This window comes from Nicotiana tomentosiformis, chromosome 8, assembly GCF_000390325.3.
Source record: "Nicotiana tomentosiformis chromosome 8, ASM39032v3, whole genome shotgun sequence".
Taxonomy (NCBI): domain Eukaryota; kingdom Viridiplantae; phylum Streptophyta; class Magnoliopsida; order Solanales; family Solanaceae; genus Nicotiana; species Nicotiana tomentosiformis.
The window spans coordinates 96,215,575-96,287,663 of NC_090819.1; the positions used below are offsets into that span (position 1 = coordinate 96,215,575).

At 38.5% G+C, this 72,089-nt stretch overlaps 1 protein-coding gene and 1 long non-coding RNA gene across 7 annotated transcripts; one reads left to right on the forward strand and one right to left on the reverse strand.

Moving 5' to 3' along the window:
• Positions 1 to 14,772: 14,772 nt before the first annotated feature.
• LOC104101340 (uncharacterized) lies at positions 14,773 to 37,971 on the forward strand. 6 transcript variants are annotated; one of them, XR_687448.4, is made up of 6 exons: positions 14,773 to 15,019; positions 15,389 to 15,482; positions 17,435 to 17,527; positions 17,627 to 17,745; positions 17,847 to 18,264; positions 37,705 to 37,971. It is a non-coding gene; the product is annotated as an uncharacterized lncRNA (long non-coding RNA). The 6 variants fall into 6 exon arrangements; XR_687445.4 differs by lacking the exon at positions 37,705 to 37,971 and adding an exon at positions 19,574 to 19,859; XR_687447.4 differs by lacking the exon at positions 37,705 to 37,971 and adding an exon at positions 19,581 to 19,859 and having other exon boundaries at positions 14,774 to 15,019.
• Positions 37,972 to 57,151: 19,180 nt separating this feature from the next.
• On the reverse strand, positions 57,152 to 59,092 carry LOC104101342 (LOB domain-containing protein 7-like). Its single transcript, XM_070181921.1, has 2 exons — positions 58,202 to 59,092; positions 57,152 to 57,353 (listed from the first exon to the last, which is right to left on the reverse strand). Exons 1-2 carry the CDS (start codon positions 59,005 to 59,007, stop codon positions 57,317 to 57,319), a joined length of 843 nt encoding a protein of 280 aa, XP_070038022.1. The 5' UTR covers positions 59,008 to 59,092; the 3' UTR covers positions 57,152 to 57,316.
• Positions 59,093 to 72,089: the final 12,997 nt, after the last annotated feature.

Genomic DNA, 72,089 nt, shown 5'->3' on the forward strand with positions numbered 1-72,089 from the left:
AGGGATAGCTCAAACACATATGTTACTGTTTACCCTTAAAATTGGATAACAATTAAATTTATAATGGGGTTTTAAAAACACGTGATTTCACTTAATACCAATTGATAAATATGAAGATTAATAACAGAAATGAACTATAAAGTAAAGCAAACCAGTGTTAGAATGGAACTCAGCCCTCGAGTTTGGATACCTTCGAACTGGTTGATGCAAGAACAATACAACAAGCTGATGAACAATAGTATAAACGCAAAAGAGAATTATATTGCTTTTATATCTTTGAACAATCTGTCCCTACAAATGGTTAATACTCCCCTTTATATAGTAGAGGAATTCTACTTATGGTATAACTCTAATTACAGAAGGAAATCCCATGATTAGCTAATTAATAATTCCTAATTTGATCAGTTACGAGATTTCCGCCATAATTTTCGACCAGTCACGGATATTTCGCCTTTCCGTTATTATGTTATCTTCGATCTTGCTCGATGCATGTCTTATTCGGTCTCGATCGTTGCTGGCCTCGATCTCGACAGGTACCTCGAATCCCGAACTTGGTACTTTATCCTTGTACCTTAGTCTAATCCACTACGGGGCCGACCTTCGATGCAGCTCCCTGGTCCCGGTCAGATAGAAAAATTGGGTGGGCTTAGTTTTAACCGTATACAGATAGTCCCCTCATTTTTTGGAGTGTAATGACAAGAAACGAATTGAGCCTTCGATTTTTACCTCGACCTGCCATGACGTCACCGTCGTGACATAAGCGACAGAAGTGACCAAAAACGTCCTGTCGGTACAGTTCCCCCAAGTCATTAATGAGTGTCAGTTGGTGGTCGGCCACTAGTGCCTTTGAACCGTCGCCGTGAATCCAATAAATAGACCCCTTCCTCATTGATTCAAACTTTACTTTCACTTCCTTCTAATCTCTAAAGCTTTTACATCTCTTAAGTTCTTCCCTTTTACAAATCTTCAGGTTTTGCTGTTAATCCTTTCTCAAATGCCAAGTCCTATTATCTTCCTCTCCTTTAAACTTACACAAAAATGGCAAAAACATCGAAAACGATACCACAAAAAGAAGCTGCTTCATCTTCTCAACCGGCCGGCGGAAAAACGCCGGTGGAACCCGTCTTAAGGAATGCATTCCTGGGGGGTGCACGCTAAACTCCGATTTCAAGATCGATAAAGCCTCATTGATTCCTGGTCGATGCGAGCCAGTGTCGAGGTATATATGCTCGATAACTGAGGGATACCTTAAGCAGGTAAAGAAAGATTGCAATTGGGAGGGCAGAGATGTGGTGATCCCGACCCCCGAAGAAGACATCACCACCCATGTGGAAGGGTTTCTAAGTGTGTACACTTACCCTTTCATACTGGGCCCCCTTGACCCCGTCATCATTGATTTTTGCCGTCAATATCGAATAACCCTAGGCCAAATCCATCCTTCCTTTTGGCGAATTGTTATTCGGCTTTGATTCTTCGTGAGCAAATTCGAGGGGCTCCTTTTCACCCTCGATCACCTTATCAGATTGTATAGCGCCTGCCTCTATCGAGGCGAGTTAATAATACTCCACGTCGGGCTACCAAAGTGCTGTTCTCGAGCATATACGAGGACAAGGATAAAGGCTGGATGGGCCAGTTCGTTCAAGTGAGGACTTCCGACCTAATTCTAGCCGAGGAGATGCCATTTTCTGAGAAATGAAACATGAATCATAAGTACCGTCTCACTGTTAGCTTCCACGTATTATTTGTTCCTTTGTCTTTTCTCATCGATGTCTTTTTCCATGATGTAGCGGTCGCTTGGATGCCCCATGCGATTCCCGACCTCGAGAGTTGGGTTCGGAACTTGGCCTCGACCTCTACATACGCCGAGCGCTCATGGCACGATTTATCAAAGGGCCGATGGGAGGCCAAGACTCATGGTAAGCCCACTTTTTGTGTATTTGATGATTCGATTAAGATGCCTTTCTTCTACTTATTCAATTTTTCTCGTGTACAGGCCTGAGCAAGGATGAGGTCATGAGGCCCCTATCTGGTGAGGAGGAGACTTCGATCCCTGACACCAAAACCGGCGAAGGACAAAAAAAGGAAAAAGACCTCAACCTCCGAGGATCCAAAACCTTAGAAGAAGGCGGCTCGTAAGCCGAATAAGAACATCATCCTTCTGACTGAAGACTCTGTTCGACGTCTAAGGGAGGAAGACGAAGAAGAGGAAGACGACGACTCCGGACTGGTGGCCCGAGTGGGAATGAGCACCGAGGCCCCAAAGGCCACTGAATCGGTGAAGGCTGCAGAGACTCCATCTCGAGATGAGGGGGTCTCAGAAAGAGACTTTGGCGAAGTCCTTGAGTCATCGAGGATTGAAGATGCCTCCCACCATAATGAGCCAACGATGGGTACGGCTGTAGGGTCTAGTCTCAAGGCCCCTCGATATGGAGATAACATTGGAGGCTCCCGGCTACTCCTCTCATTTTCTGAGGAGATGATGCAAGAGGCTCGAGCCTTGAAGACCCCCTCCATCGAAGGAGCCCACGGAAGGGAGGACCCGTTCCGTGATTACTTTACTGGGGTCGAAGATGCTACCGGCCTGAGCGACTTGGAGGTCTCGAGGAAGGACTCGGGCGAGGCATCGAGCCTTTTCAACGAAGCGCACCAAGCTCTGAATCGGGTAAGCCTTAACTCCCTTTGTTGGTATTACCCTCATGTTCATTTTTCTCTTCCTGTCTAGCTTTTTTCTTCTTTCTGCGTAAGCCTCAGCGCTTCATCGGGAAGCATTTTCTCGGTCTCGAGTTGAGATGAGTCGGTACGAGGCCGACATTCAAAGGCTTACCGATGAGAGAAATGCCCTCAACCTTCTCGGTGGGCAAAAAGAAGAAAAGATCAAGGACCTCCGAGCCGAGTTGGCCACGGCTCACAAAGATTAGACCGACCTGCTTAAGCAAGTAATGAAAATCTTAAAAGCTCATGGGCTCGATTCGGGAACGGTGGCTAATATTTCAATCTCACAGCTCCAACAGAAGGTCGAGAGGATCGAGCAATTCCACGAGGAGGTCGACATAATGAAGGAGGAAACCTTGGGGTGGAAAGAAAGTATGAACCGCTTTGCTGCTGAAAAAGAGGCTGCTCAAGCCCAATTGTCATCGGTCGAAAGTCATCTTCGAGGCAAGTAGGAGAAGAGCTCAGCTTAGGCAAATAAAATAGAGGATCTCGAGGCTCGGTTGGCTTCCGAACTTGCAAAGGCCAAATCTGATGCCAAAAAGGCAAAGGCCTAGGCAGAGGCGATCATGGCCGTCTACCGGGCTGATGCTGAAGCCGCTCAAGTCCAAGCGAGAGAGACAGCCGAGACTGCTCAAGCTCGAGCACATTGGATTGCTGAACTCGCCAAATGCCAATCTCGGAGGAAAACCCTCTAGGAGATCCACGCTCGAGGTTTCGATCTTACCGACAAGATAATAAAGGCTAGAAAGCATGAAGCCGATGCTGGAGTGCTGGCCTTTTCCAATGATGATGATGATGATGATGATGGCAGCAAGAGTGGGTCCGAGAATGGGGAGGACCTCGATGGAGAAGAAGCTACCCTGATTGGTCCTTGTAAATATCTTCGTATATATATAAAAGATCTTTTTTCTTTTTGACTTGTCTTTATTCTATTTCCTGTCTCGTGAAAATTCTATTTCATTCATGTCTTATGGAGATTTGGCTCATACGTTTGGGACTTTAGGAAACTAGACCGAAGTCGGACTAGTGTAGTCTTAATCGAGTGAGTACTTGCTTGAACTCGGAGTAGGGTGACCCTTAGGTTTTAATTGAGTGAGGATTATTTCTCGAACTCAGAAATAAAATGGCCCTTTAGGCTCTTGAATTAGGCCGATACGGCCATAGTAAAAAGAATAGCTTTCTCCCCCTTTTCGGCTTGAAAAGTTTATTGTTTAATCATATAAAATCTGTTGTACCTTAGCATGAAATAAGGGATTTGCTCGAGAGTTCGAACGATTCCGTACCCATTTAGGATTTTCAAGGGTCGATATTATCGAGACCCTTTATTTCGTAATGCCTTTAGCATAAAATAAAGAATTTGTTTGAGAGTTCGAACGACTTTGTACCCATTAGGATTTTTGAGGGTCGATATTATCGAGACCCTTTATTTCGTAATGCCTTAGCATAAAATAAAGAATTTGTTCGAGAGTTAGAATGACTTTGTACCCATTAGGGTTTTCGAGGGTCGATATTATCGAGACCCTTTGTTTCGTAATGCCTACGTATAAAATAAAGAATTTGTTTGAGAGTTCGAACGACTTTGTACCCATTAGAGTTTTCGAGCGTCGATATTATTGAGACCCTTAGTAATTCAGCCGAGGGTACCCTTTTTAACCGGTTTATGAAAATATTTGAAGGCCTGTTTTATAACGAAAATCGGACGTCTCCGAACCGTGTTAATTTAGCCATAGCCTTTAGCTTGGGATACGCCTTTTGGGCTTGTTCCACTATTATACTTCAAACTTGTTCGAAGTATCAGTCCCCGAGTGGGGTGGCCGTGGCCTATAAAATCGAGGGTTGCCTTTTTAAGGTCTTACGATCTCGAGGTTTTAGTAATTCGATCATGTCGATTTTTCGGATGGCAGTCCCCGAGTGCGGGATCAATTGTTTGAACTTTAGTTGTGACCGACCCTTAAGCAAGTTTCCACAATAGATCACAAGCACGACATTGTAAAGTAAAAATTTCTCTAAGGCATGAAATATCTGGCAAGGAAAAATACTTTTTTTAATAGATTAACATGCGTACATGTTTGCCATTAGGGCTCGAGTAATCTACATGGGCATGGTTTGTTCTACCGTTTGACCCTTACAAAATTTACCTATCGAGACCCTGTCGGCACGAAGTAGTTTCCTTGTAACTATCCGAGGGTGATGCCCCCCAGTATTTGAGGTTTGATTGTAAAGGAATCTCGGATACTATTGAATTGGTCTAAGTTTAGCACGAATAATGGTTACCTCGTTAAAAACCTCACCGGAAAAATCTATTTGGGACAAAAACTGGTCTAAGGGAAAAAGAGTACAACGCGTGCTTTCAGACCTAAGGACTTTGTATTTGAAGAATCCTTTGATGTATTCGATTAAACACATGCAAATAGTTAGTATAAAATATAAACAAAAGTGGAGAAGGTCGTACCTTAGCAGTAATATCATTTGAGGAGTGATATGTTCCAATTGTTTGGCAATTGTTCACCGTTCATCGTACCAAGTTTATAGGATCCCTTTCCGATGATATCGAGGACCTTATACGGTCCCTCCCAGTTCGGGCCAAGTTTTCCTTCATTTGGGTCTCGAGTATTGAGGATGACCTTCCTCATAACCAAGTCCCCGATTTTAAAGTGTCGAAGATTGGTTCTTCAATTGTAGTACCTTTCGATCCGCTATTTATGTGCGGCCATTCGAACTAGGGAGGCTTCCCGTTTTTCATCTAGCAATTCGAGGCTTGTATTCATAGCCTCGTGATTTGACTCTTCCATTGCATATTAAAACCTGACGCTAGGTTCCCCGACTTCAACCGGGATCAGAGCTTCGTCGCCATATACTAAAGAGAACGATGTTGCCCCCGTACGACCGTACTGGATTTTGGTGTTGTTCGATACGCCCAAAGGACTTCGGGCAATATTTCTCTCCATTTTCCCTTAGCGTCGTTCAATCTTTTTTTTTAGATTTTGAATGATAGTCTTGTTTGTCGATTCGGCCTGTCCGTTCCCACTATGATGATAAACATTGACAGGATCCTTTTTATTTTGTGATATTCGAAAAACTTGGTCACTTTGCTACCGACGAATTGCTTTCCATTGTCGCATACAATCTCGACAGGCATCCCGAATCGGCATATAATGTGGTCCTAGATAAAGTCTACGACTTCTTTCTCTCTAATTTTCTTGAAATCCTGTGCTTCAACCCACTTAGAGAAATAGTCAGTCCTAAACAAAATAAATTTAGCTTTACCTGGGGCCGATGGTAGAGGGTCGACGATATCCATTCCTCATTTCATGAATGGCCATGAGGATAAGACTGAGTGGAGTTGCTCTTCGGGTTGGTGAATCATCGGCGCATAACTTTAACATTTGTCGCACTTTCGAACAAACTCTTTTGTATCCTTTTCCATATCGGCCCAATAGTATCCTACTCTGATGACTTTGTGAACCAATGATTCGGCACCGGAATGATTTCCGCAGGTGCCCTCGTAGATTTCTCGTAGGACGTAGTCGGTATCTCCTGGTCCCAAACATATTGCCAATCATCCATCGAACATCCTTCTATATAGTATTCCATCTTCACCCAATGTGAATCATGCGGCCTTCGTACGTAGAGTCCTCGATTCCTTAGGATCCGATGGAAGCTTCGCATTCTTTAGGTACTCGATATATTTGTTCCTCCAATCCCAGGTCAGACTTGTGGAGTTGATTTCCGTGTGGCCTTCTTTGATTATTGACCTTGAAAGTTGTACAACAGTCCCCGAGATAATGTAGTCGTCTTCGACTGATGACCCCAAATTTGTAAGGGCATCGACCTAGCTGTTTTGTTCTCGAGGCACATGCTGTAGGATCCATTCTTTAAACCGATGTAGAGTCACCTGTAATTTGTCCAAGTACCTCTGCATTCGATCTTCTCGAACCTCGAAGGTTCTATTGACTTGGTTTACCACAAGCAGGGAGTCACATTTGGCCTCGATGACTCTGCTCCCAAACCTTTATCTATATCGAGACCCTGCAATCATGGCCTCATAGTCGGCCTCATTGTTAGTTAACTTGGAAGTTTTGATAGCTTGTCTAATTGTATTACCCGTGGGCGACTTCAAAACGATGCCTAGCCCGGACCCCTTCATGTTTGATGCGCCGTCTGTGAAGAGGGTCCACACCCCCGATGATGTACCCTACTTTAATAATAGTTCCTTTTCGACCTCGAGTACGAGGGACGGCATAAAGTCGGCCACGAAGTCCGCTAAGATTTGAGACTTGATGGCCGTTCGGGGTCTATACTCGATATCGTACCCACTAATCTCGATGGCCTATTTGGCCAACCGGCCCGAAAGTTCGGGCTTATGCAAAATATTGCGAACGGGATAAGTAGTCACCACACAGATCGGGTGTCACTGAAAATATGGTTTTAATTTCCTAGAGGCGCTTATTAGGGCAAGCACTAATTTTTCTAAGTGTGGGTACCGGGTCTCGATGTCACCTAAAGTTCGACTAACATAGTAAACAGGAAATTACGTACCTTGATCTTCTCGAACTAGGACCCTACTTACAGCGATTTCCGAGACTGCTAAGTACAAGTAGAGTTGCTCGTCCGTTTTTGGAGTATGAAGAAGTGGCGGTCTCGAGAGGCACCGCTTTAATTCTTCCAATGCTTGTTGGCATTTCGGGGTCCATGCAAAATTGTTCTTCTTTTTGAGTAGTGAGAAGAACCTGTGACTTATATCTGAAGACCTCGAGATGAAATGACCTAGGGCGGCTATGCGCCCTGTTAATCTTTGTACGACCTTAACATTGTCCACGACTGTGATGTCTTCGATTGCCTTGATCTTATCGGGGTTGATTTTGATCCCCCGATTTGATACCATAAAGCCGAGGAACTTGCCCGAGCCGACCCCGAATGCACATTTCTCCGGATTGAGTTTCATGCAGTGTTTCCTTAGTATATCGAAGGTCTCCTGCAAATGTGTCAAATGGTCCCCTGCTCGCAGGGACTTAACTAGCATATCATCAATATAAACCTCCATTGATTTACTTATTTGTTCTTCGAACATTCGATTTACTAAGCCTTGATAAGTGGAACAAGCATTATTTTAGTCCAAACAACATTACATTATAATAATAGGTGGCGTACTTAGTGATGAACGAAGTCTTTTCCTGATCCTCCGATATCATTTATATTTGATTGTACCCGGAGTAGGCATCGAGAAAACTAAGGATCTCGTGGCTGGCCGTGGCATCGATCATACGATCGATATTCGGCAGAGGAAAAGAGTCTTTAGGACATGCTTTGTTTAAATCTTTATAGTCTGCGCACATTCTAAGTTTGTTTCCTTTTTTAGGGGCTACGACTATGTTTGCTAACCATTTGGGATATTTTACTTCCCGAATGGATCCTATTTTGAGAAGTTTGGCTACCTCGTCCTTGATGAATGCATGTTTTACTTCGGACTGGGGCCTTCTCTTTTGTTTTACCGGGCAGAACTTCGGGTCCAAGCTTAGTCGATGTGTAGTGATCTCTGGCGGGATCCCTGTCATATCTAGGTGGGACCAAGCAAAACAATCCATATTATTGATAAGAAATTTAATGAGTTTTTCCTTGACCTCGAGGGTTAACCCCGTACCCAAGTATACCTTTCGATCGGGTAGATGCTCGATCAGTATGACTTACTCCAGCTCTTCGATTGTCGATTTGGTGGCGTCGGAATCCTCGGGGATTATGAAGGATCAAGGGATCTAGTAGTCATTGTCGTCGTCCATTCCCTGCTTCTCCGACGTTGAGGCTGGTGGCTGTGGTTGCTATTTAGCTTTTTGTTTTCCTTTGGACTCCGATCCCTTTATTGATGTAAGCGATGATACCGGCATTACTTTGTCGACCGCGAACATCTCTTTGGCAGCATGCTGTTCCCCATACACCGTTTGTACTCCATCCGGTGTTGGGCACTTTAGTATTTGGTGAAAGGTTGAGGGGGCCGCCCTCATGTTGTGAATCCAGGGTCTTCCAGCAGTGCGTTGTATCTCATATCGCCCTCGATCACATGGAACTTTGTTTCTTGAATAGTTCCGGCTATATTTACTGGTAGGATGATTACGCCTTTAGTTATTTCACTCGCCATGTTGAAGCCATTGAGAATCTGAGCTGCGGGTACGATCTGATCTTGTAGGCCGAGCTGCTCCAGGACCCTCGATCGAATAATATTGGCCGAGCTTCCTGGATCAATTAAAACACGTTTAACCTGAATTTTATTCATAAGGATAAATATTACCAAAGCATCATTGTGGGGTTGTGAGATCCCTTCTGCTTCATCATCATTGAATGATAAAGTGCCTTCTGGCACATAGTCTCGAGTTCATTTTTCCCTGGTGATTGATACTTTAGTGCATTTGAACACGGGCCCTTGTGGAATATCGACCCCACCAACGATCATGTGAATCACATGATGTGGTTCTTCCTGCTCGTTTTTCCTGTTCGCATCCCTATCTTTGAAATGGTTCTTAGCTCGGTCGCTAAAGAATTCTCAAAGGTGACCCTCGTTGAATAGACGGGCCACATTCTCCCGTAGTTATCTATAGTCTTCGGTTCTATGACCATGTGTACCATGGTATTTTCATATTTGATTGGGGTTTCTTTGGGATGGATCGGTTTGTAGGGGTCTGGGCCATCTAGTATCTTTGATTTTCCCAATGGCTGACACAATACCTGATGCATCGATGCTGAAGTTGTATTCTGATAACCGTGGTGCTTCTGTGGGATCAACATGTTTATCGAAGCCACTTTTGCTCATGAGCCCTCGAGAGCTCTATCCTCAATCATTACTTTGATCATTTCGGATGGGATTGCATCCTGGGCCGCTGTTTCTACTATCTGCGTTGGATGGTTGATACCGATCTCTGTTCGACCGGGGTTCTCTGTCGATATCCCTTTGAGTTCTGCCGACGGGCCTGTTTGGATAAACGGAACCGGAAGGGGTCCCCAATTGATCATCCTCCACCCTGATCTTTGACTGGTACCAATTATGTACATCGGCCCAGGTTACCACTGGATATTCAATTAAATTTTGTTTTATCTGTAGTGATGCCACCGAACTTCATTCGTTCAAACCCTGAGTAAAGGCTTAAACACCAATCGTCTGTGACCGATGGTAGTTCCATGCGTTCCATCTGGAACCGAGATATGAATTCCATCAATATTTCGTTGTCTTTATGTTTCACCTTGAAGAGATCCGACTTCCTAGTTGCAACCTTTATTGCTCCGGTATGTGCCTTTACAAAGGAGTCTGCAAGCATGGCGAAGGAATCGATAGAATTAGGTGGCAAATTGTGGTACAATATCATTGTTCCTTTTGACAAGATTTCTCCAAATTTCTTCAGTAAAACAGATTCAATCTCATCGTCTTCCAAGTCATTCCTTTTTATTGCGCATGTATAAGAAGTGACATGCTCATTAGGGTCGGTGGTCCCATTATACTTAGGAATTTCTGGCATTCGGAATTTTGTCGGAATGGGTTTCGGAGCCGCACTTGGAGGGAAAGGCTTCTGTACAAATTTCTTTGAATCCATACCCTTTAGAATTGGTGGTGCCCCCGATAATTGGTCAACCCGAGAGTTTTATGTCTCTACTTTCTTGTCATTTGCCTCGATTTTCTTTTCTCCCGATTCAATCCGTTTAGTGAGCTCTTCGAGCATTTTTATAATGGCGGGGTCAGTCCCTGATTCTTTGGCGTTTGACCTTTCCGGCACAGGCTCGGTCCTGTAGATGACTTCTGGTTCGATCCTACTCGGTGTTCGGTGCTTATTTTGTAGTTGTGCTATAGCGGCTTGTTGAGCCTGTAATATTTCGAATATCAATTGGAGGCTAAGTCCACCATCTTCTCCGCCCTGCGTACCTCGACCACCTGATCGAACTTCCCTGCGTATGCTACCTTCGGGATCAACGCCCAAATTTACATTTAGGGCGACATGTGAACTGACATCGACGGGATTTGCAATTGGTGCTCCTCCCTCGAGGTCATCCTGAGGCGCCTCGATCCCTGGGGCGGCTATATTATCATTTTCCCCGTGAAATCCGAGGTCGTTGTCACCGTGTGTAGGCGCTGCTTGTGAGTTTGACATGTTTATCCTGAAAACAAAGATTCTTACGAGAACAAGTGTAAAGCAGTGTGTGTTATCAGAATCAGTATTAAGCAATTACTATTATCCTTATCCCCTCGGTGGGCGCCAAACTGTTTACCCTTAAAATTGGATAACAATTAAACTTATAATAAGATTCTAAGGCTACGTGATTTCACTTAATACCAATTGATAAATATGAAGATCAATAACAGAAATGAACTATAAAGTAAAGCAAACCAGTGTTGAATGGAACTCAGCCCTCGAGTTTGGATACCTTCGAACTGGTTGATGCAAGAACAATATAACAAGCTGATGAACAATAGTATAAACGAGAAAGAGAATTATATTGCTTTTATATCTGTGAACAATCTGTCCCTACAAATGGTTAATACTCCCCTTTATATAATAGAAGAATTCTACTTATGGTATAACTCTAATTACAAAAGAAAATCCCATGATTAGCTAATTAACCGTTCCTAATTTGATCCGTTCCGAGATTTTCGCCATGATCTTCGATCAGTCATGGATATTTTGCCTTTCCGTTATTATGTTATCTTTGATCTTGCTCGATGCATGTCTTATTCGGTCTCGATTGCTGCTGGCCTCGATCTCGACAGGTATCTTAAATCCCGAACTTGGTACTTTTTTCTCGTACCTTGGTCTGATCCACTATGGGGCCGACCTTCTATGCAACTCCCTGGTCCCGGTCAGATAAAAAAATTGGGTGGGCTCGGTTTTAACCGTATATAGTGACCTAAAGCCAAAGTTTAATGTGAGACCTAAATTCTTAAAAGAAAGTTATGATATATATTTTTATTTGAAGTCTATTTTTCTATTTTTCTTCGAGATGCAAAGTTGTTAATAATTTTTTTTATAATCGATTTCCTCTAATAATTCATTTTCAATTGATAATATAGACAATCCATTTAATTTATTTTGAGACATTGTTAATCTGAGGCAACTGTTATAGAAATTTTTTTTTTATGAAAGATACTAAATATTATTTTTTAAATACCTTATAAACTTATTATTTTTTAAAAATGGGTTCCCAAAATTTGGGGGCCTAAGGCAAGAGCCTTACTTGGAATAAAATTAAAGCTGGCCCTGGTCATATGTTACATTGTGCGTATATATATATGATAAAAGAAATAAACAGGTCAAGTGAACAAATCAAGATACTAGATGAAAATAGATGAGTCAATGAACCAATCATGACGATCTGACTTGTCAAGGTCAAAATGAGTTGGGCCAAGATGTATTATAATAATATGTGAGATTTATATGTAATAGAATATGTTTGACCCCTACTTTGATGTGTTTTTATGTATTTTGAAGGTTTAAAGATGACCAATTGAGCTTAATTATTGAAGTTTGTTAGTATATAGGAAGCATATAGTGAAGATTAAAGGTGATTTGAGCATTAATGAAGCTAAAAGGCAATTTCTAAGGAAAGGAAAATCGGATTCAGGCAGTGAAGTAACTTCGAAAGTACAGGAAAGGCACAGAAAAATCTAAAAAACTCAACGAAACCCTATGTGAAGCACAGCTATAGCACAAGTGCAAATTTGCCTGCGTTTTATCTTGAGGGGCAACTTAGTCATTTGACTTAGGGACGTGATATAAAAGCTTCTAACCCTTATTTCAGCCGCATTCTTAGCATGAGAAGGCAATGAACACCATTGTTGAAGTAAAATTGAGTCCGGAAGATCCTCAAGTCCATTCCACAAGACGAATCGAAGAGTTTTTCTCTACTTTTCTAACTTTATTTCTATGGATTTTGGTCTGACAATGGTTTATGTGTTTTTGAGTAATAGTATGAGTAGCTAAACCTTTCTTCTAGCGTTTTGATTGAATTAATTATTGGGTGAATTATTGACCATGTTATTTATAATTAGCCATTTTTATAATCTATTTGTTCAACTATGTTTCTCTTGTTGTTAATTGAATGGCCATCGATTAACTGTGGCTATTTATCATGTGTTGCTTGAAAAAGAATACTTGATTAGGTTGTTGTTGATCAATGTCACTTCTGAGTAAGTTAAGAGATTAATTAGTTGGATTTAAAAGTGGGATTAGAGATAATGAAGCTTTGGCATGATCTTTGTGAGTCGCTTGAATTGCTAGCTAGGGTTAGTTCGAGAGAGTAATTCTAGAAAATTACTGCTTTTGATAGAAAGATAATTGTGGTAATAGGAGAACTTACGATCAATTGAGAATAATCGACGTGATTATATTGAACACGTTAAGCATTCATCCTGATAATTGAGGAAATCATAATCCTAGGCTTTTTTCCCCTTCAATTCACATATTTCTCTTTAGTTAATAATCTTATTACTTTAGTATTTTTTTAGTCAAGTAATTTAAAACAAAAATCTTAATCTTTATCATTCGAAAATATTTTGAACTTGTTTTCTTAGGGATATTAAATAGCTATAACTAAGCCTTAGTTCTCTGTGTGATTCGACCCTGGACTCGTAAGCTAGGTTATATTTCCATCGACCGCTTATCATTTTTAGGACAAGAGTTGGGGTGTGATTATATTACATATATGATTTTTTTAGCCTGACTGTTTTATTAAAAGTAACTTTTTATTTGTATTTTATTTTGCCTTAATTGTAAGAAGAATCATCAATGAGATCATTAAGGGCAGTATAAGTACTATTATCTTATGTGAATCTTGTTGTTGGATGTGTCTTCGTGTAGTAATAAGATGTGTATGTGGGGTGGAGTTACATCTAGTTATTGGAGAAATTCCGTTTAAATTTTATGTATTTTGTTTATACGTTAAGTGTGTCAAGTCATTTGACATTTAGTATAATTTGTTATACTTTCTTGGCCTTCTAACTTTTACTTAATCTATTTTTGGCCGAAAATTACTGGCGGAATTTGTAGTAGCTGAGTTAGTATAGCATTCATGCTGATTAGATGTGCGCTAGACTTTGACCGAGAAAACCCAGGAAGATGATAATCGTCGGATTGTTAATGTAAACTACTAATTGATGTAAATTAAATATTAATATGAGAAGTATATTCAATAATTTAGTTGATGTTTAATGCGTTATTTTAGTGTTGTTTGAAGTCAATTTGACTACATATTTTTGTGAATATGTACTAAAAAGTGTACATGTTCCTTGTCAATATAGGAATGTACTGTCCTGGTTAGTTGTTATAAATGCCTCGAATTGTTTTTTTTTAAGCCTTACAAATTCGTGCCCTAGAAGCCGCCTTACATCCTCATCTTCCACCCACTTCTGCTATGGCAAACTGGGCAGAATTGCCGCTGAACAAATCACTATGATTGCAAAGCGTGTTAAAGTGATGGAAGATTTCATGGCGAACTGCTGCACCCAAGGATAAAGGTGATGATTATTGTTACGACACATTTTACATATAGGTCATGATTACGCCAAACACTATAGCTAGACAATCCAACTAGTAATTTAAATCCATATTCAATTCTTTTTAAAATTAACCGAGTAATTAAACTCTTCTTACTTGCAGGAATTTAGTAAATTAAAATAACCAAGACCAAAATTTAAATCTAAATATTCTACTAGTGTGTGCCAAGACCTGATGTCACAAGTGTATGAGTATCTAGTAAACACTACAAGAATTTAGATTTTTAGTGGCAACATATAGCGACGACCCTATAAGTTGCTACAATATTTATAGCATTAGCAGCGACATTAAAGGTCGCTACATAAGATAAATATTTAGCAGCGACTTTTTTGAGAGGTTGCCTTTGATGCCTTTGATGTCGTTGAAATTTTCGATCCCGCTAAAAAAATATTTGGCTCCATATTATTTGTGGTGACTTTTAACTTGTGGCCGCTAAAGATAATTTGGAGCAACTGAGTCGCTACTATACCCTAGAAATTTTAATTTAAAATAAAAAACAAAATTAAAAAATCCTCACATATACTAATTAATTAAAAGAACCGAAATCAGAAGACAACCAAACCCTCCTCTCTCTAGAAATCCCTCCCCCTCTCTCTAAAATCACTCTCTGCTAAAATTTCCCCAAAATGTGAATCTCAATCGGTTTCTATTTCTTGCCCAATAACGATTTCGCTGCTTAATGGAGGAGATAACAAGCTTCATCCATCCTAACCATTCATAGAATTACTTAACCATTCATATAACAGATCGACGCTTGACAGGTTTTTTCCCCCTCCTCTGTAAGTGTTCAAATCCCTAATATTTCCCTTTTTCTTTTAGGAACAAAAATATCATAAAGTTGTTGTTCAAATCTATATCGATTTTGGGTTTTTGGCCGCGGGAAATTGAACATGAACTTCTCGGTATGCCTCCACTGCTTCGCAAAAGGAAAAAAACAGTTTTCGAGTAAAATATTGCAACGATTTGGGAACTAAATTTTCGACTTAGGTCACTACTTGTATTGGGGGGGGGGGGGGGGGAGCATAAAAAAAGAAAGAATATGGCAAAATTTTCAACATGCAGTTAGGGATTATTGTTATTTCAGTGATTTTACATTTTCATTCTTAGATTTCATCTCGAATTTCTCTGAACCATTTGATAATCTACAGGAATACAAAAAACACCTGCACAGAAAGACTCATTTGAGGCCTATTTGGTGTTGTTGATTTTCAGTCTTGACAGAACTCGACTATCTTAGTTTGGGTAAGTTAAAAGCTTCTTGTTCAGAGACCTATTGCATGTTGGTATTTCATTCTAATTTTTTTTTCCTTTTATGGCTATATGCCTAAATCAGTAGATAGATACTTTTAAATTTTATAAGGCATATATATGTTACTGTAAGGTTATAAGAAAATATATATATTTTTTCTTGTATGGCTATATGCCTAAATCAGTAGATAGAAGAGCTCATTGTTTCATCCTCTGCAGTTTAAGCCTTTTGATACTATATATGGAACTAATTCGTAACTATAAATAGGGTGAAGATGAAGCTCTATATCTTCAAGTGCTGATATATTTAATTTGATGCTTTACTTCTCTTATTAGACGCATGTTTATTTTTCCAGAACTAAGATCTTTGCTTTCAAGACAAGTTCTGCTTGTCTAGCACCAATCTTCTCTTGTATTGTAAATAAAGAATCCAGAATTTTAATGGATCGACTTGATTGTTGATATTTATCTTATCTAAACTATTATAAAACATGAAACTTATATATATATATATATATACACGCGCGCGCGCGATTTTAGCAAACCCTATTAAATATCATTTCCAACCAATCCCATAAACACCTACTTCCTAATTTGTTTACCTGGATCCTTCACAACTAAGTAATTCTTTAATAAATTCTGTAGAATTATCCTTCAGATGCTGTGATGCCACTGCTATATCTTTGCTTCTACATTAAACAATGCTTTTTGCTCTTCTGTGTACCTGTTTCTTCCTAAATGAAATGCCAGTTTATGTGCTAAACTTGGAAAATCATTCTTAAACATTAGTCATATGTTATGTTATTTTTCCGAAGCACATACAACGGTGAAGAAGCAAACTTGATTGTGGTGACATTTTTAGTATCAATATGAAGCTTTAAGAGAATTACAACTTCTAATTAGGAGTGTCTATAATAAGTGTATCCTAAGCCAACCTCCTTATTGATAGTTTCAAATTAGGAACTGATTGTAATAAGATCATGCACCGGAAGTAGCTGATTACTTATTCTTGATCATATGTTTGGAATTGATTACTGCCTTTACCAATCTTCCTATTTATCAATAAGGTATTTATAGATGTGGCACTGTACATTTTTTTTATGAAACTGATTTATTTCCTTGTAACCAAAAGATGTGTAAGAGTAGAAACTTGCTGCAATATTTTTCATTTTATTTAGAGGTGATTTGATTTGTTCATTTCTCTTGTATGTTAGTTATTATATATGTTTTGATTATTATCACCGCTGCACTTTTATTTAATTAACTTTTTAAAAAAAATAGAAAGGATGGATAAAAGTTGGTTGAATTTTAGGAATAGAGTCGACCGAAGGTATAGAGATGGAGTAGACAACTTTCTTAATTGGGCATTCAGTCAACCAACGGTGAGCACTATGATTCGGTGCCCTTGTAAAGGGTGTATGAATACCGAGTTCAAGCTACGGTTTGGTGTAAGAGGAGACTTATTGAAGAAGGGTTTTTGGGATTCTTATAAAGTGTGGGACTTGCATGGAGAAGTGTCAGATAGAGTTGAAACTTCTAGTGTTGTAGTTAGTGATGATACATGAATGTTGAAGATGATACTTGATCTGTTCTTCAAAGTTCTAAGAATAAATACTCTTTTATCTTGTGTGTAATATAGGATTTAATGCTTCGGCATATTATATTATTGAAAAATCTGGTTTTGATTCTTGTGAGAGTTGTCCCGTTTCTTCCTCTCCATTTTAAAATTGGTTTCCCTCTTTTACCAGCTTTTAATTGCCCGCTAAAGGCAGGCTAAAGATCTCAGTTCTTATCTAGATGCTACAACATATTCCAAATTACTAAAGGCAATGGATAATCAATCTGGTGGCAGATGGAGTAAACATATCCTCTTGCCAACCAAAGGGAACCATTCACATCTTTGAAAGGTTACTTATTAATCTGTTTACTAATCTATTTACTTACAGGTTGTAAGTGAGAGGAACAAACGAAACAGAGAAAAGCAAATAACTAAGCATACTTGTGGTACAAGGTCTTTTGTAGAAGTAGAGGAATCTACGGTAAAAATATATTTAGTCCCCTACTATCACATATGCTTCTTTGTTATTTACATATTTATATATTTTCATATATATTTTTTCTCTGAAATTATATTGCAGATAAATCCCCTATTACTGGAGAAATAGACACACCAAATAAAGTTTGGGAGATCCAACATACACGCAAGGATGATAGAGGAGAACTGGTGTGGGTGGATTCACAATCCCAACAAATTCATGTAATTATCTAAAATCATAGACTTATTATCTTTCTGTTTCTGTAAGTTACATTCAGTGTGTTTTATTATGTTTTGATGTAAATGATTATGCATAAATGCAGGGTCAACTCCAAGAAGTTGTCGCTCAACAACAATCTGAAGAGATCGAGCATCCAATGACTAGAGATGAGATTTTATCCACCGTTCTTGGTGAGAGAACATGCTATGTTCGCGGAAAAGGATACAGAAAGAAGCCTCCTAAAAAGAGTAACATGCAGCAGGCAAATATAGAGTCCAGCGTGTCTTCCGCTATGGAAATTATGCGTCAGGAGATGCAAGCCGAGATGGATAGGAAGTTACAAAGATGAACGTGAACAAATGGCTGCTCAGTTGCAAAGAAATATGGAACTTGAGTTGCAAAGGAAGTTGGAAGAGGAGCGTGAACACGCAAAAACATAAGTAGACAAGAGGATCCATCTAGAAGTGGACAAGAGGATGCATGAACAATTTGCTAGTTTGATGACCAGAATGCTACAACAGGTACTTGCTCCGCTGCTTCTTAACACTTCTTCTTCCTTCTCAGCATTTCTTCTTCCTTCTTTCTGGACAATTCTTTTGTTTCTTCTTTCCTTCTCCGCTGCTTCTTGACACTTCATGCTACAACTAGAATTTTTTTACTGTTGCTGCTGCTGTGTGGAATCTGAATTTTTGCAATATAAAATCTGAACTAGTTGTGTGGTAACAGACTGCTGCTGTTGTTTTTTGCTGCTGCTGCTGTGTGGAATCTGAATTTTTGCAATATGAAATCTGAACTAGTTGTGTGGTAATAGACTGTTGCTGCTGTTTTTTGCTGCGGCTGCTGCTACTGCTGTGTGGAATCTGAATTTTTGCAATATGAAATCTGAACTAGTTGTGTGGTAATCTTACTAGGACAATATTTTTGTAATATGAAATCTGATAATAGTTGGACTTAATAAAAACAGTATTACCGAACTTTCTTTTGAAGTCATTATATGAAATTTGATAATAGTTGGACTTAATGAAAGCAATATAGTTGACTGGAGACAAGTATCGTGGTAAGGTGGAATAGTTGTGGGTTCTGTGCTTTGCTTGCTGCTGAAGTTTGCTTTTTTGAGCCAAATTCTTGTATGTAGCAATCTGCATGTTCAGATTTGGTTCTTAGAGATTTGATGTAATCTTGCACTAACTGTGGGATCCTAATTGGGCTCATTTATGCTTAACTTGCTTCAATGGCCAATTTGGTTCATTTATTCAATTCTCTTTGTTCTTTAATGTTTTGACCTGTTCTTCTAGTGATATACTTGAATTTATTTGATTTTATAGGTTTGTTTCAGTAGTCCATTAATATAAAATAAAGAGTCTATTCCAGTGTTTCAATAATGCAAAAGTTGTTTATTCTAACTTCTTCTTTGTATTTGATATGTTTGGTTGAAAGTTTGAGTAGTCTGTTTATATAAAAGGAAGATTTGATTTTATTCTAGTGCTTCAATAATGCAAAAGTTAGTTGTTCATTCTACCTCATTATTATTTATTATGGGCATGCAGCGTGTAAGAATTTCAACACTCATTTATTTAAAATAATGTCCGTTTTGTTTTATTTATCCTTTTAACATCTTAAAACCAAATTGGCAAGTTCTAGTTAAATATCAGCTTCCATATGTTCTTTGGGCATGTTTTTTGATATAAACCCACATCATTTTTAGTAGACCCCATTTTGTTATCCTTGAAGTTTTTCTATGCATATTTTTTGATATAAAAATATATATATATATATATATATATATATATATATATATATATATATATATATATATATATATATATATAGTTTTTAGTAGGGACAAGGCACTTAAACAATGGTATCGTTCAAGGATGATGTCTACCAAAGAGCAATTACAAGGCACTTAATATTTTGTCTTTTTTGGGATATGTATATGCGTACGATTACAATGCACAATGATTGCAACGACTTTAGTCGCTACAAAAAGTTATTGTGTCTTTCATGGTTTATTATATTGTAGCGACTAAGAGTCATTTATAGTGGCCACCTTTTAGTTTTGCTTGTAGCAACACAAACGTCACCACTTATAACATATAACAGCGACTTTAAGATATTTTGTAGCGACCTTGGTCACCGCAATAAGGTTGTTTTCTTGTAGTGAGATTATACAAAACTTCAAATACTGTCTGAAATAGAATAGACAGAATAAAATTCAGGAAGAGGCACTGGTTGCAGCAGAATGGCTCAGAAGGGCAACTCACCACTAATACTCTGGTTATCGAGGGTGCGCGCTGATAGGTCCAACTATAGCACCTGTATCAGGTCCTGCACACAAAGTGCAGCAAGTGTAGCATGAGTACGTAAACAACGTGTACCCAGTAAGTATCTCGAAGAGGTAGAGACGAGATGGTCGACTTTGCCACTCACTAAGGCCATTAATAAAAAATAAAAATAGAAATATTTAAATCAACATGATTCACAGTGTAAACAATAATTTTATTTAACCAACAGAAATAATTATATTCCTTCCAATGCAATAATTCCCAATCTATTAATTAAATTCAAAAGTTGTAATTAAATTATCAATGTATCGTGTAATTTTTATTACTAGGCACGATTTCTGCCGAGGTTGTACGGCCTGATCTAGAGTGTTGTGTACACTGCTGAGGGATGTGCGACACGATCCATAGATGCATCTATACTGTCGAGGCGTTCGGTCCGCTCCACTAGAAAGGAAGACATTTTCTTATGTACCTCCGGAAGGAGAGTATATTTATTATAGATTAAATCGAGAAGATGAACAATTTCTTTTAACAATTAATTAATTTAATCAGAAAATTAAGTATATAAGATTTCCATCTTTTACTATCTTTCCTTAACAATTCACAATATATTTCAAATAATTTAATTAAATGAAGGATACAATTTACACACATAATTCATGTTTTGAGTCCTAAACTATCCGGACTTTAGCATAGATTGTAGCTACGTACGGACTCTCGTCATCTCGTGCGTACGTACCTCCCACATTTAGCAACAATTATTAGTTTAATCACCTATGGGGTAATTTTTCCCTTACAAGATTAGACAAGAGACTTATCTTGTCTCAAAGTCCGCTTTTCGGTCAAAATGTCGCGTAAAAATCTCAAATCGGTGTCGAAAAATTCGAAACTATCTAAAAGTTATATAAAATAATTAATAATGTTCAATAATTCAAAATTCATCTATTAAATAAATTACCCTATCCAAAATGGTAAAATTCCTAAAATTCACCCCGGGCCCACGTACCCGGATTCCGAAAATTTTTGGATGAAAACGTTACTCATAATCTCAAGAAATCAAATATATAATTTCTATCAAATTCCATAACCATTTTCGTGGTTAAAATCTCATTTTTATACAAATCTAGGTTTTTCATCTAAACCCTTGATTTCTAAGATTTACCGGTTATAATCTACCCATAATCTATGTATTTAATGCTACCGGGTTATACAACTCACTTTATACTGCTCTCCAGAAGTGTGAATTAAATTGAGGGCCTTTAACTGATATGATAGAAATTGGCACATCGTGCAACCGAACTATCTCCTGAATATATATATGGGCCAACCTCTCTGAAGTATACGTAGTCACTACAGGAATAAAGTGTGCCGACTTGGTCAACCTGTCGACAATGACCCAAACTGCATCAAACTTCCGCAAGGTCCGCGACAACCCAACTACAAAGTCGATAGTGATGTGTTACCATTTCCACTCCGGTATAGTCATCTGCTGAAGTAGGCCACCTGGCCTCTAGTACTTATATTTAACTTGCTTGCAATTTAGACACCTAGCTACATACTCAACTATGTCCTTTTTCATTCGTCTCCACCAATAATGCCGCCTCAAGTCACGATACATCTTCGTAGCACCTGGATGAATAGAATACCGAGAACTGTGTGCCTTCTCTAGGATCTTTTTCCTCGGTCCATCCATATTAGTAACACATAGACGATCCTGGAGTCGTAGAACACCATCCGCGCCAATAGTAACTTCCTTGGAATCACCCCGTAGTACCGTTTCTCGAAGTACCATTAAGTGTGGATTATCATACTGGCTAGCCTTGATCTATTCCAATAGTGAAGACTGAGCTACAACATATGCAAGAACTCAGCTGGGCTCTGAAATATCCAGTCGTACAAGTCTGTTGGCCAAGGATAGAATATCCAAAGCTAATGGCCTCTCCTCTGCTGAAATGAAAGCCAAACTACCCATACTCTCCTCCTTTTTACTCAAGGCGTCTGCAACCACATTTGCTTTGTCCGGATGATATATGATAGTAATATCATAATCTTTTAGTAACTCCAGCCATCTGCGCTGCCTCAAATTTAGGTACCCCTGCTTGAACAAATGCTGCAAACTGCGATGATCGGTGTAAACTTCACAAGACACCCCATAAAGATAATGCCTCCAAATCTTATGAGCGTGAACAATCGCAGCTAACTCCAAATCATGCACCAGATAATTCTTCTCGTGGGGCTTCAGCTGACGTGAAGCATATGCAATAACTCACCCTTCCTGCATTAATACACAACCTAAGCCAATGTGTGAAGCGTCACAATACACTGTATACATCCCCGAACCGGAAGACAACACTAACACTGGTGATGTAGTCAATGCTGTCTTGAGCTTCTGAAAGCTCACCTCACAATCATCGGACCATCGGAACGGAGCACCCTTCTTGGTTAATTTGGTCAAAGGTGCTGCAATAGATGAAAAACCTTCCACGAACTGACGATAATAACCTGCTAAACTTGGGAAACTTCTGATCTCAGTTGCCGAAGTGGGACGATGCCAATTCTGAACTGCCTCAATCTTTTTGGGATCAACCTTAATGCCCTCGCCTGATACAATATGCCCCAAAAATACTACGGACTCTAGCCAAAACTCACATTTAGAGAACTTAGCATATGACTTTTGTTCCCGCAACGTCTGAAGCACCCCTCTCATATGCTGCTCGTGCTCTTCCTTATTGTGCGAGTAAATCAAAATATCATCAATGAAGACAATGACAAACGAATCAATATATGACCTGAATACCCTGTTCATCAAATCCATAAACACAGCCGGGGAGTGAGTTAAACCGAAGGACATTACCAGAAACTCATAATGATCATATCTAGTCCGGAAAGCAGTCTTCGGAACATCCGAATCCCGAATCTTCAACTGATGGTACCCCGACCTCAAGTCGATATTAGTGAACACCCTAGTACCCTACAACTAGTCAAATAGATCATCAATACGCGGAAACAGGTACTTGTTCTTAATAGTGATTTTGTTCAATTGACGATAATCAATACACATTCGCATCGTTCCATCCTTTTTCACAAATAATACTGGTGCACCCCAAGGCGATACACTCGGTCTGACGAACCCTTTGGCTAGTAACTCCTCAAGCTGTTCTTTCAATTCTTTCGGATCCATGCGATACAGTGGGATAGATATAGGCTGGGTATCTCGAGCCAAATCAATACATAAATCAATATCACGATCAAGTGGCATGCCTGGAAGATCTGAAGGAAATACATCGGAGAACTCCCGAACTATAGGCACTAAATCAATAGTCGGAGTCTCTGCAGTAGTATCCCGAACATAGGCTAGATAAGCTAAAAAATCCCTCTCAACTATGTGTTGAGCCTTCATAGAAGAAATAACCCGATTAGATGCACTAACAGACGAACCCTTCCATTCCAACCTAGGAAATTCTGGAATAGCCAAGGTAACAGTCTTGGCATGGCAATCTAGGATGGCATGATATGGAGATAAGCAGTCCATGCCCAGGATAATTTCAAAATCGGTCATCTCAAGCAATAAGAGATCTGCTCTAGTTTCATAACCACAAAATGTAATAATACAGGACCGGTAGATCCGATTCACAACAACAGAATCGCCCACAGGAGTGGACACATAAACAGAAGTACTAAAGGACTTACGAGAAACACCCAGAAATTGAGCACATAGAGATGACACATAGGAATATGTAGATCCTGGATCAAATAATACGGAGGCATCCTTGCCGCAAACAGAAATAATACCAGTAATCACGGCATCTGAGGCCACTGCATCTAGTTTGGCCGGAAAAGCATAGAACTGAGCTGGAGCGCCAACTGGCTGGCCTCCACCTCTAGGACAACCCATACCCACCTGTCCTCCACCTCTTGGTGGTCGGACGACTGGTGGAGCAACTGGTGCGGTAATCATAGGCTGCTGACCCTTCTGCAATGGTCTACCCCGAAGCTGGGGCAGAATCTCCGTATGTGACTGGGATCCCATCACTCGTAACAACTCTTATGTACAATGGGTTGCTGACTAAGAATCTGTCCCCGGTGACCTGAATACCCACTGGAAGAATCCTGAATAGCTGCTGGGCGATAAGAACTCTCGGGTATAGCACTGAAATAAGGTCGCACTGGAGCACTCCGAGGAGGCGGTGGTGCTGGATATGGGGGCCTGCTGGATTGCCCTCTCACGAACTGACTTCTACCCCTAGACGGAGCACCTCTAAACTCTCCAAAATATCTAAACCGCTTATCTCTCATAACCTGCTCTCGGCTCCGCTGACGTACACCCTCAATCCTCTGGGCTATCTCCACGACTAGCTCGACTAGCTCATAAGAAGTATCCATCTTAACCTCTCGAGCCATAGTGGCCTGAATGCCAGTATGTAAACCCGCAACAAACCTTTGCACTCTCTCCGCCTCAGTAGGGAGTATGATAAGTGCATGGCGAGATAACTCAGAGAACCTCGCCTCATAATCGGTCACTGACATCTGACCCTGCTGGAGATGCTGAAACTGAAACCGCAACTCTTCCCTCTGGGAGGATGGAATATACCTGTCCAGGAAGATACAGGTGAACCTGTCCCAAGTCATGGGAGGAGAATCTGCTGGTCTGCCAAGAAGATAAGACTTCCACCATTTACGGGCTCTGCCTTCTAGCTGAAAAGTAGCAAAGTCAACCCCTTCCACCATTTACGGGCTCTGCCTTCTAGCTGAAAAGTAGCAAAGTCAACCCCATGAGAATCCAATATCCTCATGTTGTACAGTCTATCCCTGCACCGATCAATGAAATCCCGGGGATCCTCATGTCGCTCACCCCCAAAGACAGGAGGATGTAGTATAGTCTATCTGTCCAATAGTTTTTGCGGATCATCGGCTACAGCTGGCCTGGGCTCAGGTGTAGCTGCTGCCACTGGCTGGGCTCCACCCACAGGTAGTGCACCCTGGGTTTGATATATAGCAGCTTCTTGCCCATGAGCCTGTGCGGTCTGAGTCTGTGCTCCCCCGCCCGCCTGAGATGTTGCTGGGTCTACCGGAAATAAACCGGCATGGGTCATAGTGTCCATGAACCGCAACATCCGACCTATGACATCCTGAAATCCCGGTGCAGATGTGAAATCCACCGCAGCTGGCTCTGCCGCAGGTACCTCACCTTGTTCCTCAATAATAGGATTCTCTGCTGGACCCACTGGCGGCATAACTGGAACAGTCCTGAGACGTCCTCGCCCCCTACCTCGTGTTGGAGCCCTCCCTCGGCCTCTGCCTCTGCCTCGGCCTCTAGCATCTTGGGAAGTAGCTCTTCCCTGGTCTAGAACCTTATTAGAGCGCGTTCTCACCATCTGTGAGAGAATAAGAGAAAGATATTTAGTGCTACATCAATTGCACGATGGAAGATGAAGAAAGGTAGTTGCCTAACACCATATAGCCTCTCGAAGATGAGTACAGACGTCTCTGTACGGATCCGCAAGAATCTATTAGGCATGCTCATAACTTGTGAGACCTACGTGAACCTAGTGCTCTGATACCATGTTGTCACGATCCCATTTCACCTATAGGTCATGATAGCGTCCAATACTACAGCTAGGCAAGCCAACTAGTAATTTAAACCCATATTCAATTCTTTTTAAAATTAACCGAGTAATTAAACTCTTCTTACTTGCAGGAATTTAGTAAATTAAAATAACCAAGAGCAAAATTTAAATCCAAACATTCTACTAGTGTGTGTGCCAAGACCTAATGTCACAAGTGTATGAGCATCTAGTAGATTATACAAAAATTCAAATATTGTCTGAAATAGAATAGATAGAATAAAAATTTAGGAAGAGGCACTTGTTGCTGCAGAATGGCTCAGAAGGGAAGCTCACCACTAAGCCTCTGGATATCGAGAGTGCGCGCCGATAGGTCCAACTATAGCACATGTATCAGGTCCTGCACAAAAAGTGCAGCAAGTGTAGCATGAGTACGTAAATAACGTGTACCCAGTAAGTATCAAGCCTAATCTCAAAGAGGTAGTGACGAGATGGTCGACTTTGACACTCACTAAGGTCATTAATAATAATAAATAAAATAAAAATAGAAATATTTAAATCAACATGATTCACAGAGTTAACAATAATTTTATTTAACTAACAGAAATAATTAAATTCCTTCAAATGCAACAATTCCCAATCTATTAATTAAATTCACAAGCTGTAATTACATTATCAAGGTATCGTGTAATTATTAATATTAAGCACGATTTCTGCCGAGGTTGTACGACCCGATCCAGAGTGTCGTGTACACTGCCGAGGGACGTGCGGCGCGATCCATAGATGTATCTATATTGTCGAGGCGTTCGGCTCGCTCCACAAGAAATGAGGATATTTTCTTATGTATCTCCGGAAGAAGAGTATATTTATTATAGATTAATTCGAGAGGATGGATAATTTCTTTTAACAATTAATTAATTTAAGCAGAAAATTAAGTATACAAGATTTTCATCTTTTACTATCTTTTCTTAACAATTCACAAACTATTTCAAATAATTTAATTAAATAAAGGATACAATTTACATACATAATTCATGCTTTGAGTCCTAAACTATCCGGACTTTAGCATAGATAGTAGGTACGTACGGACTCTCGTCATCTCGTGCATACGTAGTCCCCAGAATTAGTAACAATTATTAGTTTAATCACATATGGGGTAATTTCCCCCTCACAAGATTAGACAAGAGACTTATCTTGTCTCAAAGTCCGCTTTCCGGTCAAAATGTCGCATATAAGCCTCAATTCGGTGTCGAAAAATCCGAATCTATCCAAAAGTTACATAAAATAATTAATACATGTTCAATAATTCGAAATATATTTATTAAATAAATTACCCTATCCAAAATGGTAAAATTTCTAAAATTCAACATGGGCCCACGTGCCCGGATTCCAAAAATATTCGGATGAAAACGTTACCCATAATCTCAAGAACTCAAATATATAATTTCTATACAATTCCATAACTATTTTCGTGTAGAATTAACTTACCTCCAAGTTGTTAGTTGAAATCCCCTCTCAAAAAGCTCTAAAATCGCCCAAACATGGAAGAAAAACGGACAAAAATGGACTAAGCTTCGTCCGTTTTAACGGCCGCATATCTGTACTCATTAGTAGGAAAAAGCTCTGCTAGTTTAGAAACAAAGGAGAAGGACAGGGGTCGCATCTGCGAAGCAGTGACCGCACTGTGACTTCGCACCTGCGGAAGTTCCTAGCATGTGCGAGTTTCACTCGCCTGGACCAACTTCGCATCTGCGTGCGCTGCCTCACACTTGCGCGTTCGCAGGTGAGCCAAAATTCCGCATCCGCGGTCGATGGCCTCCCCTTCCCTCTCCGCTTCTGCGAACAAAACTCGCATCTGCGAGGATCGCACCTGCCGCTGTTCAAGCACATGTGCGAACGTACTAGAAGCAGAAAACTTCAGTTCTTCCAGCAAATTTCAAAATTGGTCCGAGCCTCGTTCGGTTAACACTCGGCCCGAACATACCAACAAGTTTGAAATCAGAAAACGAACTTGCTCGAACACTCTGAACTTACTCCGATCGCGCGGAAACATACTTATACTAGGAATTTCAAACGGACCTCGATTACTCCAAAACCTACTCCAACCCAAATTTAAAGAATTTTAAACATTCAAATAGTTGATTTTCACTATTAAGCGTTAAAATGCTCCCGGGTTATCAAAAACCCGATTCGAACATACGCCCATGTACGAAATCATCATATGAACCTATTGGAACCGTCAAAAACCCGATTCCGGGGTCGTTTTCTCAAAAGGTTATAAAGAAAAACAGAGATCCAAGATCGAAAAGACATGTTCGGTCATTACAATTATCGTGTTAAAGAGTGTTTTCCATCAGAGGGAAGTTTGTGTTTTTGATGTTCCAGGGCCTAGTATTCCTCAACCAATTGTAGAATCACGCTTGTTTTGGCTTGACGATAATTTGAATCTGTTTCGCCAGCGTACGTATTCAATCAACTTCTACCTAGTTGAGGTATGCAATAAACTTTTAGTTGTTAACCGATTTGCCCATCGTAGACGAACTCGAAATGAACCTCATCGGGAGAATCGAGGAGATGGTCCAAAGCCTTTTGAATTTGAAGTATATGAACTAGATGTAGTCAAAGGTCAATTGAAAGAGATTAACACCTTGGGAGATTCAGCAAATTTTTTGGGTGTTAATGGAGCAAGTTCCGTTGACTCCTCGGAGTTTACCGGAGTGAAGCTTAATCACATACTTCCTTTGTTTCAATTTATGTGAACCTATTTTCTTTTTAGTTGAGGTATGTGAACCTATTTTCTTTTTATTTCAATAATAAGCCTAGGGATTTTAATTTGATAAGATTTTTAAAATTTTAATGCACTACTTATAATAAAAAATATTATGTTAGTACATATTTCCATGATGAAAGAGTTTATTTAATTCAATTAAAGATATACTTGTATATTTTTATTCCATTGCACAAAAGATTTTATTATGTACAATGTCTAGTATTTGAAGATCTGCTCATACAATCGAAGATTTGCACGTATATTTTCCAGAGTGAATCTTGAAAAAATTTAATTTTCTAGTAACTTTAAAATGTGTGCCTTACAGTTTAAATCTTTATATATTTAGTTATGAATTTATTAATAATGTGTTAGCTTTTTTTAATATTTAATTAGTGAAATACGCATATCTTTGAGATTTTAAATTTGAATAATTTTTTATCTTTTATATGTAACATTAAAAAAGAGAAGAAAAGTCATTGTTTGATAACCTTTGTCTATAACACCGAGAAAATGTTTAAACATCAAATGCTATATCTGTATAACAACCATTAACTATAAAAGCCTAAAAGTATTGGAACGAACAATATTGTTACAGAAATATTTGACTGTACACACGAAGGACCATTATCAACCGATAGGGCTGCTTATCGGGCGGATCGGGCGGTTATATACTCTTAACGGTTCGGCTTATCGGTTATGACTTTTAAATGTATTAATTCGTTAGCCACCCGATAAGATATCGGGCGGATTGGTATCGGTTTAGCTATTATCGGGCGGTTTATCTGCCTAATTCAATTTGTATTACAGAGGACTATTTTGGTCCTTCATGTTATAGCCTATTAGTTGTTACACCAAAATCGACACCTCTAAACACTAGAGAAATCTGCTAGTGCCCACTGACGCTGCTTTCAGTTCACTACATATATTGGAGCAATGGATGCAATTGCACATGACGCACATACCATTTTCATAAAGATCACATCAATACTAATTTAATATGTAAAGATCTAGATAAAAAATATCTAAAGGCAAAGCTGTAAAGATATTTAATTTACACATGCTTAAATCACTATTTGCTAGTACTTGATTAATCCATACACAGAAATAATAAAGAGTACAAAACTTTATACACATATTTACGCATGCTTATTAATCACTAATTTACTATCCATATATAGTAACCACTTGAAATCTTAACTGTTTTATAATAATGATGAATGAAGATTCTATTAACACTTAACACTTCCTAACATGGCAATTAGCCAATTACACCTGTCAAAATGAGTCCAGAATACAACTAGAGATAAAATGAAAATTTAGACAAAAAATCTATAACAATTGGAGACATCCACAAAATACAACTGCTGCAACTAACGCCTTACAATGCTTCAATTTCTGCAGTTTCAAAGTTCAAACAACAACCTAAGAGTCTTTGGAATCACTCTGCAATGGTAGAACCATTTGCATTATTAATAGCATTCAAGAAATAACAAACTGCTAACATCCAACAACCTAGCACTATATAACTCAGATGGTAGCAGGCTTGAAATATGACAGCTTGAGGGCACAAGACTTTACAAAATGAGATCAATGAGTTTGCAGATACACCTTAAAATTTGAGATAATTAGTATTATTATATAAACTGTTGATCTAAAAATTCATGTTTGTTATTATATTAACATATTAATTAACATTGTATTACAATTCGAATTCTTACCAGATATATTAACACTACACGTCAATTACGGAAGGGTCTTTTCCATCGCTGGCTAAATCTGAAGAAAACAAATTAAAATAATGAGTCGTGTGATAAATATAAGCATATCCACAACACTTATATACAACAAATATAGTAACAATATTATTACCTTGTTCAAGTTGCTCGATTTTATCAATATCTTCCTCAACACTAACAGGTTGTTTTAATTTTTCATTTCGAAGCCAATCTTGAAGACACACTAGAGCTTGCACCAATTTAGGAGTTAATGAACTCCTAAATGAATCAAGAAGGCGCTCTCCCGTACTAAACGCATATTCGGATGCCACGCTTGAAACCGGAACCGCTAATACATCACGAGCCATCTCCGCAAGAACAGGAAATCTAGCTGAGTTCAATTTTCACCAGAGAAGAACATCAAATTCTTTAGTGTCATCCTCAGTTTTTTCACCAAAATATTTATCTAACTTTGTTTTAGTATCCACACCTCCACTCCCACTTTTATATTTTTTTATATCTTGCATTAGTGATTCCAAAAGTCCGTATTTTGGGTGCTTACTTGACTGTCAGAAAGCCCGGAAGTAGAAGTGTCCAATGAAGAATAATCTGAAGATGAAGCAAGCACGATACCTTTTGAGCTGGACTTCTTTACATACTCACAAAATAATGAAGTCATGTACTTCTTCACTTCTGCTTGTATAGTTTCCCCCGGATCTTTACCAAACATCTTTACAAGTGCATAACCAACTGATTCGAGCTTGTAACGTGGATCCAAAATACATGAGATGAAAATTATCTTGTTCATTTTTCCTGGATCACCCCAATACGTATTAAACTTTTCCTTCATCTTCTTTGCCATTTCACTTAAAACTGTATCTTCATTTGCTATCAATTGCTTCAAATAAACAGCAACCGCCCAAATTTCAAGAAAATGAATATTCGATGTAACATAACGTAATCCAGATATTTTCAAAGTAAGAAGATAGAAGATTTCAAGAAACTTTGTAATTCTTTTTACATTCTACCAATCACTACTCAAAAGTTCACCTGTAGGAATTCCAACTTCAATATAAGAATGCTCAAGATAATGTCTTAGGCCAATTTCACTAGATGCATAATGTGAAAATACACTTTCAAATTCAACAGCCCTACGCAACATCAAGTAGGTGGAATTCCACCTAGTTGGAACATCCAAGCACAAAGTTTTTTTACAATTGAGTTGTTCATTATCAAAACATTCTTGAAACCTCTTTAACCTCGCAGGAGACTGCCTAACATATCTCACTGCATGCCTAACACGTTCAATAGACACTGAAGATTCTTTTAAACCATCCTGGACCACAAGATTCATGATGTGAGCCATACATCTCACGTGAAGGTGATTACCGTTCATTAAATTAGTTCCCATTTTTGTTAATTGCTTAGACAATTCTTTTACTGTCACATCATTGGAGCTTGCATTATCAATTGTGACAGTGAAGATCTTATTTATCCCCCACTCACGTAAGCACCTACCAATACCATTTGCCATATCTTCACCTTTATAACTAACAATAGGACAAATTAATTATTCTTTTATGCATATTCTATTCACTATCAATCCAATGGGCAGTGATACACATATATTTGATTCTTTGTATAGAAGTCCAGGTATCAGTGGTAATACATACTCTTTGTTTCGTTTCTATAAAAGACCTCTTCAACTTTTGCTTTTCTTCATTAAAAAGATCAAAACAATCCCTAGTTACAGTATTACGGGAAGGGATCCGAAAATAAGGTTGCGCCACTTTCATAAAGTCTCTAAAACCTTCTTTCTCAACAAAGCTGAAAGGAAGCTCAACAACTATTACCATACGACATAACGCCTTCCTACACTCTTCTCGATCAAATTTTCAAGTAACAACAGCTACGTCACCCTGACTACCCCCCGGAAAAGATTGAAAACCTAAATTTGATTGTTTTTTATCAACAATAACAAGGCGTTTAGGACATTTAAACATATGAGAAAGAAGTGTCGACGTACCGTCTTTGGTCTTAAAACAATACTCAATAAAGCAATAGTCACATTTTGCTTTTGTACTCCTTTCGGAAGTAATAATTTCTGTAAAATGATCCCACACAATAGACTTTTTTTTCCTTTTTTTGGTTATATTTGACTCTGTTGTTTCAGATTGGCTTATTGCATTTGAATTAGAAGCTCCACTTTCACCCATCATCTTATCACTTTGTATATTTTCAGCCATGCTATGAGTCACTACAACAAGAAAAGAAAAGGAATGAAAATAACCATTTCCTTAACAGATATTTAAACAAAAACTGTCAAAATCGATCTCAAAATAGCACAAGGCAGAGAAGGCAACAGTTGAAATTTCAACAAGAAAAGAAACTTACCATCTGCTGCTCTGGGCTCTGGCTATGACGAGAGGGATAGGCGAGACTACGAGAGGGAGAGGTGAGATAGAGAGGCGAGTTAGCGTGAGGGAGACAGTGAGTCTGCTGCTCTGGCTGCTGGGTGTAATACTGAAATTAACACTTTTAGACGTTAGGGTTTCTATTTTCTAATGTCTCAAATCTGAATGCCTAATAGAGTATTGGTAAAGAAGGGTACTGGACAAGTGGACAACTGTAAAGAAATACTTTTAAGTTTTAACACTTTTGCTTGTATAATGCCACGACCCACGATAAGAAAGGGATTTTTATTACTTATTTAATATACATATTATATATATTTTCTTAACGGGTTAACGGATTATCCGTTAAGAAAATTGAATAATCCGTCCCCAAACCGATAACCCGTTAATAAAAAAAATTCAATCCGTTCGCCATCCGTTAAACCGTTAATCCGATACCAATAAGCCATTAAGCCATTTTTGCGGTTCGATTTTCGGTTTCGGTTCGGTTTTGAACACCCCTATCTACCGATCCTGATAATTTCATATGCCTGATAATTTGCTGCCCGGGATAAACTGGTAAAAATACTTGCATATGTTACATTGCAAAACTGTTCAATAAGAATATTTACTGTTATTTGCTTTATTTAGTGACGAGCGCAAAACACAACACAAAATTTATACTCGCTAGTCAGATAGTATAGTATGATTATCTTCTCCACAAGGATTGGATTTAAACATGCTATAATAATTCTTGGTCTAACTGCTATTCAGGAAGGTCAAAACTTGATTTAGAATGATTATGAATTACAATTAACTACTAAAGTAAAGCAATTGACAATTGACTGCAACAAACTAGAGGTTATCAAAGTTGGGTTCTTATCAATGTAAGGAATAAGCGGTTGACATGATGGGTGCAAGCTTGTTGTTCTGGATATGATACTGTTATATCTCACTCTTGAGGTTCTATCGATTCTCACAAATTTAATAGGTGATTAGCTTATGCTTCCGATTCAGACTCCTCTCTCGATTAAATCTAAATCTTTCAAATAAACTAATGTGGAGTGCGGTGAAACTTGCAAGAATCTATTGGTAAGAATGGTCTAGGAGAAACTTCGCCCGAATATTTCTCAATCTTAATTTAAGAGGTAGATCACAAAGCTCTTTCGATTACTTTAAAGAAGTACCAAATAAATTAAGACATGCATTGCAACAATATTCAATATTATGCTCATCTTCCGATTAAACAAGATAATGAATAAAATCATAACTAGTGTTAAAGCTCCTCCAATAAATTCAAGTAATTAAATATTAATCAAATCCATAAGCAACAACCAAGTCACCAAATCATGTCAAACCTTAAGGTAAACTATTCCATAATTATGGAGTAAGTCATCACAAAAGAGTTAAAGATTAAGAAAGCATCAATATAACGTTACAATCCAAACTCCCATATTGAATTGATGGAAAGATGATGAAATTCTGTGTCTTGTAGCCTCCAATGATCTCCTGAAGCTTCCAAGGTCAAAAGTCCTATAAAATATATATTTTTGGTGTATTTATATCATGTAGGAACGAGCCGGACGAAACTACCTTTTCCAAGACGATTTGGGACAATTGGACCGTGAAAATACATTGGCGCGATGCCCCATGCGCTACATTAGTGAGGATTTTCTCAGAATAATTTTGTTTTCTCACTTTTTGACATCCAGATTTGGTCCTCGACCCCCCTAACGTGATCTTAACTTAATTTCTTGGGCTTTTACTCATATTTCAAAGTTCCAACTTGTTCAAATTAGCTCCACATTATCTTACTAGCTCTGAATCACTTCCTACAAGGCACAAAATACATAATAAGTGTAATACGCTAATATTTAAGCTCAAATACAAGTAAAATGTAGTAATTGGAGTGCAAACTATGACTAAAATACGGGATTCTAGCATACCAACATTCAGTTGAGCTTTTTCTTGCATTATTGAACTACTCTGTTCCTCAATTTCTACTGCTGGCAGCTATCTACTGCTTGATTCCGTTCCCTTCGCATCATCCCTGCTAAGTTGCTCCGACACGTCAGTTTAGGTGTTGCACCCGTGCCGATACGGTATTAGTATGAGTGTGGTTATGGGATCCGTACTGGATCTGGTCAAATAATTTTGGGTACTTTGACCACGATGAACGGAAAAATTCGAGGCGAGATACAATTTGATTCCTGAAATCAGAACCAAAACTAGGGTAAATTTGAAGAAAATAGCATATCGTATCTAGGAAATAAATCTTTTACTTATATATAACTTGATAATAAAAACAAAATCTACTCTTTACAAGCTATATGTAAGTATTCCGCAAAATTTCTCATAATTTAGAGATTTTTTTTTAAATTTTACTTTTAGCCGGATCTCCACACCCGTATCCGTACTAGGAGCCGTATTACCGAATCTTACAATTTACATCTCGAAGGATCCGACCTCTAGGTCCGCACACCTTGTCGGACACATGCACCCATGTCCGAGCAACTTATATCACCAGTGCATCCATAGTGCTTTAGGAACATGCACCAACCTTGCCATATGTATCTGCACTGCAAATAATGCTACTGACTGATTCTGCTTTTTTCCTTTTCTGCAAAATATTCTGCATGGTGTAGTGCATTCCATCCGAAGCAAGCTACTTTTGGTGGTGCTTTTAATTTGTTTTTCTCATGGAAAAACCCATTTTCCCAACCTGTCTCTCTTTGCAGTAGTAAGCTATAGCATGACCTTACCAAAAACTAACCAGTGCATTGACCCTACTAATTGATTCTCCTTTAAACTGGAAAATCCAATTCCCAGCACTTAGATATTCTGCACTAGTGATTTCCTTCACATATAGGTCAGGCTGGTATTGTCTATCCGTTTATTGATCTTCTTCTACCACATTTTCTTACTCTTTATCCATCACCTGGTCCAAAAATTCTGTAACGGCCCGACCGGTCGTTTTTAGAGTTATAGCCCCGATCCCCTATTAACTGCTTCTCCCATATCTATTTCTGCTATTGTGACTTGGCAGGAGGTCTCGTTTTGGTTTTTGGAGTGATTTGGGATACTTAGTCCCTAAACGAAAGCTTAAGTCTTAGGATTTTGACCGTACCCGGAACTATGTGAAGACGACTCTGTAATGGAGTTTTGTCGGTTCCGTTAGCTCCGTTGCGTGATTTTGGACTTAGAAGCGTGTCCGGATTGTGTTTTGGAGGTCCGTAGCTTATTTAGGCTTGAAATGGCGAAAGTTGAATTTTTGGAGATTTGGACCGGCAGTGAAAATTTTGATATCGAGGTCGGATTTAGATTTCGGAAGTTGGAGTAGGTCCGTAGTGTTGAATATGACCTATGTGCAAAATTTGAGGTTATTCGGATGAGATTTGATATGTTTCGACGTCGTTTGTAGAATTTAAAAATTTCAAAGTTCATTAGACTTGAATCCGTGCATAATCGGTGTTTTTGATGTTGTTCGACGTGATTTGAAGGATCGACTAAGTTCGTATTGTGTTTTAGGGTTGGTTGGTATGTTTGGTTGAGGCCCTGGGGGCCTCGGGCGTGTTTCAGATGCTCAACGGGTCATTTTTGGACTTAGAGAGTTGGCAGGTTTTCTGGTGTTATTGCAGACATTTTTTCTTCATCGCGTTCGCGAGGGAGATCTTGCGATCGCGTTCGCGAGGTAGATTTTTTGGTGTTATTGCAGACATTTTTTCTTCAGGCAGTACACCGCGAACGCGTGGGCTAGGCCGCATTCGCGAAGAAGAAGTGAGGCAGCAATGGAGTTTGAGTGTTCTTCGCGGTCGCGTGAGGACAATCACGATCGCGTAGGTGTGAGCAGCTAGTGCATCGCGTTCGCGTGAGGTGTTACGCGTTCGTGTAGAGTAAATTTTCGAGGGAGCGAAGTTGTTCTTCGCGATCGCGAGGCCTTTTCCGCAATCGCGATTAAGGAACCACCGTGCAAAATTTAAAGTTCAAAAACGAGGGTTTAAGTTCATATCACAAAATTTGATTGAGAGCTCGGTAGAAGGCAAGATTTGGAGAGATTTTTGGAGGGAGATATTGGGTTATGATTCCTAACTCCTTTATGATTAAATACCACTAATCTATGCTTGATTTTATCATTTAATTACGGATTTGGGGTGAAAATAGGGGAAAATTGATAAAAGTTCTTAGGCCGAATTTTGAGATTTTGATCGAGATTTTGGTATCGGATTTGAGTGAATTTGGTATGGTTAGACTCGTAAGTGAATGGGTGTTCATAATTTGTGACTTTTACCCGATTCCGAGACGTGGGCCTGGGGATGCTTTTTGGGCGTTTTTCTATTTTCTTGCCTTAGCTTTGATTTCATTAGCTAGACTAGTTACTTGTAGCTGTATTTACGTTATGTAATTGATTTGATTAGATTTGGGCCACTCGGAGTTGGATACTCGTGGCAAGAGCGTGATTTCGGATTTGATTTGAGCTTGGTTCGAGGTAAGTGGCTTGCCTAACCTTGTGTGGGGTAACTCCCCTTAGGATTTGGTACTGTTTGATACGTGAGGTGACGAGTACGTACACAAGCTATTTGTTATAAAACTCCATTTTTTACTAAGTCATAACTTGTTTTCTCCTTATTTGAAACACACTAGCATATGTAACTATCCTGTTTAGACTAGAATAGCAGGCCTACTTGTTTAACTGCCTATTTGAACTCTGTGCAACATGTTTATTGAAATTACCTGCTTTCCTTGACTTGAACTTAGTCTAAACTGTAGGATTTCTTGCTGTAATTGTTATTTCGGTTGGTTAAGCTGCATATTTACTTTGGGACTACGGAACGGTATTGCGGGAGATACCCATGTACTGCATATTTACTTTGGGACTACGAAACGGTATTCCGGGAGATCCCCCTGTTTTGCATATTTATTTTGGGACTACGGAACGGTATTTCGGGAGATCCCCCTACACATTTATGTTTGGGACTACGAAACGGTATCTCGGGAGATCCCCTGTTGTTATTACTGTGTTCTGAGCTATTGTCTGTCATTGATTCTATTCCTGTTAGATTTTCGTATTTATTTTACTGCTATATTTCATTCTGTCTTATTTCATTATATTTATACCAGTAGGGTCCTGACCTGATCTCGTCATTACTCGACCGAGGTTAGGCTTGGCACTTACTAGGTACCGTTGTGGTGTACTCATGCCCTTTCCTGCACATATTTTTCGTGTGCAAATCCAGGTTCATCTTACCAGCCTCGTCACTAGTTGCAGTCGCTGCTGCTTATTGGAGACTTCAAGGTACATCTGCTCGCGCCTGCAGATCCTCGGAGTCCCCCTCTATCCCCCTATGTTCATTTTTCCTTTTTTCGGTAGAAATGATGTATAGAACGATTAAGACTTCTTAGTAGCTTGTAACTTACAGCATTACGGGTTTTGGAAAAAAAATGAATATTGTATATGACGAGTGGCACAGGTTCTGCTTATTCACTATATCTGTTAGCTGTTATCTTTCTGTTTTCATTTTATTTCCGCAATAATTAGGCTTACCTAGTTGTAGAGACTAAGTGCCGTCATGACAGTTCACGGAGGGAGAAATTGGGTCGTGACAAATTCTACCCATGGGCTTCCAATATGTCTCTAAATAGAGTTGGACTAACTGGTTAGTTAAGTGCACTAGCCATTTCCTTTACCATATCTACTTATGATCACTCTTTTCAATAAGTCTTCTCTACCACTCTAAAGCTATTTAAATTGGAGACTCCTAATGTGTTCCCTTATTACTACAAGGACGTCTTCTCTTTTGCTCTACGTTGGGGTTTCCCATCTCATATTCTCATTAGGCTGCACTATCTTATTGTCCTGATTGCCTTCCCATCAATTATACTTGTTTAATCTAATCTGGGATCATAACAAATTATCATCATTTAAACATACATAAGCCAAAAGTATGGATGGATGCACAGTGTTACTATTATATATACTTTTAACAAGTTAAATGTTGTGAATCAAGCTCACTCAACGAGGGTCTATGGGCTAGAAGTGGTGAATGAGACTGAGTCAGTAGGGATTATTGGGCGGACTTAAATTGCTTTCACAAAAGCCATGTCATTATAAAAGATGTGGCAGTTCATTTCCAAAAAGGAAAAGGGCCATAACTGTTCGCGGGCTATTCGATTCGGTATAAATATACCCTCCGTCTATTTTTTGAGTCAAAAATGCCCCCACCGTTATCTTTCGGGCTCACTTATGCCCCTATGACTAATAGTCAATGCCAAATAAAAAAAGATTTACTTAAATTACACGTGACAACTTTTTATTAGTTCCAATTTAAACCATGACCATTAATTAAATAAACCCACCCTTAACCCATTTTTTTACCTATCCCAAAAATTCAACCCGTCTTAAAAAATGGCCAAACTCTTGATTGTCAAAAAGATTAACTTCCCTATCTTTCCAATTCTACCACCATCATAGCTGCCACCATCCCCTTTCCTTCATAGCAACTACGCTGCCTCCATATTTTTAGTCCAGAGGCAGTTTTGGTCCTTTTTCATATTTTTATCATCTATCTTCATTTTACATTTACCATTGGAGCTGTCATTTTTCGAAAATGTTCGTCAAAAAACCTAATTTTCACATTCAAATGTTACTTACAATGTTGAATCTTGTTTTCTTTCTCATCACATGAGATAATAAAAGAACCCATTATGAATTCATGGGTTTTAAATTCCGGAATAGTTCAGTTTTTTCTTCACAATATTTGTAATTCTTGCAAACTCTTAATAAGTTGTTAGACCCAAATAGTAACTTATTGTAGAAAATAACATTTTTATGGTCTAGGTATTCCCCCTTGAACAAAATCCTAATTTTACAATAAAAAAAGGACATCCAATCGAAAAAAATTAAAGATTTTCTAATCGGACCCTTTCGATTAGCATAATATTCTCGTTGTTATTGTTTGAAAATGGAGGAATGGAGCAAACGTAAGAATCATGGTTGTGGTGGTAGCGTGGTTGTTATGGAGGAAAGGGGGTGGTGGCAGCTATGGTGATGGTGGAGTTGAAAAGATGGAGAAGTTAATATTTTTAACAATAAAGAGTTTGGCCTTTTTTTTGGTGTGTTGGATTTTGGGGTTGGGTAAAAAAAGGGTTAAGGGTGGGTTTATTTAATTGAGATCATAGTTTAAAATTGGATCAATAAAAAATTTTCATATGTAATTTAAATAAATTGTTTTTTAATTTGGCATTGACCGTTAGTCATAGGGGCATAAGTGAGCCAGAAAGATAACAGTGGGAGCATTTTTGGCTCAATAGGTGGATAGATGACATATTTGTACCAAATCGAATAGTCTGAGGGTAGTTTTGGCCCTTTTCCATTTCCAAAATAGTTGCTAAGTACTCCCTTGTAAAGTGTATTGTAAAGTCTACTTCGCTAACGGAAAATGTAACTTTCACCGTGGCAGCATCCAAGTCCAACGCCCTTTTGTATATTTGTGAGAAAATGCAATTGGTGCCTTCCTGCATATGCAACTGTGCCACCATAAATGCATCATAATTGGCAAAGATGTCAACAAAATTTGCTACACTTTCCTGTTGTTTAACTGTTGACTTAATTACTGCAATGTTTGTGCCCCTGTCAAGGTTGTCACCAAATCCATTCCTTGTAACCGTGAAAGAACCACCAGCATGAGATTCCAACACAAATTGTTCAACATCGGCACCTGCACCAAGTACCTCCCTATATTCCATGATCCTTTTCCTAGCAACTTGACCAAGGTTGTTGTTCGGGATTGAGTTGTTAAGCGCGAAAACGATGGTAGCACGCTCTACACAAGTCAGCGCCAAAGGAATAGCAGAAACAACATGTACTAGTGCAGTATAATAAACTGAAGTTTCAGCAAGTGCACCTACGATCTTGAGTAATGCATTCTCTGTGTCGAACAGATGTCTGCTCACAAGTTGTAAAACTACAGTTAAGACGCCAAATAGAGAATTTATATCCAAACCTATAACAATGCAGCCCCCCTTTTTTTCTCGTGTCAGCAAGAAATTCAACGGTAGAAGAAAAATCACCATCCAAAATAGAACCAAATATGACAACAGACCAAATAGCGATGTCGCAGAGTCGTAGTTTAGACTGTCCAGCAAGAAATTGGTAACAACCAACTAGAACTTCGTGAATATCAAACACGACCAGGTCACATGGAATAGAGAATGTAGAATTAATCCCTAATGAAGGCTTCTTTGTGAATGCAACAACAAACTCTAGAGGTGCGTCTTCGATGGTAATAGTTTCATTAATCCATAGCACCATTGTGAAAGTTAAAGCATGGTGTAACGCACTTAGCTCAAGAGCCCTTCCACTCGAAAAAGACCTCAACTGATTAATTATGTATTGCTCCTCAATTTGAGTAGTAGTATCATTAACAGAACACATAAATGAATTTGCTACAGATTCTCCCAGTAGCATATACATTGCACAAGATTTTATGGAATTTCCATTATGTTCAACACTCATATCAACTCTACCTGAAGCAACCTTAAATACCTGGCCAGTGTCGAAACCCTTGTCCACATAACTACTAGTTGGTAAGCTAGAATCCCTTGCATCATTACTAGAGCAAATGCAGTTACCATATTTGTGTGCTATTATGAAGACTGCTAACATGGGAAATCTAGGATAATCAAGATAAGGAATAGGATCAAAGATACTATACAATGGAACAGGCCTTGCTTCATGAGCTAGACCAAACAAAGCAAACAAGAGTCCAGCCGCTTTATCGACCCGAATATCCGGTGACTGCTTGGAGTAATTTTCAGCCAATGCTTGGATCCCTCGCTGTATTTTCTTCCCCCTAGCACCCTCTTTAGATTTAGACAACAAGAATCCTGGAAGATTGTGCGCTTGCCCAGTATCAACCCAATTTCAGTTGTGTTAGCCAAAAAGAGACATCTGATTTTGATTCGCCCCACCAATTTCTGTAAGATAATTACTCTGCCATGGAATTGTGCCAAACCATAGGGTATCATCAAATGGAAACTCTATTACATCAAATCTCATACTCGCATTCGATACCACAATTCCGTGACTAGTAAAAACTAGAAAATCCAATGTATCCCATTGAGGAGATTTGTCAAATACCCCAGCTACAATAGTATCTAGTGAATTTTCTTCCTCCCCCATATTAGATCCGGTGGTATCATCTAACACCTCAATATGTACCTTGGTTTGGAAGTTAGCATTTGCATAGAAGCTATGGTCGCACACCTTGGATGATGTAGTCACAGACGTTGTCTCCCTCATGGAAAATAGCATTAAGATCATGAATGTCGGAGCTCACTACGGCATGTGAAATTTCGCCGAGCACATGAGCTTCAGTAATGGCAAATGGTTCCTGTATCAATGTCATGACCCAAAATCCTAACCTGTCGTGATGACGCCTAACGTGGTACTAGGCAAGCCGACTTCTCACAAATATTTCCAACACTTTTAACAAGAATGAATTAAAACAGATTTAATAGCAAAAGTTCTCATAAACGGGATAGAAAACCCAAAACATAACGCGGAATTCCCTATTATCGGGATGTCACAGAGTACATGAGCATCTAAAATCACAAGTCTGGAAAATACGGTTTATAATAGTCTGAGACCAAATACAGTAAACAAGAAGATATGGAAGGAGAGATAAGGTCTGCGAAACACCGGTAGCTACCTCAGAATCTCCGGAAAAATCAAATGTGCGAAGATATCAACACCCACTGTGTCCGGGAACACATGGATCTGCACACGAAGTGCAGGGTGTAGTATGAGTATAATCAACTCAGTAAGTAGCAATACTAAATAAAGAACTGAAAGTAGTGACGATCTTCACAGCTAAGTCCAATTACAATAATTTCCAACTTAAGAAGATAGGCATGCTTTCAAGTTCAACATTTAAGACGCAAACAGTAATTTCATATCAGGTTCAACTAGAACAGAAGATAATATCTCTCAGAAACTTTTCCAAAAATAGTGATATATGACAGCTGAAGTGCAACAATAAAGAAATCAATGCATCCTTAGAGATCAACAGTCACTCAGTCCTCCCATTCACTCCAACTTCACAATCACTATTTCCTCACAGTCACTCATTCCTCTCAATCACTCAACACTCGGCACTAGCACTCAGTAGGTACCTGCGCTCACTAGGAGTGTATACAGACTCTGGAGGGGCTCCTTCAGCCCAAGCGCTATAACAAGCCAATCTTGGCATATAACAGTGAAACATGTTGCGGCGTGCAGCCCGATCCCATAAATATCCTCACAATCAAGCCCTCAGCCTCACTCAATCATCAACCTCTCTAGTCTCTCGGGCTCTCGGAATCATGATAAGCAGCCCAAACATCAATGACATGATGCATCAATAATGAACAATAGAGACTGAGATGAAACGTGCAAGTAAAACTGTGACTGAGTGCAAAACAATAATTTAGCAGATAATTCAACAAGTACACGAACTATGTGGGTCCCTACAGTGTAAAAACATGTTTTAAACATGATTTATAGATTGATTTCTCTAATACGTGGAAAATTTTCGGATATCAACAAATTATTCAACCACACAGTTCCATGAAATTTATCAAGTCACAATTCCTACGGTGTACACCCACACGCCCGTCACATAGCATATGTGTCACCTCAAAACCAATCACATATCACAGAATTCGGGGTTTCATACCCTCAGTACCAAATTTAGAACTGTTACTTACCTCCATCCGAGCAATTCTTTATTCCAATAAGTCTTTTCCTCGCGATTCGGCCTCCGAACGCCTCGAATCTTAGTCAAAATAATTCGATACAATCAACACGAGGTATATGAATCAATTTCATATAAAAATGCTAAATTTCACAATAAAAATCCGAAATTAATTAAAAATATAACAGTGGGACCCACGTCTAGGAACTCGACAAAAGTTATAAAATATGAGCGCCCATTTAACCACGAGTCCAACCATACTAATTTTACTCAAATCCGACTCCGAATTGATGTTCAAATCTCGAAAATTCATTTTATGGAATTGTAGAAAATTTCTCCGATTTCTCTTGAAAAATCAATAACCTAATGCCGAAAATGAAGATTAATTCATGGAATATAATCACAAGGGAGTCAAGAACACTTACCACAAGTTGTGTGGTGAAATTTGCCTCTGAAAATCGTCCAACTCTATTTTCGTCAAAAATGGCAAAACAAACTCCCGTTTATAGGGATTTTAATGTTCGGGCGTCATAGGTGGCGTGGGGCGCTGTCTGTGGCGCCGTTTCCAGAACTCCAAAAGTACCAGCGCCAGGGATAGTTCCCCACGCTACCTTGGACGCTGACGACGACGGAAAATATTTTCCTACACGGAAATGGGCATAACTCTATCATACGATATCCGAATTCGACGATTCTTTTTCCTATGGCTCCGAAATTTCAATACGGATCTAATGCTTCAACCAAAATAGAATTTGGAGCTCATTTCCTTAATGTTATATAACTTAATCTTGAAGAAACGACGTCGAAACATTCTACATTCGATGCCGAAACCTAGCAAATCAAGCCCGATTGACCTCAAATTTAGCACACAAGTCATAAATGCCATAACTAACCTATTCAAATTTTCAGAATCGGATTCCGACGCCGATATCAAAAAGTCAACTTCCAATTTAAATTTCTATTTTAGCCATTTCAAGCCTAATTTAACTACGGACTTCCAAATAATTTTTCGGACACACTCCTAAATCCAAAATCACCATACAGAGCTGTTGGAATCATCAAAACTCTATTCCGGGGTCATTTAAATATAAGTCAATCATCCGGTCAACCTTTTCAACCTAAGCTTTCATCTTTGAGACTAAGTGTCTTAATTCATTCCGAAACCTCACTAGACCCGAACCAATTAACCCGGCAAGTCACATAACAACTTTAAAGCACAAATTGAGCAGTAAATGGGGGAACGAGGCTGAAATATTCAAAACGACCAGCCGGGTCGTTACAATCAAATCCACTATCTCCATTGAATTTGCATTCGCAATTTGAGGTGTTTCTACATCTTCAAGATTTACTATCTCAGTATTACTTCCAGTAATCAATGTCAAGGAATCTACATTTTCATACTTCACTGCCAATTTATCGAACATATAGTCCGCCTTTGAGTTTCCAAATTTCATAAGCCGCTTCAAATGTTGATGTCTTCGGAAAAAGGGACAGTATAGGGACAATATTAATGTAATCAAAACTAATATGTGAGGAATCAATGAAACACCTCACAGAAAATGTGGTGGTTCGTTGTCGAAAATGCTGAGAAAATTTCTCTTTAAAATGCATCCAATCGAAAAATTATTTGTTCCGAAACAACCAATTGAACCAAGTAAGAGCTTCACCATCAAGGTAAAAGGAAGGAATAGGTAAGCAATCCTTCTCGGCGAAAACAAGGTAAGTGAAGAACCGCTCGACCCGAAAAAGGCAAATTTCCGGATTGCCACTGCCGCTGAATCGATCCAGTACCGCCATTGGAGATGAATGAAAGCACTAATGTAACAAATGCTACAATCTCAAAGTATATTGATAAGAACAAAAGAACTATTACAATTACTAGTAGTCGAATCAACATTCAAATTGCAGGTTAGCAATGGAAATACTGAAAGTAAGAATATAGGAGAAGATACACAAATAGAAGAAGAGAGATGAGAAGCTTAGACTCAGAAAGGGGAAGAGAGGAACAAACTTTTCTTCAACAATTCGCATAATTCCTTCTCTCTAACTGCTAGTCCTTTTTAACCATTTTCTAAATGGGCATGGATCTCAAATAAAACTCTCCAATATTTTACTCAGCCCAATAACCCTACTGACTTAGTCTCATTCACCACTTCTAGCCCATAGGCCCTCATTGAGTGAGCTTGATTCACAACATAAAAGGATTGAGTTTATGTTTTTAACACATCTATTATCACAAAGGAGTAGTAGGTTGTAGTGATAATCTGCGCGTATTGGTTTGAAATCCTAATTATGAGGAAAGCAACAACTTAATAAGAACTGCTGATTTTTCAGCTTACTTTTCTCTTTAGGCTAACTCCATCGTCGTTTCTATTTATGACATATCATCAACATACAGACAAACAAGCACAAAAGAATCACTACATTATGCAGGATATACTATTCATCTGTTTGTTACAATTACAATCAAATAAAATTTTATTGCATATTCTTTTCATCTGATATTTTTGGTCTCCCATTTCCCATATATTTACAGCAGAATGTGGCCAAAGCAGAGTGATTTAGTGTCCATTCTTGTTTGGTTTTGGTCACTTTTTCCTTGTTATTTTATGAGTCTTTTTTCACCAATTATTGCAAAAACTTTTGCAACAATTTTTGGTCTAAACGGAATTACCACAATAACACAGCATAATTTCAATAAAAGGCAAAAAGAGATTAAGTGTAAATCCATCACTTGCACATAGTTTTCATAACACTCAATTGATGCACCTAATGCTTCCTTTTGGCTATAAAGATATATGGGGATAATCTTTCTTGGGCAACTATGGGCTGACAAGGCTTTGTCCCTTCGAGTCCAACTTAGAACCCGTTTGAATTGACTTATTTTAAGTGCTTTTAAGCTAAAATAGCTTTTAAGTCAAAAAAGTATTTTTAAGCACTTATATTTAAGATAAAATGACAAAAATAAGCCAAAAGCTAGAATTCTTAACTTATGGCTTTTGGCTTAAAAGTCACTTACAACAACCCCATCCAAACGAGCTCTTAGTCGGTTCAAACCTCCACTTACAACTTTTTTGGATGGTTGTTATGGAACGACAGATTTGGTGTGGTGACGTCATTACCTTATATTTTTCCTCTCATATTGCACTTTCTTATTATTAAATAATCATCTTTTATCCTTTACACTACTTTTTTATATAATAAGTTTACTTTGTATTCTATTTTTTCTAAGTAATGTTGCAAATTTATTCTTCATATTGTTGGTGCGTGACATCATGAAATGACGGCAAACGATACAATTTATCCAAACGTTGTATTCATTAAATAATACAATACAATATAATACAGTATAATACAATATGATACATTATGAGATGACATGTAACAACAATCCAAACAAGTTGTTAATTTCATCGAAGTTTCATCCTAATTATGCATAGATTACTCAAATTAGGGCACATATGCAATGACAATTATCTTATGAAGACTTGCTTCCATGACGGCTTCGATGAGCTTGCTTAACGAAGCCGCTGCAACACACAAAAAAAGGAGAATAATGAATTGAATTCTTCGAATTCAATGGTCATGCGCTGATTATCAATGATTTGGCCATAATAAAAAGGTTTAATTTGCGGACACAAATATTTCGGTGAAAATTAGTATGATTTTCCTCAGCCCTGCCCAAAATCTGTAAAGATGCATAATTTTCGACATCAAGGTCATCAAGGTTTTAGAGAATTTTTGAAATATAAAATTTCCCCAATAAACTTTTACAACGTACACCAAATGTAACGACCCGGCAGGTCGTTTCAGTATTATAACCCCGTTCCTCCATTTACTACTCAATTTATGCTTTACAAATATTTTATGACTTACCGAGTTAGTTGGTTCGGGTCCGGTAGGATTTCGGGGTGAAATAAGACACTTAGTCTCATAGTTGAAAACTTAAGTTGGAAAAGTTAACCGAATGTTGACTTATGTGTAAACGACCTCGGATTTGAATTCTGATAATTCCAATAGCTCCGTATGGTGATTTTGGACTTAGGAGCGTATCCGAAAAATTATTTGGAGGTCCATAGTGAAATTAGACTTGAAATGGCGAAAGTCAAAATTTTGGGAAGTTTGACCGGGGGGGAGGGGTTGACTTTTTGATACCGGGGTCGGAATTCGATTCTGAAAATTGAAATACCTCCGTTATGTCATTTATGACTTGTGTGCAAAATTTGAGGTCAATCGAACTTGATTTGATAGGTTCCGGCGTCGTTTGTAGAAATGTGAAATTTTAAAGTTCATTAGGCTTGAATTGGGGTATGATTCGTGGTTTTACCATTGTTTGAGGTGATTTGAGGGTTCGACTAAATTCGTATCATGTTTTAGGACTTGTTGGTATATTTGGTTGTGGTCTCGGGGGTTTCGGGTGAGTTTCAGACGGCTAATGGATAAATTTTGGACTTTGCATTCCAGCTGAAGAATGCTAGTTTTCTGTCACTGATTTCCTTCTATGCGATCGCATGAGAAGGTCCGCGATCACATAGGCTTGTTTGGGCAGAGGTGAGATTGTTCTATGCGATCGCGTGACGGCAATCGTGATCGTGTTGTTTTGGACAGACTGTGCTTCGCGAATGCGTGACTAAAGCCGCGTTCGCGTAGAAGAAATAGGGCAGTCCGGGGCCGCGCGCTTAATTCTTCACGATCGCGTATGAAAGTCCGCGATAGCGTTGGCCTTAGAGTGCAGCGCTTCGCGATCGCATGAGTGAACCCGCGATCGCGTAAGGTAAAAATTTTGGGGCAGTTTGTTTGTTCTTCGCGATCACGTAGAGGAGTCCGCGATCACATAAGATGAATTCTGGGCAGTCGAGTTTGTGCTTCGCGAACGCGAGGCTCCTTCCGCGTTCGCGATGAAGGCATATCTGGGCAGAATTAAAAGTCCCAAAATGGGGGTTTTGAGTTCATAACACAAAATTGAATTGGGAGCTCGGTAGAAGGCGATATTTAGAGAGACTCTTGCATGAATGTTTGGGGTATGTGATTCTTATCCAGTTTTAGTTAATTTTCATGATTATGCCTTTGAATCCATCATTTAACGGGTGAATTAAGTTGAAAAATTTAGAAAACCTTCTTGGTTTAATTTGAAGATTTGAGGATCGAGTTGAAGTTGGATTTTGTTAAAATTGGTGTGGTTAGACTCGTGGTTGAATGAGCTTTCGAATTTTGTAACTTTTATCGGGTTCTGAGACGTGGGCCCCACGGGCGATTTTTGAGCTAAAATTCGGATTTTTTTGAAAAATTAGTATTTCCTTATGGAATTAATTCCAATAAATTTTATTAACTGAATCGAATAATTTGTATCTAGATTCGAGGCGTTTGGAGATAAATTCACGAGGCAAGGGCCTAGCGGAGTAAAGAATTATACGATTTGATGTAAGTAACACTTCTAAACTTGGTTCTGAGGGTATGAATCCCCGAATTTGTGTTATATGAATTGTTTGGAGGTGACGCACATGATAGTTGACGAGCGTGTGGACGTGCAACATTGAAATTGTAACTTGAATAAATTCTGTGAAATTGTAAAAATTAAAGAAGCATGTTATTATCTGAACATTTTTTCATGTGTTTAGGAAATTGAGCTGAGACTTTTATTAAAGATCATGTTAGACTACGTGCCAATATTTTGGGACCCATGGGGTCGTGTTGTTGTTGAATTGATTGTTTCAAAAACATATATCTCACACTCAGTCATATTCGTCCATTGTGAGAATATTTATGGGGTTGAGCTGCGCGTCGCAGCAGGCCATATTGGCTTTACATATATGGTTACTATATGGAACGGGGTTGCCCGCTTACAGCATGCCATAATGTCTTTATACATTATTATTATATGGATCGGGGCTACCCGCCTGCAGCAGGCCTTATAGGCTTTACTATTTTATGGATCGGGACTGCCCGCCTGCAGCAAGCCTTATAGGCTTTATCATTATACGGATCGGGACTGCCTGCCTGCAGTAGGCCATATAGGCTTTATATAGCGCTTGGGCTGAAGGAGCCCCTCCAGAGTCTGCACACACCCCTAGTGAGCGTGGTTGATTTATAGCGCTTGGGTTGAAGGAGCCCCTCCGGAGTCTGCACACATCCCCAGTGAGCGCGGTTGATTTATATTGAGGGATGGATCTTCCGTGGGTATGAATCTTGCCCGAAGTATTTATATTGAGGGATGGAACTTCCCTGGGCATGGATCTTGCCCGAAGCATTTATATTGAGGGATGGATCTTCTCTGGGCATGGATCTTGCCCGAAACATTCATATTGAGGGATGGATCTTCCCTGGACATGGATCTTGCCCGAAGCATTTATATTGTGATGAATTTACCTGGACATGGATCTTGTCCGTATCATTTACATTTGGGAATAAATTTCTCAGGCTGGATTGGCCTTATATTGTGCTGAGAGACTGACTGTTAGTCGATGTGTGTGTGTGTGTGTGTGTGTGTGTGTGTGTGTGTGTGTGTGTGTGTGTGTGTGTGTGTGTGTGTATATATATATATATATATATATATATATATATATATATATATATATATATATATATATATATATATATATATTGGATAGAATATTCCTGGACCGGATTGGCCATAAACAGTACCGAGTGATCGAATGATTTGTGACCAGTATTACATGAGGTCTTTCCACTGAGATGTCATATTCCTCATATCATGCAACAATGATCTATTTCACTTGTACTGAGTTTTACTGTTGAACTTGAAAACATACCTACATTTCTGTACCATTATTTATACTGGACTGTACCTGTGGAGCTCGTCACTACTTTCAGCCTAGAGATTAGTCTTGTTACTTATTGAGTTGGTTGTACTCATACTACACTCTGCACCTCATATGCAGATCCAGGTGCTCCCGGATACGACGGCTGCTAGATTTCAAAGTTATTTTTGTTGGAGACTATCAAGGTATCTGCTTGACGTCCACAAACTTGATTCCCTTCTTGTTTAGTTATTGTACAGTTCTATATTTCAGACAGTGATTTTTATCAGTCAGACTTTGTATTCATTTAGATGCTCATGTACTTAGTGACACCGGGTTTTGTGAGTATTTATATTTTTACTTGTGAGATTTCTTCCGTTGAAATTAAATATTATGTTTTCAAATTTAAAAAATATAGTATTTTATTGAGATTGTCGGCTTGCCTAGTATTGAGATAGGCTCCATCACGACATGTGAGATTTTGGGTCGTGACAGGTTGGTATTAGAGCTCTAGGTTACATAGGTTTCACGAGTCATGAGCAGGTTTAGTAGAGTCTTGCGGATAGGTACAGAGACGTCTGTACTTATCTTCGAGAGGCTGCCGAACCCTTAGGAAAAATTTCACTTTCTTGTATTCTATCATGCGGAATTGATTCAGCTTGAAACATAATTATTTGAATTCCTTCCACGCATTCGTGTGCGCGTGTGAGTGCTCAGTATCAGCTGTGCATCGCTGACTTGTGATTCCATGAACGAGGTTCGAAATGAGTATTCTGTGTTTTATTGATAGGCCAGTCTGGAGGACTTGAGGCCGGAGTTAGACCGCAGCTTAAGCTCGATAGCTTCAATTGTGTGAACCTATGCAATTGGACTTATGCGTTCGGTAATATTCCTATGAGTGGAATTTATGACTCGATGAGCGGTTGAATGACTATATGATAAGTATAATGTGAATGCGGGATATATTCAGATGGGTTGAATGAGACAAATAAATTTTACTTGTGACTGAAGAGTTTGCTATTGGGTACTTGATTCCTGTTTTGATGTAGTCTCGAATTATGAGTTTATTGAAGGATGTTTCACGTTGTTAAATTGTGGGATAAATTAAATTCTCATATCTTGTTAATGAGTTTGGACTCAGAAAGATTAAGTGATTGCGTAGTAATTGTGGCTGTAAAAGGTTATAACAAGATGCCAATTTGAGGCTAAGCAGGTGGGTTATCTCCTGCAGAGTAATCTACATAGGTATGTTCCTTATAATGTTGAGTGGAGAGTTTATTTTCTACCAGCGGAACGTATGGGTTGAGATTTGGATTTAAATCTGGTTGATAAAGTTAACTTGACTGTTACGAGAATGAAGGCGAGCTTAGCAGATGAATTGAGGTATTTTATAATTTGTGTTACCTAAGCTTGTGAAGAATTTTCGTTGAACTGACTGCAGTATTATGGCAGTAATAGAGTATGGATATTGTGAGTTATGGAATATTTTATTCTATGGCTTTGAGCCAAGTGGGGGATTCTGCTATTGACGATTTGATTTCATGATTATGTGTTGTACTGATTTCGGTTGAGGCATACATGTGAATCAGGTATGACTTGCATAGATTGATATCGAGGATGACTCGAGTAAAGAAATTCCTTAATACAGGTTATATTGCACTTTATAAAAATATAAAAAATCATGAAATGATTAAATTGTTGTTTTGAAAGATGTAGTGCGTACGAAGTATGAATTTGATTGGTGATGCTAAGGCAGGGTTACTTCGTTAGGGGCTGTTGTGCTAATGGGGTTTGTGTCTTTCGGCCCGTTTGGGCGGTGTAATTTAGATTTGAGCATAGTGGGTGACTTTCGAAAGGGTTCTAATGGAGTCAAAATGTATATGTGGCAATTGAATTATTTTTTCGAATTAGTATATCACTAGAATCAGTTATTTACATTGGATGGTGTCGGAACTTGCAGTAATTCTGTATGATTATGGATTCTATATTTTAGTATAAGAAAGGAAAGAAGAACAATTCTAAATTCACAAGGGGTATTTTCAGAGTGGACGTTTCGGTTGTGGTACTTATGGGGGTGCTTAAGAAGAATACAGTACCTTATGGGCATTAGGGCGATGCGATTTTATGTCAGGATGTCTTGTAGTGAGTTTAGGGCAAGGATCATAGTCTTCTGACAGGGAGAAGTGTCAATTTGAGGGTAATTCAGAAGAAATCGGAGAAAAATAGGATGACTGGGTAGTAGGTTGGACTAGTATGGTATGATCGGATCTTTGGGTACCTATGAAGTAATGAGGCTCTACGGATGTTTTATTGGAAATATTTTTGGGTTGGTGACCTGCGTGGTTTGGTCGAGTTAGAGGAATTTAGTTCTGATAGCTTGGTTATGTGCAAATGGATTTCAAAGTGTTCTTAATGGTTTCTACCATAGTTTGAGCCGGATATGTCCTATCGGTGTGAGGAACATGTTGTGTATTGTGATTTCCTTCTAGAAGGAAGCAAGAGGAAGGTTTCTAACTAACCGGGTATGTAAATTGCTAGTAACTTGTAGCGACCCGACCGGTCATTTTGAGTATTATAACCTTGTTCCCCATTTACTGCTCAAATTATACTTTACAGTTATTGTGTGAATTGCGCGGAACAGAATTTTGGAATTTCGCGGACCGCGGCAGAAGTTCACGGACTGCGGCAGAATTTCGTGGACCACGACAGAATTTCGCGGCCGCGCTTGGAAGTTCTGCAGATCCGTGGATCCGACTTCAAAAGCCTATATCTTTTGATATACAAGGGATTTTGAGATGATTCATAAATAAAAGTTGTAGACCTTCGTTTCTAGTTTCCATAAAGGTAAAGAAGTCATCATTTGGACATCTGTAGAGTAAGTTATGGCCAAAATACTAAAGCATAGCAGTGCAGTCCCAAGAATTTCGTGGACCGCACCATTGTTTCGCGACCGCGGGACCCGGGGCGAGGCCGCGCTCAACATTTCGCGGACCGCGAAGTGGGAGGCCAGAGGTGCACTTTATAAACGGGGTTTAGGGCATTATTTCACATTTTGGACCCAGGGAGCTTGGTTTGTGGCGATTTTTCGTGGGTTTTTTAAGAAATTCATCGGGGCAAGTGATTCTAACTCGAATTTGGTTAATATACATGAATATATCAATGAATTCATCATCTGATTAGTACTTTGAGGTGGAAATTTGGGAAAAATTGTAGAAACTTCATAAAATAAATTTTTGGGATTTGAATGTCGATTTGAAGTCGGATTTGAGTGAAATTAGTATGGTTGAACTTATAATTGAATGGGTTGTCGGATTTTATAACTTTTGTTGGATTCCGAGACGTGGGCTCCACGGGCGACTTTTGAGCTAAATTTTGGATTTTTTGGAAAATTAGCATTTTCATATGGAATTAATTCTAATGATTATTATTGACCGAAACGAATTAATTATGACTAAATTCGAGGCATTCGGAGGCCGATATACGAGGCAAGGGCATAGCAGAGTAAAGAATTTCACACTCTGAGGTAAGTAACACTTTTAAACTTAGTTCTGAGGGTATGAATCCCCGAATTTGATATTATATGAATTGTTGAAGTTGACACACACGATAGGTGACGAACATGTAAACGTGCACCACAGAAAGTGCATCTTGAATAAATTCTGTGAAGTAGTAAAATTAAAGAATCATGTTATTAATCTGAACATGTGGCACATGTTAGAGGAATTGAGCTGAGGCTTGTAATAAAGATCGTGTTTAGGCTACGTGCCGATATTTTAGGACCCATGGGGTCATGATGCTATTGAATTAATTGTTCTAAAATATATATTTCACACTCAGTAATAATTTTCCATTGTGACAATATTTATGGGATTTAGCTGCGCAACGCAGCAGGCCATTTGGCTTTATATATGTTATTATTAATTGGATCGGGGCTGCCCGCCTGCAGCAGGCCAGAATGGCTTTATACATTATTATAGTTCTGGATCGGGGCTGTCCGCCTTCAGCAAGCCTTATTGGCTTTACTATTTTATGGATCGGGGCTGCCCGCCTTCAGCAGGCCTTATAGGCTTGTTATTATACGGATCGGGACTGCCCGCCTTCAGTAGGCCATATTGGCTTTGTATTACGCTTGGGCTGAATGAGCCCCTCCGGAGTCTGTACACACCCCCAGTGAGCGTAGATGATCATTGATATTCGGGATGGACTTTCCAGGGCATGGATATATATATATATATATATATATATATATATATATATATATATATATATATATATTATGGATTTTTTCAGGGCATGGACTTGGCTTACTTATTTGTATTGTAATGAGTTATTTAGATATGGATTTTGTTAGTATCATTTATATTTAGGGATAAATTATCTCAGGGCTAGATTGGCCTTATACGGTATTGGGTGACTCACTGTCAGTCGATGTGCATATATATATACGGGTTGGAACACCCCTGGGCTAGATTGGCGATAAACAGTACTGAGTGACCAGATAATTTGTGACCAGTATTTACATGAGGTCTTTCTACTGAGATGTCATATGCCTTATATCATGCAGTACTGATCTATTTCACTTGTACTGAGTTTAACTGTTGAACTTGAAAGAATGCCTACATTTCTGTACCATTATTTTTATTGGACTGTACCTGCAGAGCTTATCATTTCTTTCAGCCCAGAGGTTAGTCTTGTTACTTATTGAGTTAGTTGTATTCATACTACACTCTGCACCTCGTGTGCAGATCCAAGTGCTCCCGGATACGACGACTGCTAGAATTCAGAGTTATTTTTGTTGGAGAGTATCAAGGTAGCTGCTTGACGACCGCATACTTGATTCCCTTCCTGTTTAGTTATTGTACTGTTCTATACTTAAGATAGTGATGTTTATCAGTCAGACTTTGTATTCATTTAGATGCTCATGTACTCAGTGACACCAGGTTTTGGGAGTGTTATATTTGAAATTGTGAGATTTCTTCCGTTGAATTTAATTATTTTGTTTTCAAATTTAAAAGACATGGTGGATTATTGAGATTTTTGGCTTGCCTAGTATTGAGATAGGCGCCATCACGACAGGTGAGATTTTAGGTCGTGACATAACTCAAGGTTGATAATGAGATTCCTGTGCTTGTCACATGATGGCATGATAGATGTGGTGTGTGGTGCGGGATTAAAATTTACATGTACAAGGTGACAGTTCATTCTTGAAAGGAAGGTCACGAATCCTGGACAGAATAGTTAGTGTTATATATTTAGATGAATATTATAATTTTCTGGTAATCCCTGAGAAGGGTGCACAATTCAAAAGGGCATTGTGTTTTGATTTACGGATACTCATTGGTATTGTGGTACTCACCTGGTTGATAGACTGCTGATATTCAAATTATTGTTATGTCGCACGGAAGAATTTTCAAAGTATTCCTAGTGGAAAGATTGTGCATGAAAGATGTGTTAGTCATTCGAGTGTTGGAGTTGCGATCAGTTACGATGGTTCATGTGTACTTATTTTATTGCTCATGTATGATATGCTTGGATTGGAGGTATGTGTCCATGCCAGGAAGATTATATTATTAGCACGTGAGTTGTCCGTATGGGTCCAGATATTGATACTATATCACGTGAGTTGTCCGTGCGAGTGATGATAATGTGAGCTCTAGAAGATCTGGTTACTCTTATTAAATTCATGTGTCTTGGTTCTACTATATATAATAAGCTTATAGCATTGCAGTTATGGTGGTGCTTGTTGAACTTGCAATACAGTTCTCTACTTTGAGACATCTTCCATTTTGGGTACAAGGTTGCGCAGTTGTGGCTTGAGTTGTATTGGTGTGGCATGTCAGTGGGATAGTTGTGTTTAGTAATATATGGTCATTGTACCTAGAATGGGTACTATCAGGGTTGATTACAGTATATTCGGAAGGATAATATTGAAAGTCGGCTTAGAAAGTGATTATGGTTCTGGTTGGGGCGAGAAAGCTCCATGACTTGTTGATCTGATAAGTGATTATGAGATTCCGTGTGTTTCTTTAAATATCAGTAGTGTACGAAGGTTTTGCAACGAGGTTTGGCTTGATATGGGGTTTAATACTATTACCGGGTTAGTTTGGAGTAGTTACTGTGATCGAAAATGGTGCTGCGAGTATGCGAGTTGTGTAGTATGTTAAGTGATTATATATGGGGTTATGGCTAAGGCCTAATACAGCTTATTAAGAATCAAACAGTGTGTAGATGTGAGATTCGGGCCTTGAAAAGAAATTTTTTGGATGTTGGAAATTGGACTCCAAGGTTAACGGGCTAATACTAAATTAGTGATTTTCGGTTACATGGTATTGTCAGGCCTACATGGAATAGGGTGGCGTGGAATCACTCCCGGGTTCGTGCGTGGTAAGATGGAATAGTGATTTGGTAACTTCGGTAAACGACTTGAGTTTTCCCTGATACACCTGAAAGGCAGAGTTATTTTTCAAAAATCATGATTTAAGCTGAGCATTTTATCTTTGAGTTACTTCTTTTATTACTTGCTTTATGTTGTTATTAACTGTTGTTAGTTAATGGAGTTGGACTCTGACCTTGGTACAAGCTCGTCACTACTTTCAACCTAAGATTAGGTTTGTTACTTATTGAGTACATGTGGTCGGTTGTACTCATACTACACTTCTTCCCCTTGCGTGCAGATTTTGGATGTTGATGCTGATGTACATGGCGGGAGTTGGATCTGAAGACGTACCTGTATTCCAGTCATTGCTGCCTCTTATTCATGGTAGTCTTAGATTTATAAAAAAGAATCGGTTTATTTACATTTCGAACAGATGATGTATGTATTTCATACCAACTTTGTAATTTTCAATCTTAGAAGCACATGATTTGTATTACCAGTTCTTGAGGAATGCATTTGAGTCAGTTATATATTAATGGAATTGGATAGTTGTTAATTGGCTTATTAACGGGTTAGGTTAGGTGCCATCACGACTAGGTGGATTTTGGGTTGTGACACCAAAACTCTCCCATCTCAACAACCAATATATATTTTGCTGATTCTTATTTCTGCTTTTTTTAATGGAGATACTTTCAAAAATTCTCAATGAGTCTTTTGGACGTCAAAAATTATCTCGTGACCATAAAGATGAGAAGATACATCTAAGAAAGGTAAGACTATCTAAAAAATTCTATAAAACATTGAAGTGAACAAAATCTGTCGTAACAACTGCCGCAAAAAAAGAAAATCCTGTGTGTCTATATGCATAAGAATATGACAATTTGACAACCAAGAAGATACACTTTATTTTCAAAGGTTATACAAATGCTTCAAAATTTTCAGTTCTTGAGCGAACATAGAACTAGCCAAGCAGCATCCGACCTCAATTTATTGTTGCTTTTGACACCACTTTGTCATCACTGCAAAAAGGCAAAGTTTTATATAAGTCCATTAGTATGAAATCAATCAATCATTTCAGTATTTTCATAAGTTACGTTTCTAATAACACATTTACAAAAGTAAGTTGACATGATTTTTCCAGTAACGACTAAGTAGACACTCATCTAGAGTTTGTAGGTCAATTAGCTAGAAAACCACATATATATGGTTCCAACAAGCCCTTGATTAAAACTATATTCTGAATTTACATTACATGACTAAGAAACCTAGAGTTATAAATCACAAGTTATCTGGGATAAGAGGAGGTCCCATCCTAATAATAATAAGCCGATTAACTCAACATAAATGAAGAATGATCGTCCCTATTGATGTTGCAGGGTTGCAATTAGTAATAGCACAACCAGAATAGAAGTGAACGCAAATTGATGTGAACAGACTGGACTGAACCTTGCAACATTAAGAACATTTGGCTCTTCACAAGAGCATTCTTGTGTCTTGGCTAATTGCCAAATATTAACAAAAGATTGCAATTCACAACCTTAATTCAAATATTGGCGCTCTTTTCTAGAAGATATCTATTTCGACCAACTGAATACTACTCTTCTTAATCCAGTTCTTAAAGGCCTATTCTTGGGTGACCTATTTTAGTCAATTGCCAAACAAGTGGTAAAGGTACAATAGTTATGACTACCAAACCTCAAACCGAATAGGATTAATCAAAAGCTCAACTCAAAATTTTAGTTGTCGTAAATGAAAGTAGATCTAATTAAGATTTTAGTTCTAATCTCTTGGCAAGTTAAGGTTTTCTTTGGTTGCATTTTAGAGTGCAGTAAAAAAATTATATAACAAGAAGAACTAACTAACAAACCTTAATTCTGTTGTTACTCCTTTGCCTTTAAAATTATGAATACTTCCAAAATATGGCTTGATATGCTCAGATTCAACCAAAGGTTGTTTGCCATCTGAATGTGTCATCATTGTTTTAGCTTCAAATTCTTCAGCACTACTGAATCTCTCGACTCCTTTTCCTTTTACTATTTGACTGCTTGATCCTGCTTCTCCAAGAGAAATTGAATTAGATCTGTCGAAGCCATGAAGGTCATGCAGCGGCAACATATCAAAATTCAAAGTACTATTAGTTCCACGAACTGAAGCCATCGTATTAAAATTTTGCTGTTCTTGGATAGCAGCCTCTTGGACCCGCACAATTTGGTGATAAACAAGTTGCAATTGTGCCTGATATAGATTAATTTGCCGATGTAGATTCTGGATGACTCGATGACTCCCTCCAACAGGGTCGTCGGCACGAATATTAGCCTCAAAGATTAATGCTTTCATAGCGTTGTCTTTCTGAAACGGAGGCACATTTTTTAGGACCTTCAATATGTTACTAACACCGAAAAGTTTGTGGGCATTGAGAAAATCTTTCTGCCTTTCGGCTGGAAAATAAGGGGCTAACGGACAAACAGACGCACATCTTCTGCGTTGATACTTGCACGCAGCGCAAGCTTGCGAACCATTTGCTCCACTTCCACCGCCGCCACCGCCTCGGGAAGCAACCCTTGTAATGTTACTCGGGTTACTTCCAGTGGAAGTAGTGACTGCATAAGTAGTAGCAGAAGCAGGAGTAGCTAGAGGGGAGATATTTTGAGTGTTGTTGACAACATTTGTCATCGTTTATATCCCCTTCTGAGTCGCCGATGCAAAACATCCGATGTTTTCTCAGTTAAGGTTGAATAGGACGTTCTAGAATCTAGGATTGTTTCGTTTAAGATGGAACGTAAGATTTCCAGTTCTCCACTAATAGAGAAGTGTACGAGTAATTCTCGCTAAGACGTGGTTACATGGGTTAATTACGTGTTTTATGGTATTGTTTGCTTTTCTATCTCTTAATTTTCACCTTAATTATTCTCTTCCCTTAATTAATTAATTCTCATTTTGGTAATCTTTAGAGCAAATGAAGTCTAGCGTGCGTAGGAATTTTAGTTGCATAATTCAAATGGTAATTTTAAGACTTCGCAGTAAAGTTAACGTTAGAGGTTTGATGAGTTGAGTTTCTATGAGATAATCCTTAACCGACCAAGTTAAGAGACCACAATTCAAACATAATATTACAATAAGTATCTTCTAAGTCCTACTCCTACTCTAATTAGGTCTTCTCTGTTTTCTTACTAAAAGAAATACTAGCTGAGGGGAAGTAGTTGTCTATACTCTTTTTTTTTTCCTTTCATTTCGGAAGTATAATTTTTAAAAGCATGTTGATCAGTCCAAATAGTCCAACAATTGTCCCGATGTCGGAAAATGTCACGACCCAAAATCCAACTAGTCGTGATGGCACCTAACCCAACCGGATAGGTAAGTCAACTTTCAATTATCCAATTCCAATAACAATTATTAAAGCAATTTAAGTGAATAAAAATCTTAATTTCATACATCCCCCAAGAACTGGTTGTACAAATCATGAGCTTCTAAGAATAGAGTATACCAAGCGAAAATGAAATAAATACATAGTCTGTTTGAATAATACATAAACAGAGCTTTTATAAATCTAAGGCTACCATGAACAAGAGGCAGCTACAACAGGAACGCAGGTACATCTTCAAATCCCGCAACCATCGAGCACAACAACAACAACGGCAACATATGTACGCAATGTGCAGAAGTGTAGTATCAGTACAACCTATCCCATGTACTGAGTAAGTAACAAACCTAGCCTTAGGTTGAAAGTAATGGCGAGCTTCTACCAAGGTCGGGTCCAAAACCACTAGTCCACAACAGTCCATAACAACATAAAGCAAATAATACCATAAGTAACTCAGAGATTAAATGCTCAGCCAAATCATGATTTCAAAAATAATAGTTCTTCCTTTCAAGTACATCAGTGAAAACCCAAATAGTTTGCCGAAGTTGTCAAAAAAAATGAATAAGTTTGAAAACAATAATTTTTTCCAAAAATCCTTTCAATAATAAATGAGATGTTTCATTTTCCTTCCAGATAACCCATGTAAAAACAAATGCATCACTATGCCCATTTGTCAAAATGTGTGAGAAATCATGAATGATATGATGTTGTACAACATGAGAAAAATACATCTCTATGCATGTATGTCATGTTTGCATGTCAATGCGATGCAACTCAGTGATAAAATCATAAACAGCCCCTCGGGGTTACCTCACAATCACTCGTAAACCACCCCTCGGGCATAACTCACAATCACTCGTAAACAGCCCATCGGGCATACCTCACAATCACTCGTAAACAGTCCCTCGGGCATGCCTCACCATCTCTCATGCCTCCCAGTCACTCAACATTCGGCACTTGCACTCAGTAGGTACCTGCGCTCACTAGGGTGTGAACAGACTCTGAAGGAGCTCCTTCAACCCAAGCGTTATAATCTACACGGACAACTCACGTGCTATAATATCATATCAGAATCCGCATGGACAACTCACATGCCATAATAAGCCAATAAGGCCTATTGCAGGCGGGCAACCCCGATCCATATAATAGTAATAATATATATATAAAGCCAACATATCTCGCTGCGGCATGCAGCCCGATCCCAAAAATATCCTCACAATCAGTCCCTCGACCTCCCTCAGTCATCAATCTCTCTAGTCTCTCTCTCATGGGATCACAATGTCATGAGAATAGCCCAAAAATGATGATATGATGTATCAATAAATAACAACAAAGACTAAGATATGATATGCAATGAAATGAATATGACTGAGTATGAATTTTCTATTTAAATAAATAATTCACAGCAATATGACCTTTGTGGGTCCCAATAATACTGGCACATAGCCTCAACGTGATTTTTAATATGCTTTTCAGCTCAATTTCTTTAACACATAAAACTGCATGGAAAATGCTAAGATTATTTAACTACAAAATTTCACATAAATAATTATGTCAAAATTTGTATAGTGCACGCCCACATGCCCGTCACCTAGCATGTGCGTCACCTCCCAACAATTCACATAATACATATATTCAGGGTTCATACCCTCAGCTCCATGATTAGAAGAGTTACTTCCTCGAACAAGCCAAATCCAATGTCGAGCAAGCTAAGCAATGCTCCACAAATTCCATTCTGCGCGTATCAACTTCCAAACGACTCGAATCTAGTCACAATTAATTTGATTCAGCTCACAAAGTTATAGGAATTAATTCCATATCAACATACTAATATTTTCCAAAAATCCGAAATTACGCCCCAAAAATCACCCGTGGGGCCCACGTCTCGGAATCCGATAAAACTCACAAAATTCGAACCCCCATTCAACCACAAGTCCAACCATACCAAAACTACTCAAATCCAATAACAACTCGGCCTTCAAATCCTCAATTTAAACTAAGAGGGTTTTCAAATTTTTCCAACTTAATTCACCAATTAAAAGATAAAAACAACCATGGATTCAGGCAATTTAACAAATATTGAGTTAAGAACACTTACCCCATTATTTTTCTTGAAAAACGCCCGAAAATCGCCTCTCCCCGAGCTCAAATCCATCAAATATTCGTCCCATTTTCAGAACTTAAACTCTCTATCCAGACCTCTCTTCTTCACGAACGCGACAGGTCCCTCGCATTCGCGAAGCACAACTCGACTGCCCACAATTTAACCCTTCGCGAACGCGACCGTGGTTTCGCGAACACGACCGTGGTTTCGCGAACGCAAAGCTTTGCAAACCTTACCCTTTGCGAACATGAAGCTTTACCAGCTCAGACCTTCGCGAACGTGACTTCCACCTCGCGAACGCGTAGAACAAGGACCCGGGGATCCCCAATAGCCTCACTCCTCTTCGCGGACGGGACACCTCTCACGCGTTCGCGATGCACACACAGACCATACCTTCGCATTCGCGTCCTCCCCTTTGCGGACGCGAAGAATAAAACCTCACACTCAGAAAACATTCTTCGCGAACGCCAGGGCCCACTCGTGAACGCGAAAAAGAAAATCAGAAAAATGCAGCAGTAGATATGAGCAATCTCACCATGGCCAAAAATGATCCGCTAACCATCCAAAACTCACCCAAGCCCCTCGGGACTTCAACCAAGTATACCAACAAGTCCTAAAATATCATACGGACTTAGTCGAACCCTCAAATCAGCTCAAACAACGCTAAAACCATGAATTACATCCCAATTCAAGCCTAATGAACTTTGAAATTTCTAGTTTCTACAAATGACTCCGGAACCTATCAATTCACGTCCGATTGACCTCAAATTTTGCACACAAGTCATAAATAATATAACGGAGGTATTAAAATTTTCAGAATCAGATTCCGACCCCGATATCAAAAAGTCAACCCCCGGTCAAACTTCCCAAAAATTTAACTTTAGGCATTTCGAGCCTAATTCCACTACGGACCTCCAAATAATTTTTTGGACATGCTCCTAAGTCCAAAATCACCATACGGAGCTATTGTAATCATCAAAATTAAATTCCGAGGTTGTTTACGCATAAGTCGACATCCTATCACTATTTTAACTTAAGCTTTAAACCTTGGAACTAAGTATTCCAATTCATTTCAATACCTCACCAGACCCGAACCAATTGCCCCGACAAGTCACACAACAATTGTAAAGTACAATTTGAGCAGTAAATGGGGAAACGAGGTTCTAATACTCAAAACGACCGGCCGGGTAGTTACATTCTCCCCCACTTTAACATGCGTTCGTCCTCGAAAATGTCAGGAGTTGTTTCCAAGCCATCAAATCACTATTCCATCTTACCACACACGTACCCGGGGGTGAACCCATGCCACCCTATTCCGTATGAGCTTGACAACACAATACAACTGAAATCATTGATTTAACATTAGCCCATAAACCTTGGAATTTAATTTGCAACCTTTAGAATTTCTTTCAAGACACTAATCTTAGATTTACACCATGTATGAGTTTGAACAAGTTGTATCAAGCCATAACTATAACCATAACCACTGACATAATCACCTAACATATTACACAACTCGCATGCTCATAGCACCATTCCTGACCACAATGACTACTCCAAAACCAACCAAACACTAGTACTAAACCCATATCGAACCAAACCTCATCCCAAAACCTTCGTACACTGTTGATAATAAAAGAAGCATGCAAAATTTCATGACCACTTACCAGATCAACAAGTCACGGAGCTCTCTAGCCCCAACCAGAACCATAATCACTTTCTAAGCTGACTCTCAATATTATACTCCCGAATATACCGAAATCAAACCTGATACTACCCATTCTAGGTCCAATGACCTTGTATTACTAAACACAATGGTTCCATAGACATGTCGCACCGATATAACTCAGAGCCATATCACGTGCCATCAGTGCACCAATACGCAGCAATTCAAATGTACCCAGTCATGGAAAATGACTCAAATGAGAAAACTGCCCCGCTAGATTAACAAGTACCGCCACAATGAAATGCTGAAAATTCATCATACACCGTAGAACCATCACCTGATTCTAACACAAGGTCCATACCTTAACATCCAATCGCTGGTCCATAATATATAGCTCGAGCCACCCCGCTCAAAATCAATAACCACAGAGAGGCAAATGACAAAAGGCCACACTAAACATGAAAGAACATAACCATTACGCAATCGATCATGCAATACCCAAATAATCATCATGCTCAAATTCCGCTATAAAGCTCAAATAGAACCGCACCATCTGTGCACATAACCAATGAATCAAAACTCCTTGTAGCATAAAAGAGTAGCTTACAGTTCATTTCAGAACACGAATAAGTTCAACATCAACCGAATGACACATACCTTAATAATAGCGGTATGGAGCTAATCATTCCGGCTCGGTGTAGAATACATATCTTAATTGGGCCTACCAATGGACCCCCAAATCAACTCGGGTTACCCATAAATAGATAAAAATCCCTCCGAAAATCCATAATGACTGAATCACAACACATTCTATCATCTGGCTAGCTCCGGCCACAACTTCACAGTCCACAACCATGAAACAATTTTCTCTTGAGAACTCCCAAATCTCCAAATCCATAGAACACGCGAATCATCATATTTGATTCCATCTCCACCGCCCGAATGCCTAACACCTCTCTCATACACGATCATCCCACGAGAAATACTTTAAAAGTTATTCCGTGCCACTTGGCAAAATTTGAATATCAGCAGTCTATCAACCATGTAAGTACCGCAATACTAATTAAACATCCGTAAGTCAAAATACAATGCGCCTTCTGAAATACACACCCTTCTCATACACCAAGTAGTAATCGTATTCATCTAGTCGTTTGGAACCGCCCATGTTGTCTAAGAATTCATGACCATTCTGCCCAAACTTTGTTACCTTCCTTCAAGACTGAACTGCCACCTTGTACATGTAAATCTAACTTTCACACAACACATAACATCTATCTTGCCATCATGTGAAAAGCACAAGAATCTCATTATCAACTCTGGTCACCAGCAAATTACATATCCGGTTAGTTAGAAACCTTTATCTTGCTTCATTCCAAGAGAAAATCACAATACACAATACGTTTCTCACACCAGTAGAAAATATCTGATTCCAACCATGGTAGAAACCATCAAGAACACTTTAAAATCTATCTGCACATAACCAAGACATTAGAACTAAATTCCTCTAACTCGACCAAACCACGTAGGTCACCAAACCCAAGAATATTACCAACAAAATATCTGTAGAGTCTCACCACATCATAATTACCCATATAAATACCACAACCGAAAAACCCACTCTGAAAATACCTTATTTGAGTCTAAGGACGTTTCATTCACCTTTCTAATACCAAAATATAAAATCCATAATGATATACTAAAATGCCATAAGTCTCGACACCATCCAACTTAAATCTCAGATTTTAGCCGCAAACAAATCTGCCAAAAATACTCAATTGTTACATATAAATCTCGAATCCATTAGCTTTCTATCGAGAATCACCCCCTATGTTCAAATCCACATTACACCATCCAAATGGGCCAAAAGACACGTGCCCCATTAGCACAACAACTCTCAAAGAAGTAACTCTACTTTAATACCACATATCAAATTCATACTCCGTGCATACTACATCATTCACAAATAATAACTCACTTATCCCACGATTTTTATATACTCATAAATGCAATATAACCCGTATTCAGGAATTTTCTTATTCGAGTCATCATCGATCTCAACTTTTGCAAGTCATAACTAACCCACTAGTATGCCTCTGCCAAAACTAAACCTTTACATATAATCATGAAATTGAATTATTAATAGCAAGCTCCCCCACTTGGCTCAAAGCCATAGATTAAAACATTCCATAACTCACAATACCAATACTCTATTACTGTCATAATGCCACGGTCAGTTCAACGAAACTTCTTCTCAAACTCCTGCAACACCAACCATAAAAATACCCCAAATCATCCGCTAAGCTCGCAATCATTCTCTTGACACTCGAATCAATTTTCTCAGCCAGATTCAAATTTATATCTCCACACATATGCCCCACTGGCATAAAAGAAACTCTTCACTCACATCATAAGGAATACACCTACGTAGATTACTCCGTAGGAAATAACCCACCTGCTTAACCTCAAATTGGTATCATGATATACCCTTTCGCAGTCATAATTACTATGCAATCACTTAGTCTATCTGAGTCCAAACTCACTAACCAGACATGAGAATTTAATTTGTTCCAAAATTTAACAATAGTAAAAGATCCTTCAAAACATTCACACTCGAGACTGTACGTCGCATCAAAAAAAAAAAATCAAGCACCCAATGGCCTTCTTTTACATTTCAAAGAAACACTTCTTGTCACATTCAAATCGTCTTAACACATCCCGCAGTTACATCATACTCATCACAAAGCCATTTCACCGCTCATCGAGCCACAAATTCCACTGTAGGATCATTACCGGACATATGAGTCCAACTGTACAGGTTACAACTGAAGCTACTGAGCTCAAGCTAAGGTCTAACCATGGCCTCAAGTCCTCCAGACTGGCCCATCACCAAAATACAGAATACTCACCTCGAACCTCATTAATAGACTCACAAGCCGGCGATGCACAACTGATACTGAGCGCTCATGTGCGCATATGAATACGTGGAAGGAATTCAAAGAGTTATGTATAAAGTTGAATCAATACCACACGATAAGGAAAGAAAGATGGGAAGTATATATCCTAAATGCTCTATAGCCTTTCGAAGATAAGTATGGACGTCATCATACCGATCCGCAAGACTCTACTAGACACTTGCTCATGATTTGTAGAACCTATGAACCTAGAGCTCTGATACCACCTTGTCACGACCCAAAATCTAACTAGTCGTGATGGCACCTAACCCAACCAGCTAGGTAAGTCAACTTTTAATTATCCAATTCTAATAACAATTATTAAAGCAATTTAAGTGAATAAAAATCTTTAATCTCATACATCCCCCAAGAACTGGTAGTACAAATCATGAGCTAATAAGAATAGAGTATGCCAAGCGGAAATGAAATAAATACATAGTCTGTTTTAATAATACATAAACAGAGCTTTTATAAATCTAAGGCTACCATGAACAAGAGGCAGCTACAACAGGAACGCAGGTACATCTTCAAATCCCGCAACCATCGAGCACAACAACAGCCAACAGCCAACATCTGCACGTAATGTGCAGAAGTGTAGTATCAGTACACCCGACCCCATGTACTGAGTAAGTAACTAACCTAGCCTTAGGTTGAAAGTAATGACGAGCTTCTACCAAGTTCGGGTCCAAAACCACTAGTCCACAACAGTCCATAACAATATAAAACAAATAATACCAGAAGTAACTCAGAGATTAAATGCTTAGCCAAATCATGATTTCAAAAATAATAGTTCTTCCTTTCAAGTACATCAGTGAAAACCCAAATAGTTTGCCGAAGTTGTCAAAAAAATGAATAAGTTTGAAAATAATAATTTTTTTCAAATAACCCGTGATGTAACCCGTGTAAAAACAAATGCATCACTATGCCCATCTGTCAAAATGTGTGAGAAATCATGAATGATGTGATGTTGTATAACATGAGAAAAATACATCTCTATGAATGTATGTTATGTGTGCATGCCAATGCGATGCAACTCAGTGATAAAATCATAAACAGCCCCTCGGGCTTACCTCACAATCACTCGTAAACAGCCCCTCGGGCATACCTCACAATCACTTGTAAACAGCCCCTCAGGCATGCCTCACTATCTCTAATGCCTCCCAGTCACTCAGCACTCGGCACTCGCACTCAGTAGGTACCTGCGCTCACTAGGGGTGTGTACAGACTCCGTAGGGGCTCCTTTAGCCTAAGCGTTATAATCTGCACGGACAACTCACGTGTCATAATAAGCCAATAAAGCCTGCTGCAGGGGGGAGGGGTACCCCGATCCATATAATAGTAATAATATATATAAAGCCAACATGTCCTGCTGCGGCGTGCAACCTGATCCCAAAAATATCCTCACAATCAGGCCCTCGGCCTCCCTCAATCATCAATCTCTCCAGTCTCTCTCATGGGCTCACAATGTCATGAGAATAGCCCAAAAATGATGATATGATGTATCAATAAATAACAACAGAGACTGAGATATGATATGCAATGAATCGAATATGTCTGAGTATGAATTTTTAATTTAAACAAATAATTCACAGTAATATGACCTTTGTGGGTCCTAATAATACTGGCACATAACTTCAACATGATTTTTAATATGATTTTCAACTCAATTTCTTTAATACATAAAACTGCATGGAAAATGCCAAGATTATTTAACTACAAAATTCCACATAAACAATTATGTCACAATTTCTATAGTGCACGCCCACACGACTGTCACCTACCATATGCGTCACCTCCCAACAATTTACATAATACATATATTCAGGGTTCATACCCTCAGCTCCAAGATTAGAAGAGTTACTTACCTCGAACAAGTCAAATCCAATATCGAGCAAGCTAAGCAATGCTTTAGAAATTCCATTCTGTGCGTATCATCTTCCAAACGACTCGAATCTAGTCACAATTAATTTGATTCAGATCACAAAAATTATAGAAATTAATTCCAAATCAAAATACTAATATTTTCTAAAAATCCAAAATTACGCCCCAAAAATCACCCATGGGGTCCACATCTCGAAATCCGATAAAACTTATAAAATCCGAACCCCCATTCAACGAAGAGTCCAACCATACCAAAATTACTCAAATCCGACCACAACTCGGCCTTCAAATCCTCAATTTAGACTAAGAGGGTTTTCAAACTTTTCTAACTTAATTCATCAATTAAATGATAAAAATAACTATGGATTTGGGTAATTTAACCAATATTGAGGCAAAAATACTTACCCCGTTATTTCCGTTGAAAAACTTCCAAAAATCGCCTCTTCCCGAGCTCAAATTCGTCAAAAACTGAAATAACTTAAACTCTCTGTCGAGACCTCTCTTCTTCGCGAACACGACAGGTCCCTCGCGTTCGCGAAGCACAACTCGACTGCCCACAATTTAACCCTTCGCGAACGCGACCGTGAAACCTTGCATACCTTACCCTTCGTGAACGCGACCACGGCTTCGCGAACGCGAAGTTTTACCAGCTCAGACCTTTGCGAACGCGACCTCCACCTCGCGAACGCGTAGAACAAGGACACGGGAGTCTCCAATAGCCTCACTCCTCTTCGTGAACGCGACACCTCTCACGCGTTCGCGATGCACACACAGACCATACCTTCGCGTTCGCATTCGCGTCCTCCCCTTCGTGGACGCGAAGAACGAAACCTCACACTCAGAAAACATTATTCGTGAACGCGAAAGAGAAAATCAGAAAAATGCAGCAACAGATATGAGCAATCTCACCAAGGCTAAAAATGATCCGTTAACCATCCAAAACTCACCCGAGCCCCTCGGGACCTCAACCAAATATACCAATAAGTCCTAAAACATCATACGGACTTAGTCGAACCCTCAAATCACCTCAAACAATGCTAAAACCATGAATTACACCCCAATTCAAGCCTAATGAACTTTGAAATTTCTCATTTCTACAAACGATTCCGGAACCTATCAATTCACGTCCGATTGACCTCAAATTTTGCACACAAGTCATAAATACATAACGGAGGTATTAAAATTTTCAGAATCGAATTCTGACCCCGATATCAAAAAGTCAACCCCCGGTCAAACTTTCCAAAAATTCAACTTTCGGCATTTCAAGCCTAATTCCACTACGGACCTCTAAATAATTTTTCGGACATGCTCCTAAGTCCAAAACCACCATAACTTAAGCTTTAAACCTTGGAACTAAGTGTTCCAATTCATTCCAAAACCTCAAAACGACCGGTCGGGTCGTTACAGAAAATAACTGTTATGCGTTCAAAATAAGCTAATATTTAGTATATATATATATATATATATATATAGAGAGAGACAGACGCCTGAAGATTTACAAGTTCAAAATGAAAAAAAAATATATTTTATTATCACATCTTGTGTGCATACCAAATAATTTGAATTGGTGTACCGTTTGAGCTGAGAATATATACAATTTAATCATGGTTAATAATAAAAAGATATTAAAAAATATGTATTATGTATTTATTGATTTGGTGTACTAGCCGGATACTATGGTATGTATAAAATATATTCATATAAATATTGGTATCTTGGGTATTGTGAATTTTCGTTTTTGGAATGGTTATAGAATATAGATTTATCAAAAATAAATTCTCTCTAAGCCTTTCATTTTATGAGTGTTCCTTCCTTTTCAGATGAAAATATTTTGGAGAGGGTAGAATGTTTAGAATATAGAACATGTAATAGGGAAGATAGGTTTAATCCTGATATGATAATAACTTCATGTTACTATTTTAATTATTATTTTTTCTATATTATTATAATTTTAAAAAATTATGTTTGTTCTATAATTTAACAAATTCATGAAATCTTTTTAATTAGACGAGGAAAAATAAATTAATTTACAGAATCCATCACATAGTTTATTCTTTTCAATTCTTCTTTTATTAATTCATCTAGTTTTAATTCTATTCATCTAACATTCCATATTTTTATATAAAAATTTAGTGTAGAAATTAATCATATATATATATATATATATATATGACATAAAATAGCATATCACACCTTCAAAATATTAACAAAAATACTTTCAACTTAATTATAAATAGGAGTTTGCAAGTCGACTAGCTAGAAAATCACCGTGGATACAATAGTATATTTGATAAAAATAAAATAAAATAGTCATCTTTCTAGATTTCCATTATGCTCTCTAAAATGGACCGACAAACCTAGAGTTGCATACATTATATTCTTGTATCTTGGCTAATTGTCAAATATTAGCAGAAAATTACAATTCACTACCTTAATTTAAAGGTTGAGACTCTTTCCTAGAAGATTTACACAAAAATATGAAATTTTACCATATCATTTACTATAAGAATAGGCTACTTTGCACAAATATTAATATTCTTAATTGTCGTGATGTCGGAAAATAACTGTTATGCGTAAGATTTAGTGTATATATACATCTATATATACACACACGCATGAAGATTTACAAGTTCAAAATGAAAAAAAAATATATATTTTATATTCCCATCTTGTGTGCATACCAAATAATTTGAATTGGTGTACCGTTGAGCTGAGAATATACACTATTTAATCGAGGTTAATAATATATATATATATATATATATGTATTATGTATTTATTGATTTGGTGTACTAGTCGGACACTATGGTATGTATAAAATATATTCATATAAATATTGGTATCTTGGGTATTGAGATTTTTTTTTTTTGCAATGATTATTTATCAGTATTTTAAAAGGCGTTTTCGGGGCGAGCCTTGGGGCGAGGCGTACCGAAAATGCCCCCGAGGCGATGGTGCAGGGGGAAAGACTCAAGAGGCGTATGCCCAGTCACTACAGGCGTACGCCGGGCGTTGGGGCGAGTTTTTGTAGTGAGGAGTAAGCCCAAGAGACTTTTTCAAATTAAAATAAAATTTGTTGAGTAAATCCTTAGTATAATAGCCAAATTCTCAAAATTCAGCTTTTAGTTAATCAAAAGTTTTAAAAAGGAACTGAAATATCAAATTTAAAAATCAAGACTTTTTTTTATTGCTACAAGCCCTAGTTTATTACTATCTCCCAAAAGCAACGAACAATCATTTTTTGTTTTTGTTTTTTGTTTTGCAAATCCAAAGAAGACTTAATTTTCCTCCATAGCAACAAGTTCAAAGTTCAAATTGTATTTTAGTCATCTTTTTTGTTCCTCATGTAGAAAACTTTATTCTTTTCAACTATAGTTACTTGTGTTAGTAAGTAGCGTATAAAGATTTTGACTAGTTATTAATAGGGATGGAACACATCTATATATCTTTTTCACTTATTTATAGTTTTCTTCAATGTTTATGAAACTTTACCTATTTAAAATATTTACTGTATTTATATTATTTTTTATGAAATATTAATAATTAAATACCATTGAGGCTTACGCCCCGTGCCTCGGGGCTTACGCCTTGTTGAGGCATATGTAAAACGCCTTGCCTTATGCCCATACCTTTTAAAACTGTCACGACCTAAATTCTCTCTGTAAGATGTCATGAAGGCACCTAATCTCTATGACTAGGTAAGCCTAACATTTATGCGGAATAACAGAATATAAACTGAACTCAAACCTCAAAACTTGAAATTTAAATAAAAACTGCGATTTCAATAATTAC

What these genes read in the sequence shown, in the direction of transcription:
- LOC104101342 (XM_070181921.1), bottom strand. Translation starts at nt 59,007, where the DNA reads ATGACAAATGTTGTCAACAACACTCAAAATATCTCCCCTCTAGCTACT. An exon ending in GGAGTAACAACAGAATTAAG is followed by an intron (nt 57,354 to 58,201) that starts GTTTGTTAGTTA and finishes GCCTTTTTGCAG; the next exon opens with TGATGACAAAGTGGTGTCAA.